Source organism: Thermobia domestica, chromosome 18 (genome assembly GCF_964235325.1).
Source record: "Thermobia domestica chromosome 18, izTheDome1.hap1.1, whole genome shotgun sequence".
Taxonomy (NCBI): Eukaryota; Metazoa; Arthropoda; class Insecta; order Zygentoma; family Lepismatidae; genus Thermobia; species Thermobia domestica.
Window position 1 is genome coordinate 106,847,504 of NC_137471.1, and position 72,089 is coordinate 106,919,592.

The window sequence follows — 72,089 nt, forward strand, 5'->3', positions numbered from 1 at the left end:
TGGTGCGTATCCGTATTTACACTCTGATATAACTTTAAGTTCACACTGAAATCGAGCTAATTGTTTAATGCATTTCGAAAGCTTTGGTTTTTATGCAGCTCATTAAGGAAAATCTATTTCATAATCGTAACATTTATGTACTAAGAAACTATGAACGTAAAGTGGACTCGACCTAGCCCCGTGGCCGCTGTGACTCAGTGGCACAGCTCTCACCCTTGGTGTATGAGGACTCTGATTCTGTGTGTGTGTGTGAACTCCGCGGCTAGTGTACGCGTCTTTGCCGTGGAAGACTCGGGTTCAATTCCCGGCGCGAGCTCATGTAGTTCGGATTATACGTTAATCAGTAGGTCTACATTTCATATATCCTCGCTGCTGAAAGAGACGGTAAAGTCAAAATCAACTCAACAATATATATGTGTGTGTACTTATGTGAATTTCCTCGTGGCTGTATGGTTAACACATACGCCTTGATCGCGAGAGACTCTGGTTCGATTTACGGTGGAAGCTCATGAAGTTGTTACCGGTATCCCACTTTAAACTGTAGATCCCTGCCTCATATAACCATAGATATAATATATATGCCTTTGATACACTTATTTTCCGACTTGGAAGCCATCGAAAATTTCCGGACACAGAATCCCGTAGACCGAAAACGAGAAACATGGGTACAGAGTAAAACAGCCATAGAAATTTAAGCTTTTTAGGCTAACTTAATCCTTACATATAATGCAACTAGCTTGGCCAAGTTATAATGGAGGAAATGCTATAATTGCAACACTCTGAGAATAGAAAATGTTCGTCAGGTATTACTATCCCCCCTCTCCTGCAGAATGAAAACCCTGACTAAAACTCAATATATATATATATATATATATATATATATATATATATATATATATATATATATATATATATATATATATAAAACTATTTTGTGTAATGTAAAACTATTTTGTGAAACATAGTATTCATGTTTCCTTGCAGAGGTCCTTACGAGGGTTCGCTTCCATCTTCCTCTCCCCAATAACTAAAATAAATTAAAAAATTGCTATTACTTGTTAATCTTGTACAAATGACGCAATTAAAGTCCCAGTGTAACACCCCATCACATTTAAATTTTTCCCCTGGAAGAAAACCAGTTATTATTGTTTCTTGATTTCTCAGTCTCACCTACATAAACATACGAATAGAATTACAGGATAGGACATGTTTAGAGTGCTTGCACGTGACATCTAACTATATTTCTCATCAAATGTGTCACAGATGAAAATTTTCGTTTGTACTGCCTCTATTTTCTGGTACATATGTTTCATTTATGTTATGTCGTTAAAATTCGTTAGGAAACAAGTACAGACTGCGCCTGTGTGCCTGACAGAACGTAAATGTACTGGATAATTATTTCTTCACTTTCTTCCAGAAAAAAAAGTAACCCATCTCATGTCGGCTCACAAAAGAAGGTAGCGGACCAAAGATAGCCGTTGTTTACCTAAGGTCGTTACACAGCAGGGATTTCATTCAGTCAGAGGGAAAAGAAAAAATAATTTAAGGTTTCTACATTTGTTTTGAACTGCAATATACTTCTTCCTTTTATTTTAAGAATCATTTCCTTCCCATTTGTCTGCATCAGAAAAAAATGCAAAAAAAACTCACTAGAATGTGCCCATTTACCCAAAGTACGTACTAGATCACTAGTTCAATAGTAAAATCACTAAATCTAGTACGAAATCATAAATGTGGCATCCCTGGGTTGGAGCGAAAGCAATGGTTGGAGTAAAAACTAGTCCGTATTTCTACTGCGTTGTGTTGTTGAATTCACAGAAATGTTCAAAAATAAATTCAAGAAGTAAAACACGATCCTACAAAAGACTGTTTACTTGCTCACTGGTTTTAGTATTGTGAACTGAAACTCAAGTACGCAGTCATGTTGAATACTTCAGTCCCTTTCTACTTTACAACTTGAGGTGGGATGAGGGTCAGGATAGATCTAGTGATGTACCGCTAAAGGAAGTGCTTCAGTACAGAGTCGGAAGCGGTATGTATACTACTTATAACGTTACCCCCCACATAAAATATAAATTCACCCTTTCTCCCTTCCCTTTTTCGAATACAATGAACCGACTCTTTTGCTGAAGAAAGATGCTAAAAGAAAATTGAAACATCTGTGTCTAAACTTTCTTTGAAGCGCAGTCTTTTGTATTTGTAAGGTTTTGCGAGTGTTTTCGAGATAGCCAAATCTTTTACCATGGAGTCCTGCTGCGAACTGACCGTGAGTAAACACCCGATCTCGCTGTGCTCAATTTCTCTCGCACACGTGAAATGGGTTTGTTGTTTCCAAAACAAATAGGAAGTTACCTTGTGCTTTTGCATTTCTGCACGCACAGAGGTACCATTGTTGTTTTAATGATCAGAAGAAATATCAAAAACATCCAATATATATGATACAAAACAGCTAACAGAGGGAGGCAAAGATAAAAGTAGGCCTATACCAAGTTTTCCGCGTGGTACCATTATGGAGAATAAATATTTGATAAAGTCACGTAGATGCACTTAAACCTATTCCATCTGTCCTTATAATTTTTCTGGTCTCATCAATTTCTCAGGAGAATACGTACAACATATGTCCAAATTCCATATATACTCTTTCTAAACTAATGAGTAAACTCATTAAGAACACCAACTGATATCAATAAACAGGAAAGAAAACAATACTTTATACTTCTATCATTTGGTACACGTCTCTATGAAGCACAGCTTGTTTCTTTTCGAAATAGCTTCTTCGTGTCACAGCTGTGGTTAGTTTTGTTTTGTGTTAGGATGAAAGAGAGAAATTCAACATTTGCTTCGCGGTGAAGTTATATATTATTAAGATGAGCGGTGATAAGCGAGGTTTAACAAAGAGTGCCTTTCGGATGCACAATTTAACGGGTAGTTGCAGTCCGTGTTGAGAATCGAACCAAAGCTATGTAAGACATGTTAATATTGAGCTCTTTTGTGGTAAAAGTGACCTTCAGAAACACATAAAAGACTTGAAACATCAAACTAATGTAAAGCAATTGAAAAATAGCCTACCTATCGCTGCATCTTTTCTGTGGCTAGGAACATGCAGTGTGTAGCAACAAGAATCGTGTTAAGGACTTTTTTTCGAACATAACATTCCCTTCCACACCATAAAAGACAACATAATGTTTGTTAAAAGACAGTGCACATAATATTTTTAAATTTTGTTTGTGATTCTATCATGCATAATTATAAATAATGCCTTTCATACTACGAGAATGAGTTCAACTATACGTCATGGCCCCTCTAAAGCGGGGCCGCTATGGCTCAGTGGTAGATCGTTCACCTCTGGTGCTTGGGGACCCTGGTTCGATCCCAGCTCGCACCAAGTGAACTTTGTGGTGGACAAACACCGTGTGCGTGGGTTTCCTCGGGGTTCTTCCGTTCCTCCCACTTTCTTCATTCCACGATTTCACTAATTTCTCATCATCACCCCTCTCCTTTAGCCTAACCGGCATAACCGTGGGACGTAAAACTCAAAGATTTCACTTCATTTTTTCCCTCGAAAGCGATATCTTTCAAAATTATTTATTGTTAGATATTGTAAATTTACGGTATCTATTTTTGTGGACGGGAAATTTTGCATCTAATCGGATAGTTTCATGGCTTCTAACAGGAATTCGCAGTTACGAAATTTGCATCACTGTCTTTTGAAAGGATGCTTAGAAAAAATACTACTAGAAAATAACTGAAAACACAAAATGGATTTGATAGCCAAATTCACGTCATCTTGGTGCGTCATCATTTTTCTTTAAATATTTGTATTTAGTATTAGATTAGAGTTTAGTGTCCCTTTCAGCATCAAGGCTATATGAGACGTGAACTTACAAATTAACGTGGGTTCAGAACCACAGGAGTTCCCATCGGAAATCGAACCTACGTCTCCCGCACCAAAGACGCGTACGCTAATCATATGGACAAGGGTGTTCGATATTTAGTAATGTGCACATAAAGTTGTGAAATTGCGCTTGTATAATGGAATGCAATTCCTTCTACTGACATAAACCTTCACAATACTTAGCTGGAGAAAGTATCTTTAAAAAGAAAATGTCACTCTTTATGTTTCAGTTCCGGGTTCGACTGAAGAATGGAACAAATTGCAATGAGCGTTTTTGAATCCTACTTTGTGTAGTTGATTCATCATAAACCTGGTATTTGATACGGATATGAACTATTACACTTATTTGGTGTTTATTTCTAAATAATAAGTCCTAATACAATTTCATAAAGTTGTAATTCTTATTTAGATTGTATCACTTTACACAATGACAAATCCAAAAGGTGTGTTGTATCGGTGCAGTACCAGTTTTTCACGTTTTTCAAAATGTTCCAAAACCCAAAGAATAATCTTTAATTTCTGATATTTTAGTCGTCACAAATTACAATTTTATAATGTAGTCAATGTTTATAATTACTGGGCAGTTGGGCGTTTAAACTAATGACATCATAATAAAGTCAAAACCATAATTTTGAGTTGAATTGATTCTGAGTTTAACGTCCCGTTCAGCAGCGAGGCTATGTGAGACGTGGACCTACTGATTAACGTGGAATCCGAATTACACGAACACCCACCGGGAATCAAGCCCAGGTTTCCCAGGCCAAAGGCAAGTATGCTAACCGTTAGCCACGAAGGAGCTCCACCATAATTTTAGTGGGCGATAAGAAATATCTCGCCAGTGCTTTTACAATAAATAAAATTTTATAAGTACTAAAGAATAGTGGTAAGAGATTTTATAATAGCTCTTTTATTTATGAGATATGAGTATTTTGAAAAAAAAAAAACAACTAAAGAATAGGTTGGCGGAACCACAAAAGACTCGTAAAATGAACTTTCTTATAAATACATATGGACCTTACTCACCTTTTATAATTGCTATGCTTACGTTCTCCATAAAAACAGAAATTCTCTTTTAGTGATACTTTACACAAGATCATGAAGTGGGTTCAAATTTAATTAAAGGCAAAATACAATACAATAATCCACAATATAATACAATACAATAATCAAGTGAGTTTAAAGATTTCTAAACACTAGTGCAAAACCGGGCTCTGCCGTTGCGATCGATTTACAGGTCTTGAGACGAAAGTAAGAAGGGACTTACGCACACAGTAAGTAAAAACAATTAATATGCCTGTAACTTTCCCCTAAATACGTGTATCTTAAAACTAGCCTCACCATTATTTTTCTAATTAAATTCTAGCCCGAAATTATGTATCATATTACCCTATTCCCATTTTGAAAACTTGACCTTAATTCAAAATGGCGGATTTCAAGATGGCTGCCATCAAGGTCATATCTACCATACGACTTCCCCCTAGGACTTATATGTATCCACATGGGTTTTCTTCATTTTTCTTCATTAACGCTCCGTTTACAAAGGGTAGTAAGGGACTTCTGTAGTAATCTCTAACAACCACATCACAACTCTTAAAAGTTATTAAAAAAAATAGAAAACATGCACCATGGCAAAAATTTGTCATCACAAGTAATGGTGCATACATGCCTTCTATCAGCAAAAAAAGTTTCGTTGAAATTGGAGCCGGACATTTGAGTGATCTCCCTTGTGGGATGTGATTGAACGTGACGTCAGAACACATCGCCCCCCTTCCCGGAATTTACGGGAATTAGGTGACCTGAGTGAGCACATGTGGTGCCAGCTCTCTCCAGCGACCTATCAAGGATCATTGCGTGTATGCCCAGACGTGTCGCCGTTTTATCCATGCCAAAAGTCGACATACTGACAATTAGGTAGGTAGTCATGATGGTCTGGCTGATGTGTGGGTATATTTTAACTCGTACATTTTGTCTCGACTCGAATTTCGAGACGTCTCGACTCGAATTCGAGTCGAGTCGAGACAGAGACTGTCGAGTCGAGACACGAGTCGAGACAGAAACATATTTTCGAGTCGAGACACGAGTCGAGACAACATTTTCTCGAGACGAGTCGAGACAGGCTTAAATCTCGACTCGACTCGACTCGAATGCATCCCTATTTGGGATCTCTATGAAAGATGTGCCTGCACTGCAGTTTGAGCTTTATTTCGTGAAAATATGTTAAACAGTTATGAAGATATATATCAAAACAGATTATAATACGCAACAATTCGTAACAATTCAATATGTACATATTGACATATGATATATTGTCAGAAGGTTGCTAACCGACAGTTTTACGTGAAATAAAAAAATATATAAGAAAAGTGAATAACTCAGTGGTAATTCGAATCAATTTTTGAAAGAAGGTGCGCGTCATGTGATCTCATTGAAAAGGTAAGGGTTAAAGTCCTTCATGTATTATATATCTTGCTTACTTCATCATTTTATAATTTTTCTGCTAATTTGTGCCTTTCGTATCTATCCTGATGTGTTGAATATGAAAACAGCATATTTTGTTCTGACATCGAAATATATATATACAGGGTGCAGCAAAATTTACCGCTGCATGAGACAAGATAATATTTCGTTTTCTGGAAAATATAAACGTTTTCTATAATTAGGGTATTTTCTCTTTGCGTTACGTAAAAGTACACATATTTGAACTTCGGGTGTCATATGCAAGCAACATAGTGGTGTGTCAGGAAAGGGATTTGCAGTTTTATTTTGAAAAAAAAAAAACACAAAAGTAGTACCAAAAATGGTAAAGAATAAGGTACTTGATATCAACCATAGGGATTCCGGTTTGGGGTGTCTATGAAAGATGTGCCTGCACTGCAGTTTGAGCTGAATTTCGTGAAAATATGTTAAATAGTTATGAAGATAGATACCAAAACAGATTATAATACACAACAATTCGTAACAATTCAATATGTAACTATTGACATATGATATATTGTCAGAAGGTTGCCAACCAATAGTTTTACGTGAAATAAGAAAATTAAAAGAAAAGTGAATAACTCAGTGGTATTTCGAATCAATTTTTGACAGAAGGTGTGCGTCACGTGATCTCATCGAAAAGGTAAAGGTTAAAGTCGGTCATGTAGGATATATCTTACTACCTTCATCATTTTATAATTTTTCTGCTAATTTGTGCCTTTCGTATCTATCCTGATGTGTAGAATGTGAAAACAGCATATTTTGTTCTGACATCGAAATATATATACAGGGTGCAGCAAAATTAACCGTTGCAGAAGACAAGATAATATTTCGTTTTCAGGAAAATATAAACGTTTTCTATAATTAGGGTATTTTCTCTTTGTGTTACGTAAAAATACACATATTTTAACTTCGGATGTCATATGCAAGCAACATAGTGGTGTTTCAGGGAAGGGGTGTGCAGTGAAATATGCGTTATTTTGATAAAAACACAAAAGTAGTACCAAAAATGGTAAAGAATAAGGTACTTGATATCAACCATAGGGATTCCGGTTTGGGGTGTCTATGAAAGATGTGCCTGCACTGCAGTTTGAGCTGAATTTCGTGAAAATATGTTAAATAGTTATGAAGATAGATACCAAAACAGATTATAATACACAACAATTCGTAACAATTCAATATGTAACTATTGACATATGATATATTGTCAGAAGGTTGCCAACCAATAGTTTTACGTGAAATAAGAAAATTAAAAGAAAAGTGAATAACTCAGTGGTATTTCGAATCAATTTTTGACAGAAGGTGTGCGTCACGTGATCTCATCGAAAAGGTAAAGGTTAAAGTCGGTCATGTAGGATATATCTTACTACCTTCATCATTTTATAATTTTTCTGCTAAGTTGTGCCTTTCGTATCTATCCTGATGTGTAGAATGTGAAAACAGCATATTTTGTTCTGACATCGAAATATATATACAGGGTGCAGCAAAATTAACCGTTGCAGAAGACAAGATAATATTTCGTTTTCAGGAAAATATAAACGTTTTCTATAATTAGGGTATTTTCTCTTTGTGTTACGTAAAAATACACATATTTGAACTTCGGATGTCATATGCAAGCAACATAGTGGTGTTTCAGGGAAGGGGTGTGCAGTGAAATATGCGTTATTTTGATAAAAACACATAAGTAGTACCAAAAATGGTAAAGAATAAGGTACTTGATATCAACCATAGGGATCCCGGTTTGGGATCTCTATGAAAGATGTGCCTGCACTGCAGTTTGATCTTTATTTCGTGAAAATATGTTAAATAGTTCGGAAGATATAGATCAAAACAGATTGTAATACACAACAATTCGTAACAATTCAATATGTAAGTATCGACATATGATATATTGTCAGAAGGTTGCCAACCAACAGTTTTACGTGAAATAAGAAAATTATAAGAAAAGTGAATAACTCAGTGGTAATTGGAATCAATTTTTGAAAGAAGGTGTGCGTCACGTGATCTCATCGAAAAGGTAAGGGTTAAAGTCGTTCATGTAGGATATATCTTACTACCTTCATCATTTTATAATTTTTCTGCTAATTCGTGACTTTCGTGTCTATCCTGATGTGTAGAATGTGAAAACAGCATATTTTGTTCTGACATCGAAATATATATACAGGGTGCAGCAAAATTAACCGTTGCAGAAGACAAGATAATATTTCGTTTTCAGGAAAATATAAACGTTTTCTATAATTAGGGTATTTTCTCTTTGTGTTACGTAAAAATACACATATTTGAACTTCGGGTGTCATATGCAAGCAACATAGTGGTGTGTCAGGGAAGGGATGTGCAGTGAAATATGCGTTATTTTGAAAAAAAAAACACAAAAGTAGTACCAAAAATGGTAAAGAATAAGGTATTTGATATCAACCATAGGGATCCCGGTTTGGGATCTCTATGAAAGATGTTCCTGCACTGCAGTTTGAGCTTTATTTCGTGAAAATATGTTAAATAGTTCGGAAGATATAGATCAAAACAGATTATAATACACAACAATTCGTAACAATTCAATATGTAACTATTGACATATGATATATTGTCAGAAGGTTGCCAACCAATAGTTTTACGTGAAATAAGAAAATTATAAGAAATGTGAATAACTCAGTGGTAATTGGAATCAATTTTTGACAGAAGGTGTGCGTCACGTGATCTCATCGAAAAGGTAAAGGTTAAAGTCGGTCATGTTGGATATATCTTACTACCTTCATCATTTTATAATTTTTCTGCTAATTTGTGCCTTTCGTATCTATCCTGATGTGTTGAATATGAAAACAGCATATTTTGTTCTGACATCGAAATATATATACAGGGTTCAGGAAAATTTACCGCTGCATGAGACAAGATAATATTTCGTTTTCTGGAAAATATAAACGTTTTCTATAATTAGGGTATTTTCTCTTTGCGTTACGTAAAAGTACACATATTTGAACTTCGGGTGTCATATGAGAGCAACATAGTGGTGTGTCAGGAAAGGGATTTGCAGTTTTATTTTGAAAAAAACACAAAAGTAGTACCAAAAATGGTAAAGAATAAGGTACTTGATATCAACCATAGGGACCCCGGTTTGGGATCTCTATGAAAGATGTGCCTGCACTGCAGTTTGAACTTTATTTCGTGAAAATATGTTAATTAGTTCGGAAGATATAGATCAAAACAGATTGTAATACACAACAATTCGTAACAATTCAATATGTAAGTATCGACATATGATATATTGTCAGAAGGTTGCCAACCAACAGTTTTACGTGAAATAAGAAAATTATAAGAAAAGTGAATAACTCAGTGGTAATTCGAATCAATTTTTGACAGAAGGTGTGCGTCACGTGATCTCATCGAAAAGGTAAGGGTTAAAGTCGTTCATGTAGAATATATCTTACTACCTTCATCATTTTATAATTTTTCTGCTAATTTGTGCCTTTCGTGTCTGTCCTGATGTGTAGAATGTGAAAACAGCATATTTTGTTCTGACATCGAAATATATATACAGGGTGCAGCAAAATTAACCGTTGCAGAAGACAAGATAATATTTCGTTTTCAGGAAAATATAAACGTTTTCTATAATTAGGGTATTTTCTCTTTGTGTTACGTAAAAATACACATATTTTAACTTCGGGTGTCATATGCAATCAACATAGTGTTGTGTCAGGGAAGGGGTGTGCAGTGAAATATGCGTTATTTTGATAAAAACACAAAAGTAGTACCAAAAATGGTAAAGAATAAGGTAATTGATATCAACCATAAAGATTCCGGTTTGGGGTGTCTATGAAAGATGTGCCTGCACTGCAGTTTCAGCTGATTTTCGTGAAAATATGTTAAATAGTTATGAAGATATAGATCAAAACAGATTATAATACGCAACAATTCGTAACAATTCAATATGTACATATTGACATATGATATATTGTCAGAAGGTTGCTAACCGACAGTTTTACGTGAAATAAAAAAAATATAAGAAAAGTGAATAACTGTTTTGTAATTCGAATCAATTTTTGACAGAAGGTGCGCGTCATGTGATCTCTTTGAAAAGGTAAGGTTTAAAGTCTTTCATGTATTATATATCTTACTTAGTTCATCATTTTATAATTTTTCTGCTAATTTGTGCCTTTCGTATCTATCCTGATGTGTTGAATATGAAAACAGCATATTTTGTTCTGACATCGAAATATATATACAGGGTGCAGCAAAATTAACCGCTGCAGAAGACAAGATAATATTTCGTTTTCAGGAAAATATAAACGTTTTCTATAATTAGGGTATTTTCTCTTTGCGTTACGTAAAAGTACACATATTTGAACTTCGGGTGTCATATGCAAGCAACATAGTGGTGTGTCAGGAAAGGGATTTGCAGTTTTATTTTGAAAAATACACAAAAGTAGTACCAAAAATGGTAAAGAAAAAAGTACTTGATATAAATCATTTTGATCCCGGTTTGGGATCTCTATGAAAGATGTGCCTGCACTGCAGTTTGAGCTTTATTTCGTGAAAATATGTTAAATAGTTCGGAAGATATAGATCAAAACAGATTGTAATACACAACAATTCGTAACAATTCAATATGTAAGTATCGACATATGATATATTGTCAGAAGGTTGCAAACCAACAGTTTTTCGTGAAATAAGAAAATTATAAGAAAAGTGAATAACTCAGTGGTAATTCGAATCAATTTTTGACAGAAGGTGTGCGTCACGTGAACTCATCGAAAAGGTAAGAGTTAAAGTCGTTCATGTAGAATATATCTTACTACCTTCATCATTTTATGATTTTTCTGCTAATTTGTGCCTTTCGTGTCTATCCTGATGTGTAGAATGTGAAAACAGCATATTTTGTTCTGACGTCGAAATATATATACAGGGTGCAGCAAAATTAACCGTTGCAGAAGACAAGATAATATTTCGTTTTCAGGAAAATATAAACGTTTTCTATAATTAGGGTATTTTCTCTTTGTGTTACGTAAAAATACACATATTTGAACTTCGGGTGTCATATGCAAGCAACATAGTGGTGTGTCAAGTAATGGGTTTGCAGTGAAATATGCGTTATTTTGAAAAAAAAACAAAAGTAGTACCAAAAATGGTAAAGAATAAGGTACTTGATATCAACCAAAGGGATCCTGGTTTGGGATCTCTATGAAAGATGTTCCTGCACTGCAGTTTGAGCTTTATTTCGTGAAAATATGTTAAATAGTTCGGAAGATATAGATCAAAACAGATTGTAATACACAACAATTCGTAACAATTCAATATGTAAGTATCGACATATGATATATTGTCAGAAGGTTGCCAACCAACAGTTTTACGTGAAATAAGAAAATTATAAGAAAAGTGAATAACTCAGTGGTAATTCGAATCAATTTTTGACAGAAGGGGTGCGTCACGTGATCTCATCGAAAAGGTAAGGGTTAAAGTCGTTCATGTAGAATATATCTTACTACCTTCATCATTTTATAATTTTTCTGCTAATTTGTGCCTTTCGTGTCTGTCCTGATGTGTAGAATGTGAAAACAGCATATTTTGTTCTGACATCGAAATATATATACAGGGTGCAGCAAAATTAACCGTTGCAGAAGACAAGATAATATTTCGTTTTCAGGAAAATATAAACGTTTTCTATAATTAGGGTATTTTCTCTTTGTGTTACGTAAAAATACACAAATTTTAACTTCGGGTGTCATATGCAAGCAACATAGTGTTGTGTCAGGGAAGGGGTGTGCAGTGAAATATGCGTTATTTTGATAAAAACACAAAAGTAGTACCAAAAATGGTAAAGAATAAGGTAATTGATATCAACCATAAAGATTCCGGTTTGGGGTGTCTATGAAGGATGTGCCTGCACTGCAGTTTCAGCTGATTTTCGTGAAAATATGTTAAATAGTTATGAAGATATAGATCAAAACAGATTATAATACGCAACAATTCGTAACAATTCAATATGTACATATTGACATATGATATATTGTCAGACGGTTGCTAACCGACAGTTTTACGTGAAATAAAAAAAATATAAGAAAAGTGAATAACTGTTTTGTAATTCGAATCAATTTTTGACAGAAGGTGCGCGTCATGTGATCTCTTTGAAAAGGTAAGGTTTAAAGTCTTTCATGTATTATATATCTTACTTAGTTCATCATTTTATAATTTTTCTGCTAATTTGTGCCTTTCGTATCTATCCTGATGTGTTGAATATGAAAACAGCATATTTTGTTCTGACATCGAAATATATATACAGGGTGCAGCAAAATTAACCGCTGCAGAAGACAAGATAATATTTCGTTTTCAGGAAAATATAAACGTTTTCTATAATTAGGGTATTTTCTCTTTGCGTTACGTAAAAGTACACATATTTGAACTTCGGGTGTCATATGCAAGCAACATAGTGGTGTGTCAGGAAAGGGATTTGCAGTTTTATTTTGAAAAATACACAAAAGTAGTACCAAAAATGGTAAAGAATAAAGTACTTGATATAAACCATTTTGATCCCGGTTTGGGATCTCTATGAAAGATGTGCCTGCACTGCAGTTTGAGCTTTATTTCGTGAAAATATGTTAAATAGTTCGGAAGATATAGATCAAAACAGATTGTAATACACAACAATTCGTAACAATTCAATATGTAAGTATCGACATATGATATAGTGTCAGAAGGTTGCAAACCAACAGTTTTACGTGAAATAAGAAGATTATAAGACAAGTGAATAACTCAGTGGTAATTCGAATCAATTTTTGACAGAAGGTGTGCGTCACGTGAACTCATCGAAAAGGTAAGAGTTAAAGTCGTTCATGTAGAATATATCTTACTACCTTCATCATTTTATGATTTTTCTGCTAATTTGTGCCTTTCGTGTCTATCCTGATGTGTAGAATGTGAAAACAGCATATTTTGTTCTGACGTCGAAATATATATACAGGGTGCAGCAAAATTAACCGTTGCAGAAGACAAGATAATATTTCGTTTTCAGGAAAATATAAACGTTTTCTATAATTAGGGTATTTTCTCTTTGTGTTACGTAAAAATACACATATTTGAACTTCGGGTGTCATATGCAAGCAACATAGTGGTGTGTCAAGTAATGGGTTTGCAGTGAAATATGCGTTATTTTGAAAAAAAAACAAAAGTAGTACCGAAAATGGTAAAGAATAAGGTACTTGATATCAACCATAGGGATCCTGGTTTGGGATCTCTATGAAAGATGTTCCTGCACTGCAGTTTGAGCTTTATTTCGTGAAAATATGTTAAATAGTTATGAAGATATAGATCAAAACAGATTATAATACGCAACAATTCGTAACAATTCAATATGTACATATTGACATATGATATATTGTCAGAAGGTTGCTAACCGACAGTTTTACGTGAAATAAGAAAAATATAAGAAAAGTGAATAACTGATTTGTAATTCGAATCAATTTTTGACAGAAGGTGCGCGTCATGTGATCTCATTGAAAAGGTAAGTGTTAAAGTCCTTCATGTATTATATATCTTGCTTACTTTATCATTTTATAATTTTTCTCCTAATTTGTGCCTTTCGTATCTATCCTGATGTGTTGAATATGAAAACAGCATATTTTGTTCTGACATCGAAATATATATACAGGGTGCAGCAAAATTAACCGTTGCAGAAGACAAGATAAAATTTCGTTTTCTGGAAAATATAAACGTTTTCTATAATTAGCGTATTTTCTCTTTGTGTTACGTAAAAATACACATATTTGAACTTCGGGTGTCATATGCAAGCAACATAGTGGTGTGTCAGGGAAGGGGTTTGCAGTGAAATATGCGTTATTTTGAAAAAAACACAAAAGTAGTACCAAAAATGGTAAAGAATAAGGTACTTGATATCAACCATAGGGATCCCGGTTTGGGATCTCTATGAAAGATGTGCCTGCGCTGCAGTTTGAGCTTTATTTCGTGAAAATATGTTAAATAGTTCGGAAGATATAGATCAAAACAGATTATAATACACAACAATTCGTATCAATTCAATATGTAAGTATCGACATATGATATATTGTCAGAAGGTTGCCAACCAACAGTTTTACGTGAAATAAGAAAATTATAAGAAAAGTGAATAACTCAGTGGTAATTCGAATCAATTTTTGACAGAAGGTGTGCGTCACGTGATCTCATCGAAAAGGTAAGGGTTAAAGTCGTTCATGTAGAATATATCTTACTACCTTCATCATTTTATAATTTTTCTGCTAATTTGTGCCTTTCGTGTCTGTCCTGATGTGTAGAATGTGAAAACAGCATATTTTGTTCTGACATCGAAATATATATACAGGGTGCAGCAAAATTAACCGTTGCAGAAGACAAGATAATATTTCGTTTTCAGGAAAATATAAACGTTTTCTATAATTAGGGTATTTTCTCTTTGTGTTACGTAAAAATACACAAATTTTAACTTCGGGTGTCATATGCAATCAACATAGTGTTGTGTCAGGGAAGGGGTGTGCAGTGAAATATGCGTTATTTTGATAAAAACACAAAAGTAGTACCAAAAATGGTAAAGAATAAGGTAATTGATATCAACCATAAAGATTCCGGTTTGGGGTGTCTATGAAAGATGTGCCTGCACTGCAGTTTCAGCTGATTTTCGTGAAAATATGTTAAATAGTTATGAAGATATAGATCAAAACAGATTATAATACGCAACAATTCGTAAGAATTCAATATGTACATATTGACATATGATATATTGTCAGAAGGTTGCTAACCGACAGTTTTACGTGAAATAAAAAAAATATAAGAAAAGTGAATAACTGTTTTGTAATTCGAATCAATTTTTGACAGAAGGTGCGCGTCATGTGATCTCTTTGAAAAGGTAAGGTTTAAAGTCTTTCATGTATTATATATCTTACTTAGTTCATCATTTTATAATTTTTCTGCTAATTTGTGCCTTTCGTATCTATCCTGATGTGTTGAATTTGAAAACAGCATATTTTGTTCTGACATCGAAATATATATACAGGGTGCAGCAAAATTAACCGCTGCAGAAGACAAGATAATATTTCGTTTTCAGGAAATTATAAACGTTTTCTATAATTAGGGTATTTTCTCTTTGCGTTACGTAAAAGTACACATATTTGAACTTCGGGTGTCATATGCAAGCAACATAGTGGTGTGTCAGGAAAGGGATTTGCAGTTTTATTTTGAAAAATACACAAAAGTAGTACCAAAAATGGTAAAGAATAAAGTACTTGATATAAATCATTTTGATCCCGGTTTGGGATCTCTATGAAAGATGTGCCTGCACTGCAGTTTGAGCTTTATTTCGTGAAAATATGTTAAATAGTTCGGAAGATATAGATCAAAACAGATTGTAATACACAACAATTCGTAACAATTCAATATGTAAGTATCGACATATGATATATTGTCAGAAGGTTGCAAACCAACAGTTTTTCGTGAAATAAGAAAATTATAAGAAAAGTGAATAACTCAGTGGTAATTCGAATCAATTTTTGACAGAAGGTGTGCGTCACGTGAACTCATCGAAAAGGTAAGAGTTAAAGTCGTTCATGTAGAATATATCTTACTACCTTCATCATTTTATGATTTTTCTGCTAATTTGTGCCTTTCGTGACTATCCTGATGTGTAGAATGTGAAAACAGCATATTTTGTTCTGACGTCGAAATATATATACAGGGTGCAGCAAAATTAACCGTTGCAGAAGACAAGATAATATTTCGTTTTCAGGAAAATATAAACGTTTTCTATAATTAGGGTATTTTCTCTTTGTGTTACGTAAAAATACACATATTTGAACTTCGGGTGTCATATGCAAGCAACATAGTGGTGTGTCAAGTAATGGGTTTGCAGTGAAATATGCGTTATTTTGAAAAAAAAACAAAAGTAGTACCAAAAATGGTAAAGAATAAGGTACTTGATATCAACCAAAGGGATCCTGGTTTGGGATCTCTATGAAAGATGTTCCTGCACTGCAGTTTGAGCTTTATTTCGTGAAAATATGTTAAATAGTTCGGAAGATATAGATCAAAACACATTGTAATACACAACAATTCGTAACAATTCAATATGTAAGTATCGACATATGATATATTGTCAGAAGGTTGCCAACCAACAGTTTTACGTGAAATAAGAAAATTATAAGAAAAGTGAATAACTCAGTGGTAATTCGAATCAATTTTTGACAGAAGGTGTGCGTCACGTGATCTCATCGTAAAGGTAAGGGTTAAAGTCGTTCATGTAGAATATATCTTACTACCTTCATCATTTTATAATTTTTCTGCTAATTTGTGCCTTTCGTGTCTGTCCTGATGTGTAGAATGTGAAAACAGCATATTTTGTTCTGACATCGAAATATATATACAGGGTGCAGCAAAATTAACCGTTGCAGAAGACAAGATAATATTTCGTTTTCAGGAAAATATAAACGTTTTCTATAATTAGGGTATTTTCTCTTTGTGTTACGTAAAAATACACAAATTTTAACTTCGGGTGTCATATGCAAGCAACATAGTGTTGTGTCAGGGAAGGGGTGTGCAGTGAAATATGCGTTATTTTGATAAAAACACAAAAGTAGTACCAAAAATGGTAAAGAATAAGGTAATTGATATCAACCATAAAGATTCCGGTTTGGGGTGTCTATGAAAGATGTGCCTGCACTGCAGTTTCAGCTGATTTTCGTGAAAATATGTTAAATAGTTATGAAGATATAGATCAAAACAGATTATAATACGCAACAATTCGTAACAATTCAATATGTACATATTGACATATGATATATTGTCAGAAGGTTGCTAACCGACAGTTTTACGTGAAATAAAAAAAATATAAGAAAAGTGAATAACTGTTTTGTAATTCGAATCAATTTTTGACAGAAGGTGCGCGTCATGTGATCTCTTTGAAAAGGTAAGGTTTAAAGTCTTTCATGTATTATATATCTTACTTAGTTCATCATTTTATAATTTTTCTGCTAATTTGTGCCTTTCGTATCTATCCTGATGTGTTGAATATGAAAACAGCATATTTTGTTCTGACATCGAAATATATATACAGGGTGCAGCAAAATTAACCGCTGCAGAAGACAAGGTAATATTTCGTTTTCAGGAAAATATAAACGTTTTCTATAATTAGGGTATTTTCTCTTTGCGTTACGTAAAAGTACACATATTTGAACTTCGGGTGTCATATGCAAGCAACATAGTGGTGTGTCAGGAAAGGGATTTGCAGTTTTATTTTGAAAAATACACAAAAGTAGTACCAAAAATGGTAAAGAATAAAGTACTTGATATAAACCATTTTGATCCCGGTTTGGGATCTCTATGAAAGATGTGCCTGCACTGCAGTTTGAGCTTTATTTCGTGAAAATATGTTAAATAGTTCGGAAGATATAGATCAAAACAGATTGTAATACACAACAATTCGTAACAATTCAATATGTAAGTATCGACATATGATATAGTGTCAGAAGGTTGCAAACCAACAGTTTTACGTGAAATAAGAAAATTATAAGACAAGTGAATAACTCAGTGGTAATTCGAATCAATTTTTGACAGAAGGTGTGCGTCACGTGAACTCATCGAAAAGGTAAGAGTTAAAGTCGTTCATGTAGAATATATCTTACTACCTTCATCATTTTATGATTTTTCTGCTAATTTGTGCCTTTCGTGTCTATCCTGATGTGTAGAATGTGAAAACAGCATATTTTGTTCTGACGTCGAAATATATATACAGGGTGCAGCAAAATTAACCGTTGCAGAAGACAAGATAATATTTCGTTTTCAGGAAAATATAAACGTTTTCTATAATTAGGGTATTTTCTCTTTGTGTTACGTAAAAATACACAGATTTGAACTTCGGGTGTCATATGCAAGCAACATAGTGGTGTGTCAAGTAATGGGTTTGCAGTGAAATATGCGTTATTTTGAAAAAAAAAAACAAAAGTAGTACCAAAAATGGTAAAGAATAAGGTACTTGATATCAACCATAGGGATCCTGGTTTGGGATCTCTATGAAAGATGTTCCTGCACTGCAGTTTGAGCTTTATTTCGTGAAAATATGTTAAATAGTTATGAAGATATAGATCAAAACAGATTATAATACGCAACAATTCGTAACAATTCAATATGTACATATTGATATATGATATATTGTCAGAAGGTTGCTAACCGACAGTTTTACGTGAAATAAGAAAAATATAAGAAAAGTGAATAACTGATTTGTAATTCGAATCAATTTTTGACAGAAGGTGCGAATCATGTGATCTCATTGAAAAGGTAAGGGTTAAAGTCCTTCATGTATTATATATCTTGCTTACTTTATCATTTTATAATTTTTCTCCTAATTTGTGCCTTTCGTATCTATCCTGATGTGTTGAATATGAAAACAGCATATTTTGTTCTGACATCGAAATATATATACAGGGTGCAGCAAAATTAACCGTTGCAGAAGACAAGATAAAATTTCGTTTTCTGGAAAATATAAACGTTTTCTATAATTAGCGTATTTTCTCTTTGTGTTACGTAAAAATACACATATTTGAACTTCGGGTGTCATATGCAAGCAACATAGTGGTGTGTCAGGGAAGGGGTTTGCAGTGAAATATGCGTTATTTAGAAAAAAACACAAAAGTAGTACCAAAAATGGTAAAGAATAAGGTACTTGATATCAACCATAGTTATCCCGGTTTGGGATCTCAATGAAAGATGTGCCTGCGCTGCAGTTTGAGCTTTATTTCGTGAAAATATGTTAAATAGTTCGGAAGATATAGATCAAAACAGATTATAATACACAACAATTCGTAACAATTCAATATGTACATATTGACATATGATATATTGTCAGAAGGTTGCTAACCGACAGTTTTACGTGAAATAAAAGATATATAAGAAAAGTGAAGAACTCAGTGGTAATTCGAATCAATTTTTGAAAGAAGGTGCGCGTCATGCGATCTCATTGAAAAGGTAAGGGTTAAAGTCCTTCATGTATTATACATCTTGCTTACTTCATCATTTCATAATTTTTCTGCTAATTTGTGCCTTTCGTATCTATCCTGATGTGTTGAATATGAAAACAGCATATTTTGTTCTGACATCGAAATATATATACAGGGTGCAGCAAAATTAACCGTTGCAGAAGACAAGATAATATTTCGTTTTCAGGAAAATATAAACGTTTTCTATAATTAGGGTATTTTCTCTTTGTGTTACGTAAAAATACACATATTTGAGCTTCGGGTGTCATATGCAAGCAACATAGTGGTGTGTCAGGGAAGGGGTTTGCAGTGAAATGTGCGTTATTTTGAAAAAAACACAAAAGTAGTACCAAAAATGGTAAAGAATAAGGTACTTGATATCAACCATAGGGATCCCGGTTTGGGATCTCTATGAAAGATGTGCCTGCACTGCAGTTTGATCTTTATTTCGTGAAAATATGTTAAATAGTTATGAAGATATAGATCAAAACAGATTATAATACGCAACAATTCGTAACAATTCAATATGTACATATTGACATATGATATATTGTCAGAAGGTTGCTAACCGACAGTTTTACGTGAAATAAAAAAAATTTAAGAAAAGTGAATAACTGATTTGTAATTCGAATCAATTTTTGACAGAAGGTGCGCGTCATGTGATCTCATTGAAAAGGTAAGGGTTAAAGTCGTTCATGTTGGATATATCTTTCTACCTTCATCATTTTATAATTTTTCTGCTAATTTGTGCCTTTCGTGTCTATCCTGATGTGTTGAATATGAAAACAGCACATTTTGTTCTGACATCGAAATATATATACAGGGTGCAGCAAAATTTACCGCTGCATGAGACAAGATAATATTTCGTTTTCTGGAAAATATAAACGTTTTCGATAATTACGGTATTTTCTCTTTGTGTTACGTAAGAATACACATATTTGAACTTCGGGTGTCATATACAAGCAACATAGTGGTGTGTCAGGGTAAGGGTTTGCAGTGAAATATGCTTTATTTTGAAAAAAGCAAAAAAGTAGTACCAAACTTGGTAGAGAATAAGGTACTTGATATCAACCATAGGGATTCCGGCTTGCGGTGTCTATAAAAGATGTGCTTGTACTGCAATTTGAGCTTTATTTCGTGAAAATATGTTAAATAGTTATGAAGATATAGACCAAAACAGATTATAATACGCAACAATTAGTAACAATTCAATATGTACATATTGACATATGATATATTGTCAGAAGGTTGCTAACCGACAGTTTTCCGTGAAATAAGAAAATTATAAGAAAAGTGAATAACTGAGTGGTAATTGGAATCATTTTTTGACAGAAGGTGTGCGTCACGTGTTCTCATCGAAAAGGTAAGGTTTAAAGTCGTTCATGTTGGATATATCTTACTACCTTCATCATTTTATAATTTTTCTGCTAATTTGTGCCTTTCGTATCTATCCTGATGTGTTGAATATGAAAACAGCATATTTTGTTCTGACATCGAAATATATATACAGGGTGCAGCAAAATGAACCGTTGCAGAAGACAAGATAATATTTCGTTTTCAGGAAAATATAAACGTTTTCTATAATTAGGGTATTTTCTCTTTGTGTTACGTAAAAATACACATATTTGAACTTCGGGTGTCATATACAAGCAACATAGTGGTGTGTCAAGGAAGGGGTTTGCAGTGAAATATGCGTTATTTTGAAGAGAACACAAAAGTAGTACCAAAAATTGTAAAAAATAAGGTACTTGATATCAACCTTAGGGATGCCGGTTTGGGACCTCTATGAAAGATGTGCCTGCTCTGCAGTTTGAGCTTTATTTCGTGAAAATATGTTAAATAGTTCGGAAGATAAAGACCAAAACAGATTATAATACACAACAATTCGTAACAATTCAATATGTAAGTATTGACATATGATATATTGTCAAAAGGTTGCCAACCAACAGTTTTACGTGAAATAAGAAAATTATAAGAAAAGTGAATAACTGAGTGGTAATTGGAATCACTTTTTGACAGAAGGTGTGCGTCACGTGTTCTCATCGAGAAGGTAAGGGTTAAAGTCGTTCATGTAGGATATACCTTACCTCCTTCATCATTTTATAATTTTTCTGCTAATTCGTGCCTTTCGTCTATCCTGATGTGTAGAATGTGAAAACAGCATATTTTGTTCTGACATCGAAATATATATATACAGGGTGCAGCAAAATTAACCGTTGCAGAAGACAAGATAATATTTCGTTTTCAGGAAAATATAAACGTTTTCTATAATTAGCGTATTTTCTCTTTGTGTTACGTAAAAATACTCATATTTTAACTTCGGGTGTCATATGCAAGCAACATAGTGGTGTGTCAGGGAAGGGGTGTGCAGTGAAATATACGTTATTTTGAAAAAAACACAAAAGTAGTACCAAACATAGTAGAGAATAAGGTACTTGATATCAACCATAGGGATCCCGGTTTGGGATCTCTATGAAAGATGTGCCTGCACTGCAGTTCGAGCTTTATTTCGTGAAAATATGTTAAATAGTTCGGAAAATATAGATCAAAACAGATTATAATAAACAACAATTCGTAACAATTCAATATGTACATATTGACATATGATATATTGTCAGAAGGTTGCTAACCGACAGTTTTACGTGAAATAAAGAAAATATAAGAAAAGTGAATAACTGATTTGTAATTCGAATCAATTTTTGACAGAAGGTGCGCGTCATGTGATCTCATTGAAAAGGTAAGGGTTAAAGTCCTTCATGTATTATATATCTTGCTTAATTCATCATTTTATAATTTTTCTGCTAATTTGTGCCTTTCGTATCTATCCTGATGTGTTGAATATGAAAACAGCATATTTTGTTCTGACATCGAAATATATATACAGGGTGCAGCAAAATTTACCGCTGCATGAGACAAGATAATATTTCGTTTTCTGGAAAATATAAACGTTTTCTGTAATTAGGGTATTTTCTTTTTGTGTTACGTAAGAATACACATATTTGAACTTCGGGTGTCATATACAAGCAACATAGTGGTGTGTCAGGGTAAGGGTTTGCAGTGAAAGATGCGTTATATTGAAAAAAACACAAAAGTAGTACCAAAAATGGTAAAGAATAAGGTACTTGATATCAACCATAGGGATTCCGGCTTGCGGTGTCTATGAAAGACGTGCCTGCCCTGCAGTTTGAGCTTTATTTCGTGAAAATATGTTAAATAGTTCGGAAGATATAGACCAAAACCGATTATAATACACAACAATTCATAACAATTCAATAAGTAAGTATTGACATATGATATATTGTCAGAAGGATGCCAACCAACAGTTTTACGTGAAATAAGAAAATTATAAGAAAAGTGAATAACTGAGTGGTAATTGGAATCAATTTTTCACAGAAGGTGTGCGTCACGTGATCTCATCGAAAAGGTAAAGGTTAAAGTCGGTCATGTAGGATATATCTTACTACCTTCATCATTTTATAATTTTTCTGCTAATTTGTGCCTTTCGTATCTATCCTGATGTGTAGAATGTGAAAACAGCATATTTTGTTCTGACATCGAAATATATATACAGGGTGCAGCAAAATTAACCGTTGCAGAAGACAAGATAATATTTCGTTTTCAGGAAAATATAAACGTTTTCTATAATTAGGGTATTTTCTCTTTGTGTTACGTAAAAATACACATATTTGAACTTCGGATGTCATATGCAAGCAACATAGTGGTGTTTCAGGGAAGGGGTGTGCAGTGAAATATGCGTTATTTTGATAAAAACACAAAAGTAGTACCAAAAATGGTAAAGAATAAGGTACTTGATATCAACCATAGAGATTCCGGTTTGGGGTGTCTATGAAAGATGTGCCTGCACTGCAGTTTGAGCTGAATTTCGTGAAAATATGTTAAATAGTTATGAAGATAGATACCAAAACAGATTATAATACACAACAATTCGTAACAATTCAATATGTAACTATTGACATATGATATATTGTCAGAAGGTTGCTAACCGACAGTTTTACGTGAAATAAGAAAATTATAAGAAAAGTGAATAACTGAGTGGTTATTGGAATCAATTTTTGACAGAAGGTGTGCGTCACGTGTTCTCATCGAAAAGGTAAGGGTTAAAGTCGTTCATGTTGGATATATCTTACTACCTTCATCATTTTATAATTTTTCTGCTAATTTGTGCCTTTCGTTTCTATCCTGATGTGTTGAGTATGAAAACAGCATATTTTGTTCTGACATCGAAATATATATACAGGGTGCAGCAAAATTAACCGTTGCAGAAGACAAGATAATATTTCGTTTTCAGGAAATTATAAACGTTTTCTATAATTAGGGTATTTTCTCTTTGTGTTACGTAAAAATACACATATTTGAACTTCGGGTGTCATATGCAAGCAACATAGTGGTGTGTCAGGGAAGGGGTTTGCAGTGAAATATGCGTTATTTTGAAAAAAACACAAAAGTAGTACCAAAAATTGTAAAAAATAAGGTACCTGATATCAACCTTAGGGATGCCGTTTTGGGATCTCTATGAAAGATGTGCCTGCTCTGCAGTTTGAGCCTTATTTCGTGAAAATATGTTAAATAGTTCGGAAGATATAGACCAAAACAGATTATAATACACAACAATTCAGAACAATTCAATAAGTAAGTATTGACATATGATATATTGTCAGAAGGATGCCAACCAACAGTTTTACGTGAAATAAGAAAATTATAAGAAAAGTGAATAACTGAGTGGTAATTGGAATCAATTTTTGACAGAAGGTGTGCGTCACGTGTTCTCATCGAAAAGGTAAGGGTTAAAGTCGTTCATGTTGGATATATCTTACTACCTTCATCATTTTATAATTTTTCTGCTAATTTGTGCCTTTCGTTTCTATGCTGATGTGTAGAATGTGAAAACAGCATTTTTGTTCTGACATCGAAATATATATATACAGGGTGCAGCAAAATTAACCGTTGCATAAGGCAAGATAATATTTCGTTTTCAGGAAAATATAAACTTTTTCTATAATTAGGGTATTTTCTCTTCGTGTTACGTAAAAATACACATATTTTAACTTCGGGTGTCATTAGCAAGCAACATAGTGGTGTGCCAGGGTAGGGGTTTGCAGTGAAATATGCGTTTTTTTGAAAACAAAAAAACAAAAAAAGTTGTACCAAACATGGTAAAGAATAAGGTACTTGATATCAACCATAGGGATCCCGGTTTGGGATCTCTATGAAAGATGTTCCTGCACTGCAGTTTGAGCTTTATTTCGTGAAAATATGTTAAATAGTTTGGAAGATATAGACCAAAACAGATTATAATACACAACAATTCGTAACAATTCAATATGTAAGTATTGACATATGATATATTGTCAAAAGGTTGCCAACCAACAGTTTTACGTGAAATAAGAAAATTAAAAGAAAAGTGAATAACTGAGTGGTAATTGGAATCAATTTTTGACAGAAGGTGTGCGTCACGTGTTCTCATCGAAAGGTAAGGGTTAAAGTCGTTCATGTGGGATATATCTTACCTCCTTCATCATTTTATAATTTTTCTGCTAATTTGTGCCTTTCGTATCTATCCTGATGTGTAGAATGTGAAAACAGCATATTTTGTTCTGACATCGAAATATATATATACAGGGTGCAGCAAAATTAACCGTTGCATAAGGCAAGATAATATTTCGTTTTCAGGAAAATATAAACTTTTTCTATAATTAGGGTATTTTCTCTTCGTGTTACGTAAAAATACACATATTTTAACTTCGAGTGTCATATGCAAGCAACATAGTGGTGTGTCAGGGAAGGGGTTTGCAGTGAAATATGCGTTATTTTGAAAAAAGCAAAAAAAGTAGTACCAAACATGGTAGAGAATAAGGTACTTGATATCAATCATAGGGATCCCGGTTTGGGACCTCTATGAAAGATGTGCCTGCACTGCAGTTTGAGCTTTATTTCGTGAAAATATGTTAAATAGTTATGAAGATATAAACCAAAACACATTATATAACACAACAATTCGTAACAATTCAATATGTGAGTATTGACATATGATATATTGTCAGAAGGTTGCCAACCAACAGTTTTACGTGAAATAAGAAAATTATAAGAAAAGTGAATAACTCAGTGGTAATTGGAATCAATTTTTGACAGAAGGTGTGCGTCACGTGTTCTCATCGAAAAGGTAAGGGTTAAAGTCGTTCATGTTGGATATATGTTACTACTTTAATCATTTTAGAATTTTTCTGCTAATTTGTGCCTTTCGTATCTATCCTGATGTGTAGAATGTGAAAACAGCATATTTTGTTCTGACATCGAAATATATATACAGGGTGCAGCAAAATTAACCGTTGCAGAAGACAAGATAATATTTCGTTTTCAGGAAAATATAAACGTTTTCTATAATTAGCGTATTTTCTCTTTGTGTTACGTAAAATACACATATTTTAACTTCAGGTGTCATATGCAAGCAACATAGTGGTGTGTCAGGGAACGCGTTTGCAGTGAAATATGAGTTATTTTGAAAAAAACACAAAACTAGTACCAAAAATGGTAAAGAATAAGGTACTTGATATCAACCATAGGGATCCCGGTTTGGGATCTCTATGAAAGATGTGCCTGCACTGCAGTTTGAGCTTTATTTCGTGAAAATATATTAAAAAGTTCGGAAGATATAGACCAAAACAGATTATAATACACAACAATTCGTAACAATTCAATATGTAAGTATTGACATATGATATATTGTCAGAAGGTTGCCAACCAACAGTTTTACGTGAAGTAAGAAAATTATAAGAAAAGTGAATAACTGAGTGGTAATTGGAATCAATTTTTGACAGAAGTTGTGCGTCACGTGTTCTCATCGAAAACGTAAGGGTTAAAGTCCTTCATGTATTATATATCTTGCTTACTTCATCATTTTATAATTTTTCTGCTAATTTGTGCCTTTCGTATCTATCCTGATGTGTTGAATATGAAAACAGCATATTTTGTTCTGACATCGAAATATATATACAGGGTGCAGCAAAATTAACCGTTGCAGAAGACAAGATAATATTTCGTTTTCAGGAAAATATAAACGTTTTCTATAATTAGGGTATTTTCTCTTTGTGTTCGTAAAAATACACATATTTGAACTTCGGGTGTCATATGCAAGCAACATAGTGGTGTGTCAGGGAAGGGGTTTGCAGTGAAATATGCGCTATTTTCAAAGAAACACAAAAGTAGTACCAAAAATGGTAAAGAATAAGGTACTTGATATCAACCATAGGGATCCCGGTTTGGGATCTCTATGAAAGATATGCCTGCACTGCAGTTTGAGCTTTATTTCGTGAAAATATGTTAAATAGTTCGGAAGATATAGATCAAAACAGATTATAATACACAAGAATTCGTAACAATTCAATATGTACATATTGACATATGATATATTGTCAGAAGGTTGCCAACCAACAGTTTTACGTGAAATAAGAAAACTATAAGAAAAGTAAATAACTCAGTGGTAATTGGAATCAATTTTTGACAGAAGGTGTGCGTCACGTGTCCTCATCGAAAAGGTAAGGGTTAAAGTCGTTCATGTGGGATATATATTACCTCCTTCATCATTTTATAATTTTTCTGCTAATTTGTGCCTTTCGTATCTATCCTGATGTGTAGAATGTGAAAACAGCATATTTTGTTCTGACATCGAAATATATATACAGGGTGCAGCAAAATTAAACGTTGCAGAAGAAAAGATAATATTTCGTTTTCAGGAAAATATAAACGTTTTCTATAATTAGCGTATTTTCTCTTTGTGTTACGTAAAAATACACATATTTGAACTTCGGGTGTCATATGCAAGCAACATAGTGGTGTGTCAGGGTAGGGGTTTGCAGTGAAATATGCGTTATTTTGAAAAAAGCAAAAAAGTAGTACCAAACATAGTAGAGTATAAGGTACTAGATATCAACCATAGGGATCCCGGTTTTTGACCTCTATGATAGATGTGCCTGCACTGCAGTTTGAGCTTTATTTTGTGAAAATATGTTAAATAGTTATGAAGATATAAACCGAAACCGATTATAATACACAACAATTCGTAACAATTCAATATGTAAGTAGTGACATATGATATATTGTCAGAAGGTTGCCAACCAACAGTTTTACGTGAAATAAGAAAATTAGAAGAAAAGTGAATAACTCAGTGGTAATTGGAATCAATTTTTGACAGAAGGTGTGCGTCACGTGTTCTCATCGAAAAGGTAAGGGTTAAAGTCGTTCTTGTAGGATATATGTTACTACCTTCATCATTTTATAATTTTTCTGCTAATTTCTGCCTTTCGTATCTATCCTGATGTGTAGAATGTGAAAAAAGCATATTTTGTTCTGACATCGAAATATATATATACAGGGTGCAGCAAAATTAACCGTTACATAAGGCAAGATAATATTTCGTTTTCAGGAAAATATAAACGTTTTCTATAATTAGGGTAATTTCTCTTTGTGTTACGTAAAAATACACATATTTGAACTTCGGGTGTCATATGCAAGCAACATAGTGGTGTGTCAGGGTAGGGGTTTGCAGTGAAATATGGGTTTTTTTGAAAAAAACAAAAAAAAACAAAAAACTAGTACCAAACATGGTAGAGAATAAGGTACTTGATATCAACCATAGGGATCCCGGTTTGGGATCTCTATGAAAGATGTGCCTGCACTGCAGTTTGAGCTTTGATTCGTGAAAATATATTAAATAGTTCGGAAGATATAGACCAAAGCAGATTATAATACACAACAATTCGTAACAATTCAATATGTAAGTATTGACATATGATATATTGTCAGAAGGTTGCCAACCAACAGTTTTACGTGAAATAAGAAAATTATAAGAAAAGTGAATAACTGTGTGGTAATTGGAATCAATTTTTGACACAAGGTGTGCGTCACGTGTTCTCATCGAAAACGTAAGGGTTAAAGTTTTTCATGTATTATATATCTTGCTTACTTCATCATTTTATAATTTTTCTGCTAATTTGTGCCTTTCGTATCTATCCTGATGTGTTGAATATGAAAACAGCATATTTTGTTCTGACATCGAAATATATATACAGGGTGCAGCAAAATTTACCGCTGCAGAAGACAAGATAATATTTCGTTTTCATGAAAATATAAACGTTTTCTATAATTATGGTATTTTCTCTTTGTGTTACGTTAAATTACACATATTTGAACTTCGGGTGTCATATACAAGCAACATAGTGGTGTGTCAGGGTAAGGGTTTGCAGTGAAATATGCGTTATTTTGAAAAAAGCAAAAAAGTAGTTCCAAACTTGGTAGAGAATAAGGTACTTGATATCAACCATAGGGACTCCGGCTTGCGGTTTTTATGAAAGATGTGCCTGCACTGTAATTTGAGCTTTATTTCGTGAAAATATGTTAAATAGTTCGGAAGATATAGACCAAAACAGATTATAATACGCAACAATCAGTAACAATTCAATTTGTACATATTGACATATGATATATTGTCAGAAGGTTGCTAACCGACAGTTTTACGTAAAATAAAAAAATATAAGAAAAGTGAATAACTCAGTGGTAATTGGAATCAATTTTTACCGAAGGTGCGCGTCATGTGATCTCATTGAAAAGGTAAGGTTTAAACTCGTTCATGTATTATATATCTTGCTTACTTCATCATTTTATAATTTTTCTGCTAATTTGTGCCTTTCGTATCTATCCTGATGTGTTGAATATGAAAACAGGATATTTTGTTCTGACATCGAAATATATATACAGGGTGCAGCAAAACTAACCGTTGCAGAAGACAAGATAATATTTCGTTTTCAGGAAAATATAAACGTTTTCTATAATTAGCGTATTTTCTCTTTGTGTTACGTAAAAATACACATATTTGAACCTCGGGTGTCATATGCAAGCAACATAGTGGTGTGTCACGGTAAGGGTTTGCAGTGAAATATGCGTTATTTTGAAAAAAGCAAAAAAGTATTACCAAACATAGTAGAGAATAAGATACTTGATATCAACCATAGGGATCCCGGTTTGGGACCTCTATGATAGATGTGCTTGCACTGCAGTTTGAGCTTTATTTCGTGAAAATATGTTAAATAGTTATGAAGATATAAAACAAAACAGATTATAATACACAACAATTCGTAACAATTCAATATGTAACTATTGACATATGATATATTGTCAGAAGGTTGCCAACCAACAGTTTTACGTGAAATAAGAAAATTAGAAGAAAAGTGAATAACTCAGTGGTAATTGGAATCAATTTTTGACAGAAAGTGTGCGTCACGTGTTCTCATCGAAAAGGTAAGGGTTAAAGTCGTTCTTGTAGGATATATCTTACTACCTTCATCATTTTATAATTTTTCTGCTAATTTGTGCCTTTCGTATCTATCCTGATGTGTAGAATGTGAAAACAGCATATTTTGATCTGACATCGAAATATATATATACAGGGTGCAGCAAAATTAACCGTTACATAAGGCAAGATAATATTTCGTTTTCAGGAAAATATAAACGTTTTCTATAATTAGCGTATTTTCTCTTTGTGTTACGTAAAAATACACATATTTGAACTTCGGGTGTCATATGCAAGCAACATAGTGGTGTGTCAGGGTAGGGGTTTGCAGTGAAATATGCGTTTTTTTTGAAAAAAACAAAAAAAAAAAACTAGTACCAAACATGGTAGAGAATAAGGTACTTGATATCAACCATAGGGATCCCGGTTTGGGATCTCTATGAAAGATGTGCCTGCACTGCAGTTTGAGCTTTGATTCGTGAAAATATATTAAATAGTTCGGAAGATATAGACCAAAGCAGATTATAATACACAACAATTCGTAACAATTCAATATGTAAGTATTGACATATGATATATTGTCAGAAGGTTGCCAACCAACAGTTTTACGTGAAATAAAAAATTATAAGAAAAGTGAATAACTGAGTGGTAATTGGAATCAATTTTTGACAGAAGGTGTGCGTCACGTGTTCTCATCGAAAACGTAAGGGTTAAAGTTTTTCATGTATTATATATCTTGCTTACTTCATCATTTTATAATTTTTCTGCTAATTTGTGCCTTTCGTATCTATCCTGATGTGTTGAATATGAAAACAGCATATTTTGTTCTGACATCGAAATTTATATACAGGGTGCAGCAAAATTTACCGCTGCAGAAGACAAGATAATATTTCGTTTTCTGGAAAATATAAACGTTTTCTATAATTAGGGTATTTTCTCTTTGTGTTACGTTAAAATACAAATATTTGAACTTCGGGTGTCATATACAAGCAACATAGTGGTGTGTCAGGGTAAGGGTTTGCAGTGAAATATGCGTTATTTTGAAAAAAGCAAAAAAGTAGTACCAAACTTGGAAGAGAATAAGGTACTTGATATCAACCATAGGGACTTCGGCTTGCGGTGTCTATGAAAGATGTGCCTGCACTGCAATTTGAGCTTTATTTTGTGAAAATATGTTAAATAGTTCGGAAGATATAGACCAAAACAGATTATAATACGCAACAATTAGTAACAATTCAATTTGTACATATTGACATATGATATATTGTCAGAAGGTTGCTAACCGACAGTTTTAGGTAAAATAAAAAAATATAAGGAAAGTGAATAACTCAGTGGTAATTGGAATCAATTTTTACCGAAGGTGCGCGTCATGTGATCTCATTGAAAAGGTAAGGTTTAAAGTCGTTCATGTATTATATATCTTGCTTACTTCATCATTTTATAATTTTTCTGCTAATTTGTGCCTTTCGTATCTATCCTGATGTGTTGAATATGAAAACAGCATATTTTGTTCTGACATCGAAATATATATACAGGGTGCAGCAAAATTAACCGTTGCAGAAGACAAGATAATATTTCGTTTTCAGGAAAATATAAACGTTTTCTATAATTAGCGTATTTTCTCTTTGTGTTACGTAAAAATACACATATTTGAACCTCGGGTGTCAAATGCAAGCAACATAGTGGTGTGTCAGGGTAGGGGTTTGCAGTGAAATATGCGTTATTTTGAAAAAAGCAAAAAAGTATTACCAAACATAGTAGAGAATAAGATACTTGATATCAACCATTGGGATCCCGGTTTGGGACCTCTATGATAGATGTGCCTGCACTGCAGTTTGAGCTTTATTTCGTGAAAATATGTTAAATAGTTATGAAGATATAAACCAAAACAGATTATAATACACAACAATTCGTAACAATTCAATATGTAACTATTGATATATGATATATTGTCAGAAGGTTGCCAACCAACAGTTTTACGTGAAATAAGAAAATTAGAAGAAAAGTGAATAACTCAGTGGTAATTGGAATCAATTTTTGACAGAAAGTGTGCGTCACGTGTTCTCATCGAAAAGGTAAGGGTTAAAGTCGTTCATGTTGGATATATGTTACTACCTTCATCATTTTAGAATTTTTCTGCTAATTTGTGCCTTTCGTATCTATCCTGATGTGTAGAATGTGAAAACAGCATATTTTGTTCTGACATCGAAATATATATACAGGGTGCAGCAAAATTAACCGTTGCAGAAGACAAGATAATATTTCGTTTTCAGGAAAATATAAACGTTTTCTATAATTAGCGTATTTTCTTTTTGTGTTACGTAAAAATACACATATTTGAACTTCGGGTGTCATATACAAGCAACATAGTGGTGTGTCAGGGTAGGGGTTTGCAGTGAAATATGCGTTATTTTGAAAAAAGCAAAAAAGTAGTACCAAACATAGTAGAGAATAAGGTACTTGATATCAACCATAGGGATCCCGGTTTGGGATCTCTATGAAAGATGTGCCTGCACTGCAGTTTGAGCTTTGATTCGTGAAAATATATTAAATAGTTCGGAAGATATAGACCAAAGCAGATTATAATACACAACAATTCGTAACAATTCAATATGTAAGTATTGACATATGATATATTGTCAGAAGGTTGCCAACCAACAGTTTTACGTGAAATAAGAAAATTATAAGAAAAGTGAATAACTGAGTGGTAATTGGAATCAATTTTTGACAGAAGGTGTGCGTCACGTGTTCTCATCGAAAACGTAAGGGTTAAAGTTTTTCATGTATTATATATCTTGCTTACTTCATCATTTTATAATTTTTCTGCTAATTTGTGCCTTTCGTATCTATCCTGATGTGTTGAATATGAAAACAGCATATTTTGTTCTGACATCGAAATATATATACAGGGTGCAGCAAAATTTACCGCTGCAGAAGACAAGATAACATTTCGTTTTCTGGAAAATATAAACGTTTTCTATAATTAGGGTATTTTCTCTTTGTGTTACGTTAAAATACACATATTTGAACTTCGGGTGTCATATACAAGCAACATAGTGGTGTGTCAGGGTAAGGGTTTGCAGTGAAATATGCGTTATTTTGAAAAAAGCAAAAAAGTAGTACCAAACTTGGTAGAGAATAAGGTACTTGATATCAACCATAGGGACTTCGGCTTGCGGTGTCTATGAAAGATGTGCCTGCACTGCAATTTGAGCTTTATTTTGTGAAAATATGTTAAATAGTTCGGAAGATATAGACCAAAACAGATTATAATACGCAACAATTAGTAACAATTCAATTTGTACATATTGACATATGATATATTTTCAGAAGGTTGCTAACCGACAGTTTTACGTAAAATAGAAAAAAATAAGAAAAGTGAATAACTCAGTGGTAATTGGAATCAATTTTTACCGAAGGTGCGCGTCATGTGATCTCATTGAAAAGGTAAGGTTTAAAGTCGTTCATGTATTATATATCTTGCTTACTTCATCATTTTATAATTTTTCTGCTAATTTGTGCCTTTCGTATCTATCCTGATGTGTTGAATATGAAAACAGCATATTTTGTTCTGACATCGAAATATATATACAGGGTGCAGCAAAATTAACCGTTGCAGAAGACAAGATAATATTTCGTTTTCAGGAAAATATAAACGTTTTCTATAATTAGCGTATTTTCTCTTTGTGTTACGTAAAAATACACATATTTGAACCTCCTGTGTCATATGCAAGCAACATAGTGGTGTGTCAGGGTAGGGGTTTGCAGTGAAATATGCGTTATTTTGAAAAAAGCAAAAAAGTATTACCAAAAATAGTAGAGAATAAGATACTTGATATCAACCATAGGGATCCCGGTTTGGGACCTCTATGATAGATGTGCTTGCACTGCAGTTTGAGCTTTATTTCGTGAAAATATGTTAAATAGTTATGAAGATATAAACCAAAACAGATTATAATACACAACAATTCGTAACAATTCTATATGAAACTATTGACATATGATATATTGTCAGAAGGTTGCCAACCAACAGTTTTACGTGAAATAAGAAAATTAGAAGAAAAGTGAATAACTCAGTGGTAATTGGAATCAATTTTTGACAGAAAGTGTGCGTCACGTGTTCTCATCGAAAAGGTAAGGGTTAAAGTCGTTCATGTTGGATATATGTTACTACCTTCATCATTTTAGAATTTTTCTGCTAATTTGTGCCTTTCGTATGTACCCTGATGTGTAGAATGTGAAAACAGCATATTTTGTTCTGACATCGAAATATATATACAGGGTGCAGCAAAATTAACCGTTGCAGAAGACAAGATAATATTTCGTTTTCTGGAAAATATAAACGTTTTCTATAATTAGCATATTTTCTCTTTGTGTTACGTAAAAATACACATATTTGAACTTCGGGTGTCATATGCAAGCAACATAGTGGTGTGTCAGGAAAGGGATTTGCAGTTTTATTTTGAAAAAAACACAAAAGTAGTACCAAAAATGGTAAAGAATAAGGTACTTGATATCAACCATAGGGATCCCGGTTTGGGATCTCTATGAAAGATGTGCCTGCACTGCAGTTTGAGCTTTGATTCGTGAAAATATGTTAAATAGTTCGGAAGATATAGACCAAAACAGATTATAATACGCAACAATTAGTAACAATTCAATTTGTATATATTGACATATGATATATTGTCAGAAGGTTGCTAACCGACAGTTTTAGGTAAAATAAAAAAATATAAGGAAAGTGAATAACTCAGTGGTAATTGGAATCAATTTTTACCGAAGGTGCGCGTCATGTGATCTCATTGAAACGGTAAGGTTTAAAGTCGTTCATGTATTATATATCTTGCTTACTTCATCATTTTATAATTTTTCTGCTAATTTGTGCCTTTCGTATCTATCCTGATGTGTTGAATATGAAAACAGCATATTTTGTTCTGACATCGAAATATATATACAGGGTGCAGCAAAATTAACCGTTGCAGAAGACAAGATAATATTTCGTTTTCAGGAAAATATAAACGTTTTCTATAATTAGCGTATTTTCTCTTTGTGTTACGTAAAAATACACATATTTGAACCTCGGGTGTCATATGCAAGCATCATAGTGGTGTGTCAGGGTAGGGGTTTGCAGTGAAATATGCGTTATGTTGAAAAAAGCAAAAAAGTATTACCAAACATAGTAGAGAATAAGATACTTGATATCAACCATTGGGATCCCGGTTTGGGACCTCTATGATAGATGTGCCTGCACTGCAGTTTGAGCTTTATTTCGTGAAAATATGTTAAATAGTTATGAAGATATAAACCAAAACAGATTATAATACACAACAATTCGTAACAATTCAATATGTAACTATTGACATATGATATATTGTCAGAAGGTTGCCAACCAACAGTTCTACGTGAAATAAGAAAATTAGAAGAAAAGTGAATAACTCAGTGGTAATTGGAATCAATTTTTGACAGAAAGTGTGCGTCACGTGTTCTCATCGAAAAGGTAAGGGTTAAAGTCGTTCATGTTGGATATATGTTACTACCTTCATCATTTTAGAATTTTTCTGCTAATTTGTGCCTTTCGTATCTATCCTGATGTGTAGAATGTGAAAACAGCATATTTTGTTCTGACATCGAAATATATATACAGGGTGCAGCAAAATTAACCGTTGCAGAAGACAAGATAATATTTCGTTTTCAGGAAAATATAAACGTTTTCTATAATTACCGTATTTTCTCTTTGTGTTACGTAAAAATACACATATTTGAACTTCGGGTGTCATATGCAAGCAACATAGTGGTGTGTCAGGGTAGGGGTTTGCAGTGAAATATGCGTTATTTTGAAAAAAGCAAAAAAGTAGTACCAAACATAGTAGAGAATAAGGTACTAGATATCAACCATAGGGATCCCGGTTTGGGACCTCTATGATAGATGTGCCTGCACTGCAGTTTGAGCTTTATTTCGTGAAAATATGTTAAATAGTTATGAAGGTATAAACCAAAACAGATTATAATACACAACAATCCGTAACAATTCAATATGTAAGTATTGACATATGATATATTGTCAGAAGGTTGCCAACCAACAGTTTTACGTGAAATAAGAAAATTAGAAGAAAAGTGAATAACTCAGTGGTAATTGGAATCAATTTTTGACAGAAGGTGTGCGTCACGTGTTCTCATCGAAAAGGTAAGGGTTAAAGTTGTTCTTGTAGGATATATCTTACTACCTTCATCATTTTATAATTTTTCTGCTAATTTGTGCTTTTCGTATCTATCCTGATGTGTAGAATGTGAAAAAAGCATATTTTGTTCTGACATCGAAATATATATTGTAGCAGGACTCGATTTTCGAGGAAAATAATTTGTATATTTTGATTCTATTTTATGTTTATGTCACGAAATCAGTTATTGAGGTTATGGGAATTAAATGTTGTATATGTGAGTAAAATGCAAGCTGCACAATCTTGCTAATGTTTGTGTCAGCAATTTATTGTAAACACATGTGTATAAGAATGTCATCGTTGTGAGTCTGGCAATGTAGGAAGGAAATGTTGACAATGTGTCTTTCCTCACATTAGCCAGATTCTAGAAATTGTAAAGTGAATCTGTAAGATTTCACGAATTTCATGAGATTACGGATGTACAGAGAATTGCTTAGAATCGGGAAATCAGAACGTGTCGAGGATTGCAATTTTGAGTTTTGACACATGGAAGGAATTTTTCTCTCCATGTGAAAACGGTGTTGCACGTGCTGCAGCAGACGAAAAAGCAGACGACGGTGGTTGGACAACGCTAAACAAAACCGGAGGACGAGGAGGTTTTGAGAGAGTCTTGAGGAGTTCGAGGTGACAGTCTAGGAGAGTCTATGATCAAGTTACCGTGATCATTCTTGGGTTCGAGTTTGGAGAACCAATTCTATTTGAGAATCAGCCAGATGAGAGGAGGAGAAAATACTTTATATTCCACAACAATCTAACTACGCAGAACATCACGCAGAGAGTTGCATTTGAGAGGAGCCATACCTCAATGCTCATATTCGTCTTCCACCAGCAAGCAGATTCAGCTTAAAGGAGCCGAGTTCAACGCCAGAACGACGTGGGAATACACCAGTTTTATCCAGGTATGTGTGGCACCGAGTCAGAATTCAAAAGCTCAATACTTGATCGATCTGTACCCGTCTGGCAAATGAATCTTAATATCCGTCATAACTAGCGTTCTGAGATCTTACAGTTCACTCATAAGTATAACGAAATACAGTGTTTTTGTTTTAATGAAGTGGACGTATCTTCATTTAAATTATCCCCAAATGAGAAACCTCTCGCAAGTTAATATCAGTGTTTGTCCCACTCATTCTAGATGGTGAGTGGAAGGCGCCTAGTTGCACTCAACTTTGCATCCCCAATTAGGCACTGAGTGGCTAGGTTGTCATAGTGGAGATGCTGTGAGGTCATTTTGACTATTGTAGCGATCCTAGTAGTTAGACAGCATGGTGCAGATGCGTTGGGTTAAGTTCCAGTTAAAGAGTTTAAACATTAGTAAATTTAATTCCCTCCCATCCCTCCCATGGTGGAAATTGCTGGTTTTGGCAATAGGCCAATCAGTAGCGATCTCAGTTTAGATTTAAAGAATTTTAAATGATATTATACTACGTAACTAAATCCCACCCTTCCCACCCTCTCTACGATGAAGTGTAATTTTAAGTATTGTGATCGTATTTTCTCGAATTAGGTTAAGGTAGTAAGTTATCATGTATTAATTGATATAGTGAATTTAAGGTTTTTGCAATAAGAAAATTGTTATCCGATTCTCCCGACAAGTTAATTAAGTAGCTCGAATATACGTGTTATAAGAATAAGTTTAAGTAATTAATAAGTAAATGAGTAACGAAAGTATTCGTACGAGAGCACAAAAAGCGGCAAAAGGAGTACAGGTCGGAAGCTTGTTTAATATTGCAAGTTCAAGTAAGAAAAAGCAAGAAAGTGCGAAACCAAATTTGAAATTAGGACCCGTCGAGAATTTTCCGTCCAGTCCTATAGCAAAGTCGTATACGGAAGATTTTACATCAATTTTTCCATTTGAAAGTAGCGTAATTGGGAATAAGCAGTCGAGTAGTACAAAAGAAGATAAAATGGCGACAGGTGTAACATTTTATTCCGATGTAAACAAACTTCCGAAGTTTGACTTGAAGACAGATAGCGATATAATTGGTTTCTTTGATGAGTTTGACGACGCGTGTCAAATGGCAGGCGTGAGTGAGGAAAAGAGAAAAGAGCTATTGCCTAGTGTATTCAAAGGTAATGGGAGACAATGGATGAAGGTATTTTTAAAGAGAAGGAATGTTAGCGAAACTAGTTATAAGCAATTACAGAAAAGCATAATCGAAGAGTTTACACGTACAAATGTAACATTAGATATAGAGGAACGTATAAGAGAAAGGTTGCATCTCGAGGATGAGCCTATAATAAATTACGTGTATGATATGCTAGTTTTGTGCGAAAGATTAGACGCCAACATGGATGACAAAAAGAAAATAGGGATAATTTTAGGTGGTCTTCAGCCATATTTCATGGAACGAGTAGGAACAAATTCATATTCGACAATTGATAAATTTGTAGAGGATCTTCAGAAAATAGAGAAGAATAAGTGCAAAGTAGAGAAACGCGTTAAACGGGAAAACGGAAAGGTTACTGTCAAAGACCTTTTAAAGAAAATGAGAGAACAAGTAGAAGAGGAAGATAGCGATGTAGAAATTGACAAGTTGTTGTTAAAGAAAGAGATTAAAAATAAGGAAGACGTAAAAATTAAGCAAGAACCAACGAGTATTACTCAATTGAGTGAGCTAGAGAAGAAAATAGAGAAATTACAGTTGACATTAGCTGCTAATTTTCAAGACCGAAATAGTAGAGAAGATAAAAGCGGTAGTGATTCGAAGCAACAGAGGGATAATAGTAATAATTTTAGAGGAAATAGAAATTTTCGGAATGGAGGACGAAATTTTTACAAGAATAATGGAAACAGGAACTGGAATAGGAATAGTAATAATAATAATTATAATAAGAATAGAGGTTCTAGCGGATACAATAATGGAAGAGGATTTAGAAATAATTGGCGTAATAACAGAGGTGGAAGGAAGACAAGTTTTTGGCAACAAAGAGGAAATAGTTGTTGTGCGAATGGTGTTAATGGTCCATCATGGTGCCAAAATCATAGCCAAGTAAATAGTCCCGTACAGTATGTTCCAGTAGTACCGAACCAGATAAATGGTACAACTTATTATCAGGCTACAACTTCAAATAATTTAAACTAGGTCAAACTGTAAATGACAGAGGCACATTTACAGGTGGTAAATTAAAAGTTAGAGAAATAGTAGCCTCTACGTTAACTGATAATAATATGCTCTATGTTCCGATAGAAGTAGATGGTAGAAGTCATAAGGCGTTGATAGATACAGGATCGCAGATATCTATTGTAAATGAAAAGCTAGTTCCACCTAGTGCGAAGGTAATCCCTAGACCAACACGGATTCGTGGAATAACACAGAATGTGTTAGTAGTAAATAAGATCGCTGTGATTAGATTTAAAATGGCCGGACAGACATTTCATTTGGAATTTCGCGTAGTGAAGGATTTTCCGTATCAAGTTTTGATCGGGAATGATTTTCTACAGAGTCAGAATTGCCAAATAAATTACGGTCAGAATAAATTGACATTGCAGAGATTTGGAAAGCCAAGATTAAGAAAAAGGGAAGAACAGGAATCTGTGACTGTGTCTGATAATGCAGCTTTAGGAATAAAACATTGTATTAGACCAAGATGGGTATTAGGTCATAAGGTACGGTTGTTACCTAGGACTAAGACTACTGTGGAAGTGAATTTGGTTAGTTCTTGGAATAACAGGGAATACTTGTTAGAACCGGACAGGAAGATAGAAGCCCAATACAATGTGTTGATTCCGCGAGCACTTTTATCGGCTGAAAATAACAAGATCGAAATTATTAATCCATCTAATAGAGCAATTTTATTAAGACCAAATGTAACGCTAGGAAAAGCTGAAGAATGCGTGGATGAAGAACAATTGAAGAACGAAGGATTATCAACCGAAGATATAGATAGTATTTTAAGATCTCGTAGAAATTTTGATAAATCTCGATTGAAATTTGGGACCGAAACGAAACCGGAAATTAGGAATAGAATTGAGAGTTTGTGCTATGATTTTGCGGATGTTTTTGCATGGCAGGATGACGAATTAGGCCAAGTAAAACATTTTGAGCACCACATCGAGTTAGAAACAAAAGTACCATTTAGACGACACCAATATCCAATTCCCATAGCGTTAAGAGATAAAGTCAAGGAACAAATTAATATTTTGTTAAGGCAAGGAATAATTGAAGAAAGTTCAAGTGCTTACAACTCTCCGATGTTGTTTATACAAAAACCGTCAGGGGGTATTCGTGCAGTTTTGGACTGTCGGTTTTTGAACAAATGCGTCAAATTACATAGCATTGCGCTGCCTCCGATCCATCAAATTTTAACGTGTATGGGAGGACATAAATATTTTAGTATTTTGGATGTAAAATCGGCTTACCATCAAGTGCCTATTTCTGAGGAGTCACGGGAGTATACCTCATTCAATATACCAGGCGTAGGAGCTTATCAATATCGTGTTCTTCCTATGGGATACTTACAATCGCCCGCCATATATACAAAAATAATGGCGATGACCCTGGCAAATGTAAATCCAGAGTCAGTTTCCTATTATATGGATGATGTATTTATATATACGAATAATCAGGAGAAAATGGTAGATGTACTTCAATCAGTTTTCAAAAGATTGAGACATTACGGACTCAAACTATCTGTAGAGAAATGTCAGTTCATAGAAAGGAAAATTTTGGCTCTTGGACACATTGTCAGTGACGCAGGATACGAGGTTAGCCCGAAGATAATTCAGGCGATAAAAGCATGTAAGGCCCCGAATAATGTAAAGCAGTTAAAATCTTTTCTTGGTTTAACAAATTATGTTCGAAAATTCTGTAAGGACTATGCCAAAATCACATCAGCGTTTCAACCAATTTTGAAAAAGGGTCATAAGTTCGAATGGAATGAATCACACCAGCAGGCGTTCGATCAATTAAAATCAGCACTACTGAATGCACCATTACTAGCTCCATTTAGGGAAGATTTGGACACGAGAGTGTACACAGATGCATCGACTAGTTCGATTGGTGGAGTTTTAACGCAAAAACAGGCTAATGGTGAATGGACACCAGTAGCGTATTACAGTCGTGTGTTACGTCCACAAGAGAAGACCAGACACATAGTGGAATTAGAAATATTGGCAGTGATAAGTTCTTTAAGGGCATTTAATTATTATTTGTTCAATAAAGAATTTGAGCTGTACACCGATTGTAAGGCATTAAAGTATTTGCAAACGTCACCTAAATTAGCTCCGAAATTGGTAAGATGGAGTTTAGACTTAGCCCAGTATAAGTACACACCGGTGCATTGTCCTGAAGAAAAGAATCCTAGTGATATTTTGTCCAGGAACACAGACATTGAACCAACAGTAGACGATATTGAGTTAGAAACGTTGAAAGTAAATTCCGAAGATCTCCAAGTTAATTTGACTTTCGATAAGGACATTGATGTGGGCGATTTACAAAGAAAAGACTCATTTTTCGGACCGATTATGCATGCAATAGAACACCCAGAGGATGCTGATGTAAAGGCTGAAAAGCAAGCCAGATGGTATACAGTAAAGGACGATAGGCTTTATAGAACACAACGAATGGCAGGTGGTACAAAATTATTATTATGTATTCCTTATGCGTTAAGAGAACAAGTATTCAAGAACCTACATTGTTCGGTATATATTGGCGGACATTTTTCTTACACGAAATGCTATAGACGGGCTTTAAAAGTAATATATTTTCCGAACATGAAGAAATTCTTCATGGAGAAGATAGGAGAATGCATAAGTTGCCAGATACAGAAAAGGAAGACAGGACGAGTACCATTTCACGCGCAGACGTACCCCTCTTATGCTCCATTTCAGTCAGTTGTGATGGATGAGGTTGGTCCTTTTAAATTGTCTCGTAACAATAGAAATAAGTACATTTTAGTGTTTGTTGATAATGCAACTAGATTTGTTATCGCTAGAGCGGTACCCGCAGTAACGGCAGAGATCGTTGCGCAGGTAATTTTCGAAGATCTGATTACGAAACATGGAGTTCCATCTCAGCTCCATCTGGACAGGCTATCATCTCATCGCAGCCGAATAATGGAAGAAATGGCAGAGAAATTTGGAATGCAATTGCATTTTGCGAATACAAGCGCCCATTATTCTATAGGGAGTGCAGAGAGGGCCATTGGCTCATTACAGCAAGTAATGAAGCATTACATTGACAAGGATTTTTCAAACTGGGACGAGATCTTGCCAAGTTTGATATTTACTATTAATACGCAAGTGCATGATGGTACTGGTTTTTCGCCATACTATCTATTGCATGGAGTCGAACCAAGAACGTTTCTTGAGCAGGACCTAGACATTCCTTGCGAATACGTCGACAATGAGGTGAGACTTCAGAGCATAAAAGAGGCACGCCAGCTAGCGTACAAAAATTTGCAGAGAAGATTTAGATCTCAGAAGAAGCAAATAGAGAAAAAGTTTGATCAACCGAATTTTGAAATTGGTCAAAAAGTGTTAATTAGGGAAATGCCAAGAGCAGGTTTGCCCGCATGTTTTGGTAACCGTTACAATACTAAAGGGGTAATAGTGGACAAGATAAACAATAATTCATACAAAGTACAGTATGAAACTAAAAATGGTGAGAAGAAGAGTGACACTATAGACTTAAGACGATTAAAATTATTTGTAGAAAGTAAAAATGGTGAAAAATATGGTGAGACAGATAAAACATCAGACGGTGATGAATAAATTTTGATTTGGTGGAAAAAAAAAGTTTTAACATAGGGTCTAATGTAACTATGGTACAAATTGGGTCTACCGATGAAGTGTCAGAAAGGGGGCACTTTCTCAACCAAACCCTAATCCCCAGATTGGAGGAAATGCTAATCTCCATCAGGAAATTTCCCGAATCGATAGACACTTTTTGAATTATAGTTACTAGAATTGTGAATAAATAATAAATGTATGGAATGTAAAATTAAAATTATTGATTAAAATCTGTTGATACCTAGAAAGCAAAATAAAATATAAAATACATAGGAATAAATAAATTGTTGACAGTAGACACAAATAAATAAATAAATGAATAGTAACAGGAAATTAATATTAGGTTTTACTAATTCCAGAATTTTATTCGAGACTGAAAAGAAAACATTAGAATAATGAAATATGACTATAACGAAAACAACATCGACTTATTGCTAAAAACGCCTATTGTTTATGAAAATACTGTATCAAAAATGTTTAATGTAATTTCAATGGGTTATCTAACTAACAATTTTCGAACGTACTATAAGTTACCGGAAGTGGTATACTTAGCTAATGGAATATATCACACACTAGATCGATCGAAATGTGAATTCAAGAGTTTCTTGTATTTTTGCGAGCAGATATCACTAGATGATGCAGCTAAATGCTTAAACAACATTGTGTTCAATGGATCGTTAAATGGTTGCGAACAACAAACAGAGAAATACCTAGGCAAGGTAGTGTACAAATATACTCATGCTGGAGTATTATACTCGTCATTGGTAGAAGGATATGTGACTAAGTTAGGTAAACATCACGAAGTTACGTCGACGAAGGTAAATTTTGGGAACAATTGCTCGTATTTCATTGAATACGATTCATTTGATAACCTAATTTTTGGGGAATTGGCGATTCCAACTAGAAAAGTAATAAGCGTAAACAATAAGCATTTAAGTTTGATAGGGAATTGGACGCTAAAGCAATTAAATTTTAGTATACACCATGAGGAACTCAACAATCTAGCTGAAAATTTATTAAAACTGAAAGTGGATACCACTGTACCACTACTAATAATTAGAACGAATTGCATAATGTATGTAATAGCAGCAATCATATTTGTATTAATTATTTCAGTCATTGCATTAATAACGTTGTACTGCAGACTGTATAAATCGATAAGAAAATATAAAGTCGAAAATAGTGAACCATAATAATCATAATAATAATAATAATAATAACAACAATAATAATAATAACATTATTTAGGATCATATTGTATAAAAATTGTTTGTATTCCGCGAACTAGAGCGAGAAAAGTCTAGAAAAGGTTGTAAACCAGTTCGTAAACGTTGAAATTAAGTATTGGTAATTTTGGAAAAAAAATCGAATGTAAACAAACAAGTAAATGTGTCAAAGTGTATTCAAATCATGCATTCCATACTCACCAAGCAGCCATCACCAATAGTAAACACCATCACCATATGAAGGTATAAGGTTTAGTAAACAAAGTCTATAGTCTATGATAGTCCATAATAGTCATACTACCCAAACCGGATAGGTTGTATTGTGATACGGTATACCAAACGATGTCCCATTTCCGTATAAAGTGTGAACGAAATGAAGAAAATTGTGAAATAAGGATAGAAATAGATGAGAAATAGATATCCTAGAGGAATCTAGGATAGTGACATCAATCAAGGATAGATAAAGTCTAAAAACATTCAAACATTTAAGAAGGGATAAGGAAAATAAATGTAGAAAGTAATAATATTAGTAATAACAACACTAAAAATAGTTAAAAATAGATAAGAATAGACGAAATAGTAATAGGTTATTATTATAGTAATAGTAGATAGTATATATGTATAATTACTACAAGTGTTTTTATAAAATAGTGAATAATTAATTTTATATTGTATGTAAATAGTGAATTAAAGGGTTAAAAGATGCAAATAAGCATAGATAAAGCTAGAAATAATTCACAAATAGTGTTAAAGAATGTTTAGTGTATGTAGTAATAACGTATTTATTCATTATTTTTAAAGTCCGAAAGTTTTTGTAAGTTTTAGAGAAGAAAAGAAAAGAAAATAATGTATTTTATTATAATTAGTAATAATCAATCAATATTGATTGAAAAGAATCATTAGAATTATTAATTTTATTGTAGAACGTAATTTGTAAACGATATGAGCAAAGGCTCACATATTATTCTGGATGGATTTGCGTCAAACAGCTTGAATACTCTGAGCAGCTGGAGGTAAGAATGAGAACTGAGACCTGCGCGAGAGAGTAGCTCCGCGAGAGGCTACGCTAGTCTCCACTCCAGGCCTCGAGCACATGGTAAACTCGAATGGTTCCGAGTGAACTCGAGCGGACACGAACAGGAGTCGCTTTATCCAGCCCCGTTGAGGCTTCCGCTAGCTTGAATTTCCATCCTACTCCGAGCGTAAATTAATATAATATATTTTTAGAAATTCAAGAAAAATTAGTATTTAATAAAATGAATGATATTTAACCACGTAAATGATTAAAATAAAGTTTAAACTACATAAATACGTATGAAATAAGTAATAAAAGCTTAAATATAGAGAGATATAGCGAGTATAATTTAATGCTATATTTATGATAGAAAAAGAGTGAAAACATGAGTTTTTAAGTGTGAAACATAGTCTCCAAGTTATGGTTTGACAGACTTCACACATAGATAAAGTTTCAACGGTCATGCACAAAGATTACTAGGAAAGTAACAAGGGTGCTCGACACAGAAAGAACAAAATAAGACTGCTTCAAAAATACGCGATTTTAGAACGCAAAGAGTGTAGGCAGACACAAGTTAGGTGTTTTAATTATTTAATTAACTATAATAAATGTAATTTTCTACGAATTTTAAATAGTCCTATCCCGACTTTATCTATTTCTCGTCTATTTCAGATAATATCCAAAAGCGAAGGAAATGGACATCAATACAATATTATTATTAATATCAGCGTTAGTTTTAGGAAGTGTATTAGTTATAATAGTAATTATCACATGTTATATTTTGTTAAGATTAAATAGGATAGAGAGAAAATATGAAAATAGTGTAAGAAATAGTAAAAACAATGTAAGATCAAACATAGATGTAGAAGTAAATGGTAGAGATGAGTCTGAGACTTACGCAGTTTCCCATGCATCACCAATTTATGCCACTATTTTTAATAAGAGCAAATCTACACTAAAAACTATTCCACAAAGCACTGAGATCACTATTTTTAAGAATTTGCCAGATGGTAGTATAGCGGATTGTAGTAAGAGCACTGAAACTGAACGGGAAAACACACACTTGCACCACATCACTACAGAAGATGAGAAAGACACTAATACATCAATGGGACACTATAAATTCACGAAAACCGAAGTTTTCAACGGAAATTCCGACAAACACGGAAAAACTGAGTGCCCGAAAAACATGAAAAGTGAATACTTCTTTCCATGCGACGTAGTGGTTTTGTAAAATATAGTGTTTTAAAACTAATAATGTAATAATTGCTACGGAATATTAGCACTCGATGTTATCCAGTCAACAGTGACGCGTGAACAGAAAGGCAGGAAGTTAGGTTAACCTTGACAAACTTGATTGAAAACTGTTGATTTTGCAGTTACTATGCTGGATGTAGCTACAAGATATCCAACGCCCTGCGGCAGGATTTTCTTTCCGTTCATGTTAAAATGTCAGTGAATAAAATTTTGATGAAAATAAAACAATAATATTTTCAAGTTTTACAGTGCAAATGTGAATATATTAACTAACTATGTTCTAAAAACTATGTTACAAGTTTTTGTTTTAGATTTCCATTCACATAGCGGTGGAAATAAATGAAGTTGAACCATTACTGATACGGCCAATAAATTCATTGGTTGGCACGTATGGACAGACAGAGTAATGGAAGTTTTTGGTAACATGACACTCTAAAAGCGTTGTCGCTAGGAGAAGATAACTCAAGAGTACTTGCAAACTAACATATATGTATTTATGCACAATCACTCTTGACCAAATGTGATGCGCAAGTATTTCAGCAAAAACTCACTAGATGTCGTGAGGATATACTTTGCTACATTACATTTGAAGTTTTTGTATTTTATAATTATAGGAATTAAGGAAAAAAAAGAAGATTAAAAATTCAAATATATATATATTTTTGAATAATTTTAGGTGAAGGAATATTCATTACTATTTATATAATTATTCTGCATAATAATACATATTTTATTTTATTTCAAGTTCATATTTATTTTATGTTTAACATTCTATTTTATGTTTATGTCACGAAATCAGTTATTGAGGTTATGGGAATTAAATGTTGTATATGTGAGTAAAATGCAAGCTGCACAATCTTGCTAATGTTTGTGTCAGCAATTTATTGTAAACACATGTGTATAAGAATGTCATCGTTGAGAGTCTGGCAATGTAGGAAGGAAATGTTGACAATGTGTCTTTCCTCACATTAGCCAGATTCTAGAAATTGTAAAGTGAATCTGTAAGATTTCACGAATTTCATGAGATTACGGATGTACAGAGAATTGCTTAGAATCGGGAAATCAGAACGTGTCGAGGATTGCAATTTTGAGTTTTGACACATGGAAGGAATTTGTCTCTCCATGTGAAAACGGTGTTGCACGTGCTGCAGCAGACGAAAAAGCAGACGACGGTGGTTGGACAACGCCAAACAAAACCGGAGGACGAGAAGGTTTTGAGAGAGTCTTGAGGAGTTCGAGGTGACAGTCTAGGAGAGTCTATGATCAAGTTACCGTGATCATTCTTGGGTTCGAGTTTGGAGAACCAATTCTATTTGAGAATCAGCCAGATGAGAGGAGGAGAAAATACTTTATATTCCACAACAATCTAACTACGCAGAACATCACGCAGAGAGTTGCATTTGAGAGGAGCCATACCTCAATGCTCATATTCGTCTTCCACCAGCAAGCAGATTCAGCTTAAAGGAGCCGAGTTCAACGCCAGAACGACGTGGGAATACACCAGTTTTATCCAGGTATGTGTGGCACCGAGTCAGAATTCAAAAGCTCAATACTTGATCGATCTGTACCCGTCTGGCAAATGAATCTTAATATCCGTCATAACTAGCGTTCTGAGATCTTACAGTAAACTCATAAGTATAACGAAATACAGTGTTTTTGTTTTAATGAAGTGGACGTATCTTCATTTAAATTATCCCCAAATGAGAAACCTCTCGCAAGTTAATATCAGTGTTTGTCCCACTCATTCTAGATGGTGAGTGGAAGGCGCCTAGTTGCACTCAACTTTGCATCCCCAATTAGGCACTGAGTGGCTAGGTTGTCAATATATACAGGGTCCAGCAAAATTAATCGTTACATAAGGCAAGATAATATTTCGTTTTCAGGAAAATATAAACGTTTTCTATAATTAGGGTATTTTCTCTTTGTGTTACGTAAAAATACACATATTTGAACTTCGGGTGTCATATGCAAGCAACATAGTTTTGTGTCAGGGTAGGGGTTTGCAGTGAAATATGCGTTTTTTTGAAAAAAAAAACAAAAAAGTAGTACCAAACATGGTAGAGAATAAGGTACTTGATATCAACCATAGGGATCCCGGTTTGGGATCTCTATGAAAGATGTGCCTGCATTGCAGTTTGAGCTTTATTTCGTGAAAATATATTAAATAGTTCGGTAGATATAGACCAAAACAGATTATAATACACAACAATTCGTAACAATTCAATATGTAAATATTGACATATGATATATTGTCAGAAGGTTGCCAACCAACAGTTTTACGTGAAATAAGAAAATTATAAGAAAAGTGAATAACTGAGTGGTAATTGGAATCAATTTTTGACAGAAGGTGTGCGTCACGTGTTCTCATCGAAAACGTAAGGGTTAAAGTCCTTCATGTATTATATATCTTGCTTACTTCATCATTTTATAATTTTTCTGCTAATTTGTGCCTTTCGTATCTATCCTGAGGTGTTGAAGATGAAAACAGCATATTTTGTTCTGACATCGAAATATATATACAGGGTGCAGCAAAATTAACCGTTGCAGAAGACAAGATAATATTTCGTTTTCAGGAAAATATAAACGTTTTCTATAATTAGGGTATTTTCTCTTTGTGTTACGTAAAAGTACACATATTTGAACTTCGGGTGTCATATGCAAGCAACATAGTGGTGTGTCAGGAAAGGGATTTGCAGTTTTATTTTGAAAAAAACACAAAAGTAGTACCAAAAATGGTAAAGAATAAGGTACTTGATATCAACCATAGGGATCCCGGTTTGGGATCTCTATGAAAGATGTGCCTGCACTGGAATTTGAGCTTTATTTCGTGAAAATATGTTAAATAGTTCGGAAGATATAGACCAAAACAGATTATAATACGCAACAATTAGTAACCATTCAATATGTACATATTGACATATGTAATATTGTCAGAAGGTTGCCAACCAACAGTTTTACGTGAAATAAGAAAATTATAAGAAAAGTGAATAATTCAGTGGTAATTCGAATCAATTTTTGTCAGAAGGTGTGCGTCACGTGATCTCATCGAAAAGGTAAGGGTTAAAGTCGTTCATGTAGAATACATCTTACTACCTTCATCATTTTATAATTTTTCTGCTAATTTGTGCCTTTCGTGTCTATCCTGATGTGTAGAATGTGAAAACAGCATATTTTGTTCTGACATCGAAATATATATACAGGGTGCAGCAAAATGAACCGTTGCAGAAGACAAGATAATATTTCGTTTTCAGGAAAATATAAACGTTTTCTATAATTAGGGTATTTTCTCTTTGTGTTACGTAAAAATACACATATTTGAACTTCGGGTCTCATATGCAATCAACATAGTGGTATGTCAGGGAAGGGGTGTGCAGTGAAATATGCGTTATTTTGAAAAAACACAAAAGAAGTACCAAAAATGGTAAAGAATAAGGTACTTGATATCAACCATAGGGATTCCGGATTGAGGTGTCTATGAAAGATGTCCCTGCACTGCAGTTTGAGCTGAATTTCGTGAAAATATGTTAAATAGTTATGAAGATAGATACCAAAACAGATTATAATACACAACAATTCGTAACAATTTAATATGTAACTATTGACATATGATATATTGTCAGAAGGTTGCCAACCAATAGTTTTACGTGAAATAAGAAAATTATAAGAAAAGTGAATAACTCAGTGGTAATTGGAATCAATTTTTGACAGAGGGTGTGCGTCACGTGATCTCATCGAAAAGGTAAAGGTTAAAGTCGGTCATGTAGGATATATTTACTACCTTCATCATTTTATAATTTTTCTGCTAAGTTGTGCCTTTCGTATCTTTTCTGATGTGTAGAATGTGAAAACAGCATATTTTGTTCTGACATCGAAATATATATACAGGGTGCAGCAAAATTAACCGTTGCAGAAGACAAGATAATATTTCGTTTTCAGGAAAATATAAACGTTTTCTACATTTAGGGTATTTTCTCTTTGTGTTACGTAAAAATACACATATTTGAACTTCGGATGTCATATGCAAGCAACATAGTGGTGTTTCAGGGAAGGGGTTTGCAGTGAAATATGCGTTATTTTGAAAAAAAAACACAAAAGTAGTACCAAAAATGGTAAAGAATAAGGTACTTGATATCAACCTTAGGGATCCCGGTTTGGGATCTCTATGAAAGATGTGCCTGCACTGCAGTTTGAGCTTTATTTCGTGAAAATATGTTAAAAAGTTCGGAAGATATAGACCAAAACAGATTATAATATGCAACAATTCGTAACAATTCAATATGTACATATTGACATATGATATATTGTCAGAAGGTTGCTAACCGACAGTTTTACGTGAAATAAAAAAAATATAAGAAAAGTGAATAACTGATTGGTAATTCGAATCAATTTTTGACAGAAGGTGCGCGTCATGTGATCTCATTGAAAAGGTAAGGGTTAAAGTCCTTCATGTTTTATATATCTTGCTTACTTCATCATTTTATAATTTTTCTGCTAATTTGTGCCTTTCGTATCTATCCTGATGTGTTGAATATGAAAACAGCATATTTTGTTCTGACATCGAAATATATATACAGGGTGCAGCAAAATTAACCGCTGCAGAAGACAAGATAATATTTCGTTTTCAGGAAAATATAAACGTTTTCTATAATTAGGGTATTTTCTCTTTGCGTTACGTAAAAGTACACATATTTGAACTTCGGGTGTCATATGCAAGCAACATAGTGGTGTGTCAGGAAAGGGATTTGCAGTTTTATTTTGAAAAAAACACAAAAGTAGTACCAAAAATGGTAAAGAATAAGGTACTTGATATCAACCATAGGGATCCCCGTTTGGGATCTCTATGAAAGATGTGCCTGCACTGCAGTTTGAGCTTTATTTCGTGAAAATATGTTAAATAGTTCGGAAGATATAGATCAAAACAGATTATAATACACAACAATTCGTAACAATTCAATATGTAACTATTGACATACGATATATTGTCAGAAGGTTGCCAACCAACAGTTTTACGTGAAATAAGAAAATTAGAAGAAAAGTGAATAACTCAGTGGTAATTGGAATCAATTTTTGACAGAAGGTGTGCGTCACGTGTTCTCATCGAAAAGGTAAGGGTTAAAGTCGTTCATGTGGGATATATCTTACCTCCTTCATCATTTTATAATTTTTCTGCTAATTTGTGCCTTTCGTATCTATCCTGATGTGTAGAATGTGAAAACAGCATATTTTGTTCTGACATCGAAATATATATACAGGGTGCAGCAAAATTAACCGTTGCAGAAGACAAGATAATATTTCGTTTTCAGGAAAATATAAACGTTTTCTATAATTAGGGTATTTTCTCTTTGTGTTACGTAAAAATACACATATTTGAACCTCGGGTGTCATATGCAAGCAACATAGTGGTGTGTCAGGTTAGGGGTTTGCAGTGAAATATGCGTTATTTTGAAAAAAGCAAAAAAGTATTACCAAACATAGTAGAGAATAAGATACTTGATATCAACCATTGGGATCCCGGTTTGGGACCTCTATGATAGATGTGCCTGCACTGCAGTTTGAGCTTTATTTCGTGAAAATATGTTAAATAGTTATGAAGATATAAACCAAAACAGATTTTAATACACAACAATTCGTAACAATTCAATATGTAACTATTGACATATGATATATTGTCAGAAGGTTGCCAACCAACAGTTTTACGTGAAATAAGAAAATTATAAGAAAAGTGAATAACTCAGTGGTAATTGGAATCAATTTTTGACAGAAGGTGTGCGTCACGTGTTCTCATCGAAAAGGTAAGGGTTAAAGTCGTTCATGTGGGATATATATTACCTCCTTCATCATTTTATAATTTTTCTGCTAATTTGTGCCTTTCGTATCTATCCTGATGTGTAGAATGTGAAAACAGCATATTTTGTTCTGACATCGAAATATATATACAGGGTGCAGCAAAATTAACCGTTGCAGAAGACAAGATAATATTTCGTTTTCAGGAAAATATAAACGTTTTCTATAATTAGGGTATTTTCTCTTTGTGTTACGTAAAAATACACATATTTGAACTTCGGGTGTCATATGCAAGCAACATAGTGGTGTGTCAGGGTAGGGGTTTGCAGTGAAATATGCGTTATTTTGAAAAAAGCAAAAAAGTAGTACCAAACATAGTAGAGAATAAGGTACTAGATATCAACCATAGGGATCCCGGTTTGGGACGTCTATGATAGATGTGCCTGCACTGCAGTTTGAGCTTTATTTCGTGAAAATATGTTAAATAGTTATGAAGATATAAACCAAAACAGATTATAATACACAACAATTCGTAACAATTCAATATGTAAGTATTGACATATGATATATTGTCAGAAGGTTGCCAACCAACAGTTTTACGTGAAATATGAAAATTATAAGAAAAGTGAATAACTCAGTGGTAATTGGAATCAATTTTTGACAGAAGGTGTGCGTCACGTGATCTCATCGAAAAGGTAAAGGTTAAAGTCGTTCATGTTGGATATATGTTACTACCTTCATCATTTTATAATTTTTCTGCTAATTTGTGCCTTTCGTATCTATCCTGATGTGTAGAATGTGAAAACAGCATATTTTGTTCTGACATCGAAATATATATACAGGGTGCAGCAAAATTAACCGTTGCAGAAGACAAGATAATATTTCGTTTTCAGGAAAATATAAACGTTTTCTATAATTAGGGTATTTTCTCTTTGTGTTACGTAAAAATACACATATTTGAACTTCGGGTGTCATATGCAAGCAACATAGTGGTGTGTCAGGGAAGGGGTGTGCAGTGAAATATGCGTTATTTTGAAAAAACACAAAAGAAGTACCAAAAATGGTAAAGAATAAGGTACTTGATATCAACCATAGGGATTCCGGATTGAGGTGTCTATGAAAGATGTCCCTGCACTGCAGTTTGAGCTGAATTTCGTGAAAATATGTTAAATAGTTATGAAGATAGATACCAAAACAGATTATAATACACAACAATTCGTAACAATTTAATATGTAACTATTGACATATGATATATTGTCAGAAGGTTGCCAACCAATAGTTTTACGTGAAATAAGAAAATTATAAGAAAAGTGAATAACTCAGTGGTAATTGGAATCAATTTTTGACAGAGGGTGTGCGTCACGTGATCTCATCGAAAAGGTAAAGGTTAAAGTCGGTCATGTAGGATATATCTTACTACCTTCATCATTTTATAATTTTTCTGCTAAGTTGTGCCTTTCGTATCTTTTCTGATGTGTAGAATGTGAAAACAGCATATTTTGTTCTGACATCGAAATATATATACAGGGTGCAGCAAAATTAACCGTTGCAGAAGACAAGATAATATTTCGTTTTCAGGAAAATATAAACGTTTTCTACATTTAGGGTATTTTCTCTTTGTGTTACGTAAAAATACACATATTTGAACTTCGGGTGTCATATGCAATCAACATAGTGGTGTGTCAGGGAAGGGGTGTGCAGTGAAATATGCGTTATTTTGAAAAAACACAAAAGTAGTACCAAAAATGGTAAAGAATAAGGTACTTGATATCAACCTTAGGGATCCCGGTTTGGGATCTCTATGAAAGATGTGCCTGCACTGCAGTTTGAGCTTTATTTCGTGAAAATATGTTAAAAAGTTCGGAAGATATAGACCAAAACATATTATAATATGCAACAATTCGTAACAATTCAATATGTACATATTGACATATGATATATTGTCAGAAGGTTGCTAACCGACAGTTTTACGTGAAATAAAAAAATTATAAGAAAAGTGAATAACTGATTGGTAATTCGAATCAATTTTTGACAGAAGGTGCGCGTCATGTGATCTCATTGAAAAGGTAAGGGTTAAAGTCCTTCATGTTTTATATATCTTGCTTACTTCATCATTTTATAATTTTTCTGCTAATTTGTGCCTTTCGTATCTATCCTGATGTGTTGAATATGAAAACAGCATATTTTGTTCTGACATCGAAATATATATACAGGGTGCAGCAAAATTAACCGCTGCAGAAGACAAGATAATATTTCGTTTTCAGGAAAATATAAACGTTTTCTATAATTAGGGTATTTTCTCTTTGCGTTACGTAAAAGTACACATATTTGAACTTCGGGTGTCATATGCAAGCAACATAGTGGTGTGTCAGGAAAGGGATTTGCAGTTTTATTTTGAAAAAAACACAAAAGTAGTACCAAAAATGGTAAAGAATAAGGTACTTGATATAAACCATTTTGATCCCGGTTTGGGATCTCTATGAAAGATGTGCCTGCACTGCAGTTTGAGCTTTATTTCGTGAAAATATGTTAAATAGTTCGGAAGATATAGATCAAAACAGATTATAATACACAACAATTCGTAACAATTCAATATGTAACTATTGACATACGATATATTGTCAGAAGGTTGCCAACCAACAGTTTTACGTGAAATAAGAAAATTATAAGAAAAGTGAATAACTCAGTGGTAATTGGAATCAATTTTTGACAGAAGGTGTGCGTCACGTGTTCTCATCGAAAAGGTAAGGGTTAAAGTCGTTCATGTGGGATATATCTTACCTCCTTCATCATTTTATAATTTTTCTGCTAATTTGTGCCTTTCGTATCTATCCTGATGTGTAGAATGTGAAAACAGCATATTTTGTTCTGACATCGAAATATATATACAGGGTGCAGCAAAATTAACCGTTGCAGAAGACAAGATAATATTTCGTTTTCAGGAAAATATAAACGTTTTCTATAATTAGGGTATTTTCTCTTTGTGTTACGTAAAAATACACATATTTGAACCTCGGGTGTCATATGCAAGCAACATAGTGGTGTGTCAGGTTAGGGGTTTGCAGTGAAATATGCGTTATTTTGAAAAAAGCAAAAAAGTATTACCAAACATAGTAGAGAATAAGATACTTGATATCAACCATTGGGATCCCGGTTTGGGACCTCTATGATAGATGTGCCTGCACTGCAGTTTGAGCTTTATTTCGTGAAAATATGTTAAATAGTTATGAAGATATAAACCAAAACAGATTTTAATACACAACAATTCGTAACAATTCAATATGTAACTATTGACATATTATATATTGTCAGAAGGTTGCCAACCAACAGTTTTACGTGAAATAAGAAAATTATAAGAAAAGTGAATAACTCAGTGGTAATTGGAATCAATTTTTGACAGAAGGTGTGCGTCACGTGTTCTCATCGAAAAGGTAAGGGTTAAAGTCGTTCATGTGGGATATATATTACCTCCTTCATCATTTTATAATTTTTCTGCTAATTTGTGCCTTTCGTATCTATCCTGATGTGTAGAATGTGAAAACAGCATATTTTGTTCTGACATCGAAATATATATACAGGGTGCAGCAAAATTAACCGTTGCAGAAGACAAGATAATATTTCGTTTTCAGGAAAATATAAACGTTTTCTATAATTAGGGTATTTTCTCTTTGTGTTACGTAAAAATACACATATTTGAACTTCGGGTGTCATATGCAAGCAACATAGTGGTGTGTCAGGGTAGGGGTTTGCAGTGAAATATGCGTTATTTTGAAAAAAGCAAAAAAGTAGTACCAAACATAGTAGAGAATAAGGTACTAGATATCAACCATAGGGATCCCGGTTTGGGACGTCTATGATAGATGTGCCTGCACTGCAGTTTGAGCTTTATTTCGTGAAAATATGTTAAATAGTTATGAAGATATAAACCAAAACAGATTATAATACACAACAATTCGTAACAATTCAATATGTAAGTATTGACATATGATATATTGTCAGAAGGTTGCCAACCAACAGTTTTACGTGAAATATGAAAATTATAAGAAAAGTGAATAACTCAGTGGTAATTGGAATCAATTTTTGACAGAAGGTGTGCGTCACGTGATCTCATCGAAAAGGTAAAGGTTAAAGTCGTTCATGTTGGATATATGTTACTACCTTCATCATTTTATAATTTTTCTGCTAATTTGTGCCTTTCGTATCTATCCTGATGTGTAGAATGTGAAAACAGCATATTTTGTTCTGACATCGAAATATATATACAGGGTGCAGCAAAATTAACCGTTGCAGAAGACAAGATAATATTTCGTTTTCAGGAAAATATAAACGTTTTCTATAATTAGGGTATTTTCTCTTTGTGTTACGTAAAAATACACATATTTGAACTTCGGGTGTCATATGCAAGCAACATAGTGGTGTGTCAGGGTAGGGGTTTGCAGTGAAATATGCGTTATTTTGAAAAAAGCAAAAAAGTATTACCAAACATAGTAGAGAATAAGGTACTTGATATCAACCATAGGGATACCGGTTTGGGACCTCTATGATAGATGTGCCTGCACTGCAGTTTGAGCTTTATTTCGTGAAAATATGTTAAATAGTTATGAAGATATAAACCAAAACAGATTATAATACACAACAATTCGTAAGAATTCAATATGTAAGTATTGACATATGATATATTGTCAGAAGGTTGCCAACCAACAGTTTTACGTGAAATAAGAAAATTATAAGAAAAGTGAATAACTGAGTGGTAATTGGAATCAATTTTTGACAGAAGGTGTGCGTCACGTGTTCTCATCGAAAACGTAAGGGTTAAAGTCCTTCATGTATTATATATCTTGCTTACTTCATCATTTTATAATTTTTCTGCTAATTTGTGCCTTTCGTATCTATCCTGATGTGTTGAAGATGAAAACAGCATATTTTGTTCTGACATCGAAATATATATACAGGGTGCAGCAAAATTAACCGTTGCAGAAGACAAGATAATATTTCGTTTTCAGGAAAATATAAACGTTTTCTATAATTAGGGTATTTTCTCTTTGTGTTACGTAAAAGTACACACATTTGAACTTCGGGTGTCATATGCAAGCAACATAGTGGTGTGTCAGGAAAGGGATTTGCAGTTTTATTTTGAAAAAAAACACAAAAGTAGTACCAAAAATGGTAAAGAATAAGGTACTTGATATCAACCATAGGGATCCCGGTTTGGGATCTCTATGAAAGATGTGCCTGCACTGGAATTTGAGCTTTATTTCGTGAAAATATGTTAAATAGTTCGGAAGATATAGACCAAAACAGATTATAATACGCAACAATTAGTAACCATTCAATATGTACATATTGACATATGTAATATTGTCAGAAGGTTGCCAACCAACAGTTTTACGTGAAATAAGAAAATTATAAGAAAAGTGAATAATTCAGTGGTAATTCGAATCAATTTTTGTCAGAAGGTGTGCGTCACGTGATCTCATCGAAAAGGTAAGAGTTAAAGTCGTTCATGTAGAATATATCTTACTACCTTCATCATTTTATAATTTTTCTGCTAATTTGTGCCTTTCGTGTCTATCCTGATGTGTAGAATGTTAAAACAGCATATTTTGTTCTGACATCGAAATATATATACAGGGTGCAGCAAAATTAACCGTTGCAGAAGACAAGATAATATTTCGTTTTCAGGAAAATATAAACGTTTTCTATAATTAGGGTATTTTCTCTTTGTGTTACGTAAAAATACACATATTTGAACTTCGGGTGTCATATGCAAGCAACATAGTGGTGTGTCAGGGAAGGGGTGTGCAGTGAAATATGCGTTATTTTGAAAAAAACACAAAAGAAGTACCAAAAATGGTAAAGAATAAGGTACTTGATATCAACCATAGGGATTCCGGATTGAGCTGTCTATGAAAGATGTCCCTGCACTGCAGTTTGAGCTGAATTTCGTGAAAATATGTTAAATAGTTATGAAGATAGATACCAAAACAGATTATAATACACAACAATTCGTAACAATTTAATATGTAACTATTGACATATGATATATTGTCAGAAGGTTGCCAACCAATAGTTTTACGTGAAATAAGAAAATTATAAGAAAAGTGAATAACTCAGTGGTAATTGGAATCAATTTTTGACAGAAGGTGTGCGTCACGTGATCTCATCGAAAAGGTAAAGGTTAAAGTTGGTCATGTAGGATATATCTTACTACCTTCATCATTTTATAATTTTTCTGCTAAGTTGTGCCTTTCGTATCTATCCTGATGTGTAGAATGTGAAAACAGCATATTTTGTTCTGACATCGAAATATATATACAGGGTGCAGCAAAATTAACCGTTGCAGAAGACAAGATAATATTTCGTTTTTAGGAAAATATAAACGTTTTCTACATTTAGGGTATTTTCTCTTTGTGTTACGTAAAAATACACATATTTGAACTTCGGATGTCATATGCAAGCAACATAGTGGTGTTTCAGGGAAGGGGTTTGCAGTGAAATATGCGTTATTTTGAAAAAAACACAAAAGTAGTACCAAAAATGGTAAAGAATAAGGTACTTGATATCAACCTTAGGGATCCCGGTTTGGGATCTCTATGAAAGATGTGCCTGCACTGCAATTTGAGCTTTATTTCGTGAAAATATGTTAAAAAGTTCGGAAGATATAGACCAAAACAGATTATAATACGCAACAATTCGTAACAATTCAATATGTACATATTGACATATGATATATTGTCAGAAGGTTGCTAACCGACAGTTTTACGTGAAATAAAAAAATATAAGAAAAGTGAATAACTGATTGGTAATTCGAATCAATTTTTGACAGAAGGTGCGCGTCATGTGATCTCATTGAAAAGGTAAGGGTTAAAGTCCTTCATGTTTTATATATCTTGCTTACTTCATCATTTTATAATTTTTCTGCTAATTTGTGCCTTTCGTATCTATCCTGATGTGTTGAATATGAAAACAGCATATTTTGTTCTGACATCGAAATATATATACAGGGTGCAGCAAAATTAACCGTTGCAGAAGACAAGATAATATTTCGTTTTCAGGAAAATATAAACGTTTTCTATAATTAGGGTATTTTCTCTTTGCGTTACGTAAAAGTACACATATTTGAACTTCGGGTGTCATATGGAAGCAACATAGTGGTGTGTCAGGAAAGGGATTTGCAGTTTTATTTTGAAAAAAACACAAAAGTAGTACCAAAAATGGTAAAGAATAAGGTACTTGATATCAATCATAGAAATCCCGGTTTGGGATCTCTATGAAAGATGTGCCTGCACTGCAGTTTGAGCTTTATTTCGTGAAAATATGTTAAATAGTTCGGAAGATATAGATCAAAACAGATTATAATACACAACAATTCGTAACAATTCAATATGTAACTATTGACATATGATATATTGTCAGAAGGTTGCCAACCAACAGTTTTACGTGAAATAAGAAAATTAGAAGAAAAGTGAATAACTCAGTGGTAATTGGAATCAATTTTTGACAGAAGGTGTGCGTCACGTGTTCTCATCGAAAAGGTAAGGGTTAAAGTCGTTCATGTGGGATATATCTTACCTCCTTCATCATTTTATAATTTTTCTGCTAATTTGTGCCTTTCGTATCTATCCTGATGTGTAGAATGTGAAAACAGCATATTTTGTTCTGACATCGAAATATATATACAGGGTGCAGCAAAATTAACCGTTGCAGAAGACAAGATAATATTTCGTTTTCAGGAAAATATAAACGTTTTCTATAATTAGGGTATTTTCTCTTTGTGTTACGTAAAAATACACATATTTGAACCTCGGGTGTCATATGCAAGCAACATAGTGGTGTGTCAGGGTAGGGGTTTGCAGTGAAATATGCGTTATTTTGAAAAAAGCAAAAAAGTAGTACCAGACATAGTAGAGAATAAGGTACTTGATATGAACCATAGGGATCCCGGTTTTGGGACCTCTATGATAGATGTGCCTGCACTGCAGTTTGAGCTTTATTTCGTGAAAATATGTTAAATAGTTATGAAGATATAAACCAAAACAGATTATAATACACAACAATTCGTAACAATTCAATATGTAACTATTGACATATGATATGTTGTCAGAAGGTTGCCAACCAACAGTTTTACGTGAAATAAGAAAATTATAAGAAAAGTGAATAACTCAGTGGTAATTGGAATCAATTTTTGACAGAAGGTGTGCGTCACGTGTTCTCATCGAAAAGGTAAGGGTTAAAGTCGTTCATGTGGGATATATATTACCTCCTTCATCATTTTATAATTTTTCTGCTAATTTGTGCCTTTCGTATCTATCCTGATGTGTAGAATGTGAAAACAGCATATTTTGTTCTGACATCGAAATATATATACAGGGTGCAGCAAAATTAACCGTTGCAGAAGACAAGATAATATTTCGTTTTCAGGAAAATATAAACGTTTTCTATAATTAGGGTATTTTCTCTTTGTGTTACGTAAAAATACACATATTTGAAATTCGGGTGTCATATGCAAGCAACATAGTGGTGTGTCAGGGTAGGGGTTTGCAGTGAAATATGCGTTATTTTGAAAAAAGCAAAAAAGTAGTACCAAACATAGTAGAGAATAAGGTACTAGATATCAACCATAGGGATCCCGGTTTGGGACCTCTATGATAGATGTGCCTGCACTGCAGTTTGAGCTTTATTTCGTGAAAATATGTTAAATAGTTATGAAGATATAAACCAAAACAGATTATAATACACAACAATTCGTAACAATTCAATATGTAAGTATTGACATATGATATATTGTCAGAAGGTTGCCAACCAACAGTTTTACGTGAAATATGAAAATTATAAGAAAAGTGAATAACTCAGTGGTAATTCGAATCAATTTTTGACAGAAGGTGTGCGTCACGTGATCTCATCGAAAAGGTAAGGGTTAAAGTCGTTCATGTAGAATATATCTTACTACCTTCATCATTTTATAATTTTTCTGCTAATTTGTGCCTTTCGTGTCTATACTGATGTGTAGAATGTGAAAACAGCATATTTTGTTCTGACATCGAAATATATATACAGGGTGCAGCAAAATTAACCGTTGCAGAAGACAAGATAATATTTCGTTTTCAGGAAAATATAAACGTTTTCTATAATTAGGGTATTTTCTCTCTGTGCTAATTAAAAATACACATATTTTAACTTCGGGTGTCATATGCAAGCAACATAGTGGTGTGTCAGGGAAGGGGTGTGCAGTGAAATATGCGTTATTTTGAAAAAAACACAAAAGTAGTACCAAAAATGGTAAAGAATAAGGTACTTGATATCAACCATAGGGATTCCGGTTTGAGGTGTCTATGAAAGATGTCCCTGCACTGCAGTTTGAGCTGAATTTCGTGAAAATATGTTAAATAGTTATGAAGATAGATACCAAAACAGATTATAATACACAACAATTCGTAAAAATTCAATATGTAACTATTGACATATGATATATTGTCAGAAGGTTGCCAACCAATAGTTTTACGTGAAATAAGAAAATTATAAGAAAAGTGAATAACTCAGTGGTAATTGGAATCAATTTTTGACAGAAGGTGTGCGTCACGTGATCTCATCGAAAAGGTAAAGGTTAAAGTCGTTCATGTTGGATATATGTTACTACCTTCATCATTTTATAATTTTTCTGCTAATTTGTGCTTTTCGTATCTATCCTGATGTGTAGAATGTGAAAACAGCATATTTTGTTCTGACATCGAAATATATATACAGGGTGCAGCAAAATTAACCGTTGCAGAAGACAAGATAATATTTCGTTTTCAGGAAAATATAAACGTTTTCTATAATTAGGGTATTTTCTCTTTGTGTTACGTAAAAATACACATATTTGAACTTCGGGTGTCATATGCAAGCAACATAGTGGTGTGTCAGGGTAGGGGTTTGCAGTGAAATATGCGTTTTTTTGAAAAAAAAACAAAAAAGTAGTACCAAACATGGTAGAGAATAAGGTACTTGATATCAACCATAGGGATCCCGGTTTGGGATCTCTAAGAAAGATGTGCCTGCACTGCAGTTTGAGCTTTATTTCGTGAAAATATATTAAATAGTTCGGTAGATATAGACCAAAACAGATTATAATACACAACAATTCGTAACAATTCAATATGTAAGTATTGACATATGATATATTGTCAGAAGGTTGCCAACCAACAGTTTTACGTGAAATAAGAAAATTATAAGAAAAGTGAATAACTGAGTGGTAATTGGAATCAATTTTTGACAGAAGGTGTGCGTCACGTGTTCTCATCGAAAACGTAAGGGTTAAAGTCCTTCATGTATTATATATCTTGCTTACTTCATCATTTTATAATTTTTCTGCTAATTTGTGCCTTTCGTATCTATCCTGATGTGTAGGATGTGAAAACAGCATATTTTGTTCTGACATCGAAATATATATACAGGGTGCAGCAAAATTAACAGTTGCAGAAGACAAGATAATATTTCGTTTTCAGGAAAATATAAACGTTTTCTATAATTAGCTTATTTTCTTTTTGTGTTACGTAAAAATACACATATTTGAACTTCGGGTGTCATATGCAAGCAACATAGTGGTGTGTCAGGGTAGGGGTTTGCAGTGAAATATGCGTTATTTTGAAAAAAGCAAAAAAGTAGTACCAGACATAGTAGAGAATAAGGTACTTGATATGAACCATAGGGATCCCGGTTTTGGGACCTCTATGATAGATGTGCCTGCACTGCAGTTTGAGCTTTATTTCGTGAAAATATGTTAAATAGTTATGAAGATATAAACCAAAACAGATTATAATACACAACAATTCGTAACAATTCAATATGTAACTATTGACATATGATATATTGTCAGAAGGTTGCCAACCAACAGTTTTACGTGAAATAAGAAAATTATAAGAAAAGTGAATAACTCAGTGGTAATTGGAATCAATTTTTGACAGAAGGTGTGCGTCACGTGTTCTCATCGAAAAGGTAAGGGTTAAAGTCGTTCATGTGGGATATATATTACCTCCTTCATCATTTTATAATTTTTCTGCTAATTTGTGCCTTTCGTATCTATCCTGATGTGTAGAATGTGAAAACAGCATATTTTGTTCTGACATCGAAATATATATACAGGGTGCAGCAAAATTAACCGTTGCAGAAGACAAGATAATATTTCGTTTTCAGGAAAATATAAACGTTTTCTATAATTAGGGTATTTTCTCTTTGTGTTACGTAAAAATACACATATTTGAACTTCGGGTGTCATATGCAAGCAACATAGTGGTGTGTCAGGGTAGGGGTTTGCAGTGAAATATGCGTTATTTTGAAAAAAGCAAAAAAGTAGTACCAAACATAGTAGAGAATAAGGTACTAGATATCAACCATAGGGATCCCGGTTTGGGACCTCTATGATAGATGTGCCTGCACTGCAGTTTGAGCTTTATTTCGTGAAAATATGTTAAATAGTTATGAAGATATAAACCAAAACAGATTATAATACACAACAATTCGTAACAATTCAATATGTAAGTATTGACATATGATATATTGTCAGAAGGTTGCCAACCAACAGTTTTACGTGAAATATGAAAATTATAAGAAAAGTGAATAACTCAGTGGTAATTCGAATCAATTTTTGACAGAAGGTGTGCGTCACGTGATCTCATCGAAAAGGTAAGGGTTAAAGTCGTTCATGTAGAATATATCTTACTACCTTCATCATTTTATAATTTTTCTGCTAATTTGTGCCTTTCGTGTCTATACTGATGTGTAGAATGTGAAAACTGCATATTTTGTTCTGACATCGAAATATATATACAGGGTGCAGCAAAATTAACCGTTGCAGAAGACAAGATAATATTTCGTTTTCAGGAAAATATAAACGTTTTCTATAATTAGGGTATTTTCTCTTTGTGTTAATTAAAAATACACATATTTTAACTTCGGGTGTCATATGCAAGCAACATAGTGGTGTGTCAGGGAAGGGGTGTGCAGTGAAATATGCGTTATTTTGAAAAAAACACAAAAGTAGTACCAAAAATGGTAAAGAATAAGGTACTTGATATCAACCATAGGGATTCCGGTTTGAGGTGTCTATGAAAGATGTCCCTGCACTGCAGTTTGAGCTGAATTTCGTGAAAATATGTTAAATAGTTATGAAGATAGATACCAAAACAGATTATAATACACAACAATTCGTAAAAATTCAATATGTAACTATTGACATATGATATATTGTCAGAAGGTTGCCAACCAATAGTTTTACGTGAAATAAGAAAATTATAAGAAAAGTGAATAACTCAGTGGTAATTGGAATCAATTTTTGACAGAAGGTGTGCGTCACGTGATCTCATCGAAAAGGTAAAGGTTAAAGTCGTTCATGTTGGATATATGTTACTACCTTCATCATTTTATAATTTTTCTTCTAATTTGTGCCTTTCGTATCTATCCTGATGTGTAGAATGTGAAAACAGCATATTTTGTTCTGACATCGAAATATATATACAGGGTGCAGCAAAATTAACCGTTGCAGAAGACAAGATAATATTTCGTTTTCAGGAAAATATAAACGTTTTCTATAATTAGGGTATTTTCTCTTTGTGTTACGTAAAAATACACATATTTGAACTTCGGGTGTCATATGCAAGCAACATAGTGGTGTGTCAGGGTAGGGGTTTGCAGTGAAATATGCGTTTTTTTGAAAAAAAAAACAAAAAAGTAGTACCAAACATGGTAGAGAATAAGGTACTTGATATCAACCATAGGGATCCCGGTTTGGGATCTCTAAGAAAGATGTGCCTGCACTGCAGTTTGAGCTTTATTTCGTGAAAATATATTAAATAGTTCGGTAGATATAGACCAAAACAGATTATAATACACAACAATTCGTAACAATTCAATATGTAAGTATTGACATATGATATATTGTCAGAAGGTTGCCAACCAACAGTTTTACGTGAAATAAGAAAATTATAAGAAAAGTGAATAACTGAGTGGTAATTGGAATCAATTTTTGACAGAAGGTGTGCGTCACGTGTTCTCATCGAAAACGTAAGGGTTAAAGTCCTTCATGTATTATATATCTTGCTTACTTCATCATTTTATAATTTTTCTGCTAATTTGTGCCTTTCGTATCTATCCTGATGTGTAGAATGTGAAAACAGCATATTTTGTTCTGACATCGAAATATATATACAGGGTGCAGCAAAATTAACAGTTGCAGAAGACAAGATAATATTTCGTTTTCAGGAAAATATAAACGTTTTCTATAATTAGCGTATTTTCTTTTTGTGTTACGTAAAAATACACATATTTGAACTTCGGGTGTCATATGCAAGCAACATAGTGGTGTGTCAGGGTAGGGGTTTGCAGTGAAATATGCGTTATTTTGAAAAGAGCAAAAAAGTAGTACCAGACATAGTAGAGATTAAGGTACTTGATATGAACCATAGGGATCCCGGTTTTGGGACCTCTATGATAGATGTGCCTGCACTGCAGTTTGAGCTTTATTTCGTGAAAATATGTTAAATAGTTATGAAGATATAAACCAAAACAGATTATAATACACAACAATTCGTAACAATTCAATATGTAACTATTGACATATGATATATTGTCAGAAGGTTGCCAACCAACAGTTTTACGTGAAATAAGAAAATTATAAGAAAAGTGAATAACTCAGTGGTATTGGAATCAATTTTTGACAGAAGGTGTGCGTCACGTGTTCTCATCGAAAAGGTAAGGGTTAAAGTCGTTCATGTGGGATATATATTACCTCCTTCATCATTTTATAATTTTTCTGCTAATTTGTGCCTTTCGTATCTATCCTGATGTGTAGAATGTGAAAACAGCATATTTTGTTCTGACATCGAAATATATATACAGGGTGCAGCAAAATTAACCGTTGCAGAAGACAAGATAATATTTCGTTTTCAGGAAAATATAAACGTTTTCTATAATTAGGGTATTTTCTCTTTGCGTTATGTAAAAGTACACATATTTGAACTTCGGGTGTCATATGCAAGCAACATAGTGGTGTGTCAGGAAAGGGATTTGCAGTTTTATTTTGAAAAAAAACACAAAAGTAGTACCAAAAATGGTAAAGAATAAGGTACTTGATATCAACCATAGGGATCCCGGTTTGGGATCTCTATGAAAGATGTGCCTGCACTGCAGTTTGAGCTTTATTTCGTGAAAATATGTTAAATAGTTCGGAAGATATAGATCAAAACAGATTATAATACACAACAATTCGTAACAATTCAATATGTACATATTGACATATGATATATTGTCAGAAGGTTGCCAACCAACAGTTTTACGTGAAATAAGAAAATTATAAGAAAAGTGAATAACTCAGTGGTAATTGGAATCAATTTTTGACAGAAGGTGTGCGTCACGTGTTCTCATCGAAAAGGTAAGGGTTAAAGTCGTTCATGTTGGATATATGTTACTACCTTCATCATTTTATAATTTTTCTGCTAATTTGTGCCTTTCGTATCTATCCTGATGTGTAGAATGTGAAAACAGCATATTTTGTTCTGACATCGAAATATATATACAGGGTGCAGCAAAATTAACCGTTGCAAAAGACAAGATAATATTTCGTTTTCAGGAAAATATAAACGTTTTCTATAATTAGCGTATTTTCTCTTTGTGTTACGTAAAAAATACACATATTTGAACTTCGGGTGTCATATGCAAGCAACATAGTGGTGTGTCAGGGTAGGGTTTGCAGTGAAATATGCGTTATTTTGAAAAAAGCAAAAAAGTAGTACCAAACATAGTAGGGAATAAGGTACTAGATATCAACCATAGGGATCCCGGTTTGGGACCTCTATGATAGATGTGCCTGCACAGCAGTTTGAGCTTTATTTTGTGAAAATATGTTAAATAGTTATGAAGATATAAACCAAAACAGATTATAATACACAACAATTCGTAACAATTCAATATGTAAGTATTGACATATGATATATTGTCAGAAGGTTGCCAACCAATAGTTTTACGTGAAATAAGAAAATTATAAGAAAAGTGAATAACTCAGTGGTAATTGGAATCAATTTTTGACAGAAGGTGTGAGTCACGTGATCTCATCGAAAAGGTAAAGGTTAAAGTCGGTCATGTAGGATATATCTTACTACCTTCATCATTTTATAATTTTTCTGCTAAGTTGTGCCTTTCGTATCTATCCTGATGTGTAGAATGTGAAAACAGCATATTTTGTTCTGACATCGAAATATATATACAGGGTGCAGCAAAATTAACCGTTGCAGAAGACAAGATAATATTTCGTTTTCAGGAAAATATAAACGTTTTCTATAATTAGGGTATTTTATCTTTGTGTTAAGTAAAAATACATATTTTTGAACTTCGTATGTCATATGCAAGCAACATAGTGGTGTTTCAGGGAAGGGGTGTGCAGTGAAATATGCGTTATTTTGATAAAAGCAAAAAAGTAGTACCAAAAATGGTAAAGAATAAGGTACTTGATATCAACCATAGGGATCCCGGTTTGGGATCTCTATGAAAGATGTGCCTGCACTGCAGTTTGAGCTTTAATTTGTGAAAATATGTTAAATAGTTCGGAAGATATAGATCAAAACAGATTATAATACACAACAATTCGTAACAATTCAATATGTACATATTGACATATGATATATTGTCAGAAGGTTGCTAACCGACAGTTTTACGTGAAATAAAAAATATATAAGAAAAGTGAATAACTCAGTGGTAATTGGAATCAATTTTTGACCGAAGGTGCGCGTCATGTGATCTCATTGAAAAGTTAAGGTTTAAAGTCGTTCATGTATTATATATCTTGCTTACTTCATCATTTTATAATTTTTCTGCTAATTTGTGCCTTTCGTATCTATCCTGATGTGTTGAATATGAAAACAGCATATTTTGTTCTGACATCGAAATATATATACAGGGTGCAGCAAAATTAACCGCTGCAGAAGACAAGATAATATTTCGTTTTCAGGAAAATATAAACGTTTTCTATAATTAGGGTATTTTCTCTTTGCGTTACGTAAAAGTACACATATATGAACTTCGCGTGTCATATGCAAGCAACATAGTGGTGTGTCAGGAAAGTGATTTGCAGTTTTATTTTGAAAAAAAACACAAAAGTAGTACCAAAAATGGTAAAGAATAAGGTACTTGATATCAACCATAGGGATCCCGGTTTGGGATCTCTATGAAAGATGTGCCTGCACTGCAGTTTGAGCTTTAATTTGTGAAAATATGTTAAATAGTTCGGAAGATATAGATCAAAACAGATTATAATACACAACAATTCGTAACAATTCAATATGTACATATTGACATATGATATATTGTCAGAAGGTTGCCAACCAATAGTTTTACGTGAAATAAGAAAATTATAAGAAAAGTGAATAACTCAGTGGTAATTGGAATTAATTTTTGACAGAAGGTGTGCGTCACGTGTTCTCATCGAAAAGGTAAAGGTTAAAGTCGTTCATGTTGGATATATGTTACTATCTTCATCATTTTATAATTTTTCTGCTAATTTGTGCCTTTCGTATCTATCCTGATGTGTAGAATGTGAAAACAGCATATTTTGTTCTGACATCGAAATATATATACAGTGTGCAGCAAAATTAACCGTTGCAGAAGACAAGATAATATTTCGTTTTCAGGAAAATATAAACGTTTTCTATAATTAGGGTATTTTCTCTTTGTGTTACGTAAAAATACACATATTTGAACTTCGGATGTCATATGCAAGCAACATAGTGGTGATTCAGGGAAGGGGTGTGCAGTGAAATATGCGTTATTTGGTAAAAACACAAAAGAAGTACCAAAAATGGTAATGAATAAGGTACTTGGTATCAACCATATTGATCCCGGTTTGGGATCTCTATGAAAGATGTGCCTGCACTGCAGTTTGAGCTTCATTTCGTGCAAATATGTTAAATAGTTCGGAAGATATAGATCAAAACAGATTATAATACACAACAATTCGTAACAATTCAATATGTACATATTGACATATGATATATTGTCAGAAGGTTGCTAACCGACAGTTTTACGTGAAATAAAAAATATATAAGAAAAGTGAATAACTGAGTGGTAATTGGAATCAATTTTTGAAAGAAGGTGCGCGTCATGTGATCTCATTGAAAAGGTAAGGGTTAAAGTCCTTCATATATTATATATCTTGCTTACTTCATCATTTTATAATTTTTCTGCTAATTTGTGCCTTTCGTATCTATCCTGATGTGTTGAATATGAAAACAGCATATTTTGTTCTGACATCGAAATATATATACAGGGTGCAGCAAAATTAACCGTTGCAGAAGACAAGATAATATTTCGTTTTCAGGAAAATATAAACGTTTTCTATAATTAGGGTATTTTCTCTTTGTGTTACGTAAAAATACACATATTTGAACTTCGGGTGTCATATGCAAGCAACATAGTGGTGTGTCAGGGTAGGGGTTTGCAGTGAAATATGCGTTATTTTGAAAAAAGCAAAAAAGTAGTACCAAACATAGTAGAGAATAAGGTACTAGATATCAACCATAGAGATCCCGGTTTGGGACCTCTATGATAGATGTGCCTGCACAGCAGTTTGAGCTTTATTTTGTGAAAATATGTTAAATAGTTATGAAGATATAAACCAAAACAGATTATAATACACAACAATTCGTAACAATTCAATATGTAAGTATTGACATATGATATATTGTCAGAAGGTTGCCAACCAACAGTTTTACGTGAAATAAGAAAATTATAAGAAAAGTCAATAACTCAGTAGTAATTGGAATCAATTTTTGACAGAAGGTGTGCGTCACGTGATCTCATCGAAAAGGTAAAGGTTAAAGTCGTTCATGTTGGATATATGTTACTACCTTCATCATTTTATAATTTTTCTGCTATTTTGTGCCTTTCGTATCTATCCTGATGTGTAGAATGTGAAAACAGCATATTTTGTTCTGACATCGAAATATATATACAGGGTGCAGCAAAATTAACCGTTGCAGAAGACAAGATAATATTTCGTTTTCAGGAAAATATAAACGTTTTCTATAATTAGGGTATTTTCTCTTTGTGTTACGTAAAAATACACATATTTGAACTTCGGGTGTCATATGCAAGCAACATAGTGGTGTGTCAGGGTAGGGGTTTGCAGTGAAATATGCGTTATTTTGAAAAAAGCAAAAAAGTATTACCAAACATAGTAGAGAATAAGGTACTTGATATCAACCATAGGGATCCCGGTTTGGGACCTCTATGATAGATGTGCCTGCACTGCAGTTTGAGCTTTATTTCGTGAAAATATGTTAAATAGTTATGAAGATATAAACCAAAACAGATTATAATACACAACAATTCGTAAGAATTCAATATGTAAGTATTGACATATGATATATTGTCAGAAGGTTGCCAACCAACAGTTTTACGTGAAATAAGAAAATTATAAGAAAAGTGAATAACTGAGTGGTAATTGGAATCAATTTTTGACAGAAGGTGTGCGTCACGTGTTCTCATCGAAAACGTAAGGGTTAAAGTCCTTCATGTATTATATATCTTGCTTACTTCATCATTTTATAATTTTTCTGCTAATTTGTGCCTTTCGTATCTATCCTGATGTGTTGAAGATGAAAACAGCATATTTTGTTCTGACATCGAAATATATATACAGGGTGCAGCAAAATTAACCGTTGCAGAAGAAAAGATAATATTTCGTTTTCAGGAAAATATAAACGTTTTCTATAATTAGGGTATTTTCTCTTTGTGTTACGTAAAAGTACACATATTTGAACTTCGGGTGTTATATGCAAGCAACATAGTGGTGTGTCAGGAAAGGGATTTGCAGTTTTATTTTGAAAAAAACACAAAAGTAGTACCAAAAATGGTAAAGAATAAGGTACTTGATATCAACCATAGGGATCCCGGTTTGGGATCTCTATGAAAGATGTGCCTGCACTGGAATTTGAGCTTTATTTCGTGAAAATATGTTAAATAGTTCGGAAGATATAGACCAAAACAGATTATAATACGCAACAATTAGTAACCATTCAATATGTACATATTGACATATAATATATTGTCAGAAGGTTGCCAAACAACAGTTTTACGTGAAATAAGAAAATTATAAGAAAAGTGAATAATTCAGTGGTAATTCGAATCAATTTTTGTCAGAAAGTGTGCGTCACGTGATCTCATCGAAAAGGTAAGGGTTAAAGTCGTTCATGTAGAATATATCTTACTACCTTCATCATTTTATAATTTTTCTGCTAATTTGTGCCTTTCGTGTCTATCCTGATGTGTAGAATGTGAAAACAGCATATTTTGTTCTGACATCGAAATATATATACAGGGTGCAGCAAAATTAACCGTTGCAGAAGACAAGATAATATTTCGTTTTCAGGAAAATATAAACGTTTTCTATAATTAGGGTATTTTCTCTTTGTGTTACGTAAAAATACACATATTTGAACTTCGGGTGTCATATGCAAGCAACATAGTGGTGTGTCAGGGAAGGGGTGTGCAGTGAAATATGCGTTATTTTGAAAAAAACACAAAAGAAGTACCAAAAATGGTAAAGAATAAGGTACTTGATATCAACCATAGGGATTCCGGATTGAGATGTCTATGAAAGATGTCCCTGCACTGCAGTTTGAGCTGAATTTCGTGAAAATATGTTAAATAGTTATGAAGATAGATACCAAAACAGATTATAATACACAACAATTCGTAACAATTTAATATGTAACTATTGACATATGATATATTGTCAGAAGGTTGCCAACCAATAGTTTTACGTGAAATAAGAAAATTATAAGAAAAGTGAATAACTCAGTGGTAATTGGAATCAATTTTTGACAGAAGGTGTGCGTCACGTGATCTCATCGAAAAGGTAAAGGTTAAAGTTGGTCATGTAGGATATATCTTACTACCTTCATCATTTTATAATTTTTCTGCTAAGTTGTGCCTTTCGTATCTATCCTGATGTGTAGAATGTGAAAACAGCATATTTTGTTCTGACATCGAAATATATATACAGGGTGCAGCAAAATTAACCGCTGCAGAAGACAAGATAATATTTCGTTTTCAGGAAAATATAAACGTTTTCTACATTTAGGGTATTTTCTCTTTGTGTTACGTAAAAATACACATATTTGAACTTCGGATGTCATATGCAAGCAACATAGTGGTGTTTCAGGGAAGGGGTTTGCA